A 68,294-nucleotide genomic window follows, 5' to 3' on the forward strand; every position below is an offset into this window, starting at 1 on the left:
GGTTTTTCACTTCAGTTGCTAATATCCATGGCCCCACAGGAGGCTTTGGCTGGGGTTTGTGATGCTTTTACTGTTCAGTCTCTAGTCTCAGGGCAGGAACTAGGCCACACAGCGAAGGTCCTTCACTCCTTGCAACGCAGACGTGCTAACCATCTCTAAGTCACTTCTGGGGGGAAGGGGAACTCTCTCCCAGACCTCTTTCTTAATTCAGACACAGGATAGCAGCAACCTATCCCCATTTGGGAGGAAGTTGATAAATTTCCTACTCAAAGGGCAGAGCCCTCATGAGTATTAACAGTGAGTAAGAGGCTGAAGAGAATGATTGACAACTTCTATACAGAGAAAGAGTGGGTATCCAACCCCGAGGAGGCTAACAGCAGAGAGTCTTCAGATAACACCATAAATGGGAATGATACCTGCCCCCCATCACATAACTCTCTCCTAGAAGAGACTATTAAAAAGTTAAGAGAATTTGAAGAAAAATGGAGAAAGGAAAGAGAAGCTATGATAGAGAAAAACAACATCCTGAAATTTGAGTTGGAAAAAATAAAGATTTCACAGGAGGTGCAGGGAAACAAAATTTGTGAATTAGAAAAGGTTAAAAAATCACAGGAAAGTAGGATTTCTGAATGGAAAAGATAAAAAATTCCCAAGAAAGTAGGATTTGTGATTTGGAAAAAGAAAATAACTAACTAAAAAAACAAACAAACAAACAAACAAACAAAAAAACAAAAAAAACAAATTAGTGAAATGGAAAAAAAACTCAACAGCAAAATAATTCATTTAAAAACTCAATTGGACATATACAAAAAGAACTAAAAAATGTGAATGAAGAAATTAACTCATTAAAAGTCAGGACTGAACAAATAAAAACGAATTGAGAAACCAAGAATCAGTCAAACAAAACAAAAAATATGAAAAGCTGGAGAATAACATCAAATACTTGCTGGGAAAATCTATAGACCTGGAAAATAGATGTAGGAGAGATAATCTGAGGATAATTGGAGTTCCCGAAAATTATGATGAAAAAAAGAATCTAGATTCTATTTTATAGGAAATAATCAAAGAGAACTGTCCAGAGATAATAGAAACAGAAGGGAAAATAGGCATTGAAAGAATTCATTGAACACCTTATGAAAAAGACCCTAAAAAAAGAACTCCACAGAAAATTGTGGCTAAGTTGCAGAACTATCAAACAAAGGAAAAAAATATTTCAAGCAGCTAGGAAAAAAAAAAATTCAAATATCAAGGTGCTACAATAAGGGTCACTCAAAATCTGGCTGCCTCCACATTAAAGGATCAAAGGGCCTGGAACCTGATATTCCAAAGGGCAAAAGAACTAGGACTGCAACCTAGAATAAACTACCCAGCCAATTTAGCATTTTCTTCCATGGAAGAAGATGGTCATTTAATGAAACGGAGCAATTTCATCTGTTTCTAAGAAAAGAAAAAAAAACAGACTTAAATAAAAGATTTGATCTACATCCACAAGACACAGGAAAAGCAGAAAGAGGTAAAAAGAACTCTTGAGAACTGTATCTCTATTGTGGATATACAGAAAGTCCACATGGGTAATTTGATTTTACTGATAAAACATAAAAAGGGAAGTAATAAAGGGAAGGGGATAATATCAGAAAAAGGGAAAGGAGAGATAAAAAGAGGGAAACTACATCCCAGGAAAAGGCATAGAAAATCTACCATATCTGAGGGAATTTAAAGAGGGGGAGAAACATTTTGTGAATCTTACTCTCATCAGAATAGGCTCAAAGAAAAAATAATTGACATATTTGTTTTTCAGAGAATTCTCTCTCATCTCATTATAAGGGGGGAGAGGAAAAGGGAAAATGAAAAGAGGAATAAGGGAAAGGTACAAGAAAGGGGAAGGGATTTAAAAGGAGGGGGGAGGGATACTAAAAAAGGGAGGGCTGCACGTTACAAGTGGGTTCCATAAATTAAATACTGGAGAAAGGTTTCAGGGAGTACAAGAGGGGAAAAAGCATAATCGGGGGCAATATGATGGCAGGAAATACAGAATTAGTAATTTTAACTGTAAATGTGAATGGGTTGAACTCTCCCATTAAACGGACGCAGATAGCAGACTGTATCAAAAGTCAGAACCCTATCATATTTTGTTTACAGGAAACACATTTAAAGCAGGGAGATACATACAGAATAAAGGTAAAAGGTTAGAGCAGAAATTATTATGCTTCAGGTAAAGCCGAAAAAAAAGGAGGGGTAACCATCCTTATCCCAGATCAAGCAAAAGCAGAAATTAATCTAATTAAAAGAGATAAGGAAGGAAACTATATCCTGCTAAAAGGTAGCATAGACAATGAAGCCATATCAATACTAAATATATGCACCAAGTGGTATAACATCTAACTTCCTAAAGGAAAAGTTAAGAGAGTTGCAAGAAGAAATAGACAGTAAAACTACAATAGAGGGAGATCTCACCCTTGCACTCTCAGAATTACATAAATCAAACCACAAAACAAATAAGGAAGAAATTAAAGAGGTAAATAGAACATTAGGAAAACTAGGTATGATAGACCTTTGGAGAAAACTGAATGGCGATAGAAAGGAGCATACTTTCTACTCAGCAATTCATAGAACCTATACAAAAATTTACCATATATTGGGACATAAAGATCTCAAAATTAAATTCAGGAAGGCAGAAATAGTAAATGCCTTCTTCTCAGATAACAATGCAATAAAAATTACATTCAATAAGAAGTTAGGGGTAAATAGACCAAAAAGTTATTGGAAAATGAACAATCTCATCTTAAAGAATGACTGGGTGAAAGAGCAAATTATAGAAACAATTAATAATTTCACCCAAGATAATGACAACGATGAGACATCATGCCAAAATTTGTGAGATGCAGCTAAAGCGGTAATAAGGGGAAATTGTATATCTTTAGAGGCTTATTTGAAGAAAATAGAGAAAGAGAAGATTAATGAATTGGGTTTGCAACTTAAAAATCTAAAAAAATACCAAATTAAAACCCCCCAATCAAAAACTAAACTTGAAATTCTAAAATTAAAAGGAGAAATTGATAATATTGAAAGTAAAAAAAAAAAAAAAAACTATTGAATTAACAAATAAAACCAAGAATTGGTTTTATGAAAAAGCCAATAAAATAGATAAACCTTTGGTAAATCTGATCAGAAAAAGGAAAGAGTAAAATCAGATTGTTAGTCTTAAAAGTGAAAAGGGGGATCTTTCCACCAATGAAGAGGAAATTAGAGAAATAATAAGTTACTTTGCCCAACTTTATGCCAATAAATTTGATAACTTAAGTGAAATGGATGATTACCTCCAAAAATATAGGCTACCTAGATTAACAGAGGAGGAGGTAAACTGCTTAAATAGTCCCATTTCAGAAAAAGAAATAGAAAAAGCTATTAATCAACTCCCCAGGAAAAAATCCCCAGGTCCAGATGCATTTACATGTGAATTCTACCAACCATTTAAAGAACAAATAGCCCCAATGTTATATAAACTATCTGAAAAAATAGGGGATGGAGGAGTCCTACCAAACTCCTTTTATGACACAGACATGGTACTGATACCTCAACCAGGTAGGTTGAAAACTGAGAAATAAAACTATAGACCAATCTTCTTAATGAATATTGATGCTAAAATCTTAAATAAGATATTAACAAAAAGACTTCAGAAAATCATCCCTAGGATAATACACTATGATCAAGTAGGATTTATACCAGGAATGCAGGGCTGGTTTAATATTAAAAAAAAAACTATTAGTATAATTGACCATATTAATAATCAAATTAATAAAAAACATATGGTTATCTCAATAGATGCAGAAAAAGCATTTGACAAAATCCAACATCCATTCCTACTAAAACCGCTTGAGAGTGTAGGAATAAATGGACTATTCCTTAAAATAGTTAGGAGCATATATTTAAGACCATCAGTAAGCATAATATGTAATGGAGATAAATTAGAACCTTTCCCAGTAAGATCAGGAGTGAAACAAGGTTGTCCACTTATCACCATTACTATTCAATATTGTATTAGAAATGCTAGCCTTGGCAATAAGAGTCGAGAAAGAGATGAAAGGAATAAGAGTAGGTAATGAGGAAATCAAACTGTCACTCTTTGCATATGATATGATGGTATACTTAGAGAACCCCAGAGATTCTAATAAAAAGTTATTAGAAATAATTGACAACTTTAGCAAAGTTGCTGGATAGAAAATAAATCTGCATAAATCCTCAGCATTTTTATACATCACCAACAAAATGCAACAGCAAGAAATACAAAGAGAAATTCCATTCAAAACAAAAGTCGAGAGTATAAAATATTTGGGAATCCATCAATCAAAGAAAAGTCAGGAATTATATGAGCAAAATTACAAAACACTTGCCACAAAAATAAAGTCAGATTTAAATAATTGGAATGACATTCAGTACTTGTGGATAGGCCTAGTGAATATAATCAAGATGACAATACTCCCCAAACTAATCTATTTATTTAGTGTTATACCAATCAGACTCCCAAGAAACTGTTTTAATAACCTAGAAAAAATAAAAACAAAATTCATATGGAAGAATAAAAGGTCGAGAATTTCAATGGAATTAATGAAAAGAAGTCACATGAAGGTGGTTTAGGTATTGGCTAAGAAATAGACTACTTGATCAGTGGAGCAGATTAGGTACACAGGACAAAATAGTGCACAACTATAGCAATCTAGGGTTTGACAAACCCAAAGATCCCAACTTTTGGAATAAGAATTCATTGTTTGACAAAAACTGCTGGGAAAACTGGAAATTAGTATGGTAGAAATTAGATATGGACCCACACTTAACCATATAGCAAGATAAGATCAAAATGGGTCCATTATTTAGGCATAAATAATGAGATCATAAGTAGATTAGAGGAACAGAGGATAGTCTACCTCTCAGACTTGTGGAGGAGGAAGGAATTTATGACCAAAGGAGAACTAGAGATCATTATTGGTCACAAAATAGAAAATTTTGGCTACATTAAATTAAAAAAGCTTTTGTACAAGCAAAACTAATGCAAACAACATTAGAAGGGAAGTAACACATTGGGAAAATATTTTAATAGTTAAAGGTTCTGATAAAGGCCTCATTTCCAAAATCTATAGAGAACTGATCCTAATTTATAAGAAATCAAACCATTCTCCAATTGATAAATGGTGAAAGGAAATGAACAGACAATTCTGAGATAATGAAATTGAAGTCATTTCCACTCATATGAAAGAGTGTTCCAAATAACTACTGATCAGAGAAATGCAAATTAAGACAACTCTGAGATACCACTACACACTTGTTAGATTGGCTAAGATGACAGGAACAAATAATGATAAATGTTGGAGGGGCTGTGGGAAAACTGGGACACTGATGCATTGTTGATGGAGTTCGGAAAGAATCCAGCCATTCTGGAGAGCAATTTGCAATTATGCCCAAAAAGTTATCAAACTGTGCATACCCTTTGATCCAGCATTGCTGCTATTGGGCTTATTTCCCAAAGAAATACTAAAGAAGGCAAAGGGACCTGTATGTTCCAAAATGTTTGTGGCAGTTCTTTTTGTAGTGGCTAGAAACTGGAAAATGAATGGATGTCCAACAATTGGAGAATGCTTGGGTAAATTATGGTATATGAAGGTTATGGAATATTATTTCTCTGTAAGAAATGACCAGCAGGATGAATACAGAGAGGTTTGGAGAAACTTATATGAACTGATGCTGAGTGAAATGAGCAGAACCAGTAGATCTCTATACACTTCAGCAACAATATTGTATAAAGATATATTCTGATGGAAGTGGATATCTTCAACATAAAAAAGATCCAACTCACTTCCAGTTGATCAATGATGGACAGAAATAACTACACCCTGAGAAGGAACACTGGGAATTGAATGTAAACTGTTAGCACTACTCTCTTTCTACCCAGGTTACTTATACCTTCGGAATCCAATTCTTAACGTGCAACAAGAAAAATGGTTTTACATACATATATTGTATCTAGGTTATAATGTAACACATTTAATATGTATGTGATTGCCTGTCATCTAGGGGAGGGAGTAGAGGGAGGGAGGGGAAAATTTGGAAAAAATGAATACAAGGGATAATGTTATAAAGAAAAAAAAATTACTCATGCATACATACTATCAAAAATTTTTTATAAATTAATAATAATAAAAATATAATTGATGTCAGATAGGTAGGGAAGTTCATAGCTCCAAAGGCTGTTGTAAAGAGAGGCAGAAAGGGCTTGCATTTTCCATTAACATAGTCATAGACACTAGTGTAGTGGAAAGAAAAAAAAAGGTATTAGATGATGCTATATGGAATATTGTTAAGTGAAAGTCACAAAAGGAGAAAGAAAGAAGCAAGGTAGATATGGAAATGTTGCAAGATATAATCAAAAAGGTATTCTAATGATTTTATGTACATATATATTTTTACAAATATATATAAATACATATACACAAATGCATATATATATATATATATATATATATATATATATATATATATATATATATATATATATATATATATGAATAAGTAATGCTCTTAAGAAATGCTGTTATATGAGTAGAAGAGGAACTAGTAATATAGCAAAAACAAAAGATATCTATTGGATGTTCAGCGTGTTCTAATCATGCCTTAGTGATTTCATGAGTAAGCTAAGAGGAAATCCAGCATGTTGAATTAAGTTCCAATAAAACTTTTGGGAGAATATGGAGAAGAATCACACAAAATTGTCAGGCTCAGATGGATGGCACTCCATATCATGGGCAGAAATGTCCAAATTGAATTACAAATTCATTTTGAGCATATGGTTAAGAATAGCAATCTTCCACTAAGCAAAGAACTGTATCTATATATGTAGGTGACTTTGCCATCTTGATTGCTATGGTAGTGTAACATAAGTCCTGAAAGAACTTATGTTCTATGATTCCAGGTCCTATTAAAATCAGGATGATTTGTACTAAGGTATTCACAATGGACAGGTTTATCAGTTGTAAAAAAAGGTAGAAAGTAATGATTAATTTTTGGAAGGGGCCACAGCAACTCAAAGTTCATTTCTTCAGTCATAGAGGTAGTTTGAAATAAATGTATACAGGAAATATCTATATCCAAAAGCCAGTGGACCAATAAGAATTTAAAAACTACCTTGCTGTAGGTCAGGAAATATAATGACAGAAAATTAAGTAGTTTTTATCCTCAAAGAGCTTATATTCCCTTGAGGAGACAACATGTACATAAACAAGTGTATACAAATAAAATGCAAGAGAATATTGGTGGGAGAAATTAATTTGTAAATTTAAAAAATATTTTAATATTGACATATTAGAAATATAATGACAAAGTGATATGAGGAAGGTGACAAAACATTGAGCAGTCAGTAAATAAAAATCTCTACTCCTCATTACATCTTTTAAATCAGTACAACAAATCTTTTCCTTTGTTAGACGAAAATAAAATCTTCCTTATCATGTCCATAAAAGCTTGTTTCACTTGCTGATTCCTTAAGCTATAAATGAAGGGATTCAACATGGGTGCTATAGATGTATTAAGCACAGCAACTCCTTTGCTTAAAGAGACTCTGTCCTTTGCTGAGGGTTTGATGTACATAAAGATGCAACTGCCATAAGAAATGGAGATGACAATCATGTGAGAAGAACAAGTGGAGAAGGCTTTTTTCCTCTGACTGACTGAAGGGATCTGTAGAATTGTTCTGATGATGTATATGTAGGAGAGGATGATTAATGCCAGTGTAAACATAAGAGTCACCACAGCCCAGGTAAAACCCATTGTCTCCAAGAATTGTGTATCTGTGCAGGATAGTTGTAAGAGGGGAGAATAGTCACAGGTAAAATGATCAATGATATTTTCAGCACAATAATCAAGCTGCTGCATCAGAATGATTGCTGGAAACATGATCATGAATGAAATAAACCATGAGCAGAAGACAAGCAATGTACAGACTCTATTGTTCATGATGGTTGTGTAATGTAAGGGTTTGCAAATAGCAACATAGCGATCATAGGACATGGCTGCTAAAAGGTAAAATTCAGTTACTCCCAAGAGAATGAAGAAAAACAGTTGAACCATGCAGCCACTGTAGGAAATAGTCTTGTCCTCAGTAATAATTGTGCCCAAGAATCTGGGAATGCAAGCAGTTGTAAATGAAATTTCTAAGAAGGAGAAATTCCGGAGGAAGAAATACATTGGGGTTTGGAGGTGAGAATCCAGCAGAGTGAGGATGATGATAGTCACATTGCCAGCAATGCTGAGAAAATATGCCAATAAAAGGAAGAAGAAAATGACCATTTGAAGCTCTGGGTCATCTGACAAGCCCAGGAGGATGAATCTGGTTACTTGTGTGTGATTTTTCATGCTTGTTTTCTTTTTCAGTAGATCTATAATAAAAATAAAATAAAAGTGAACTAAAATATAAAGCAACAGAAAACAGATGGATTATACTTGAAATGATGAAGAGACAAATAATTAGAATTAATTTTTTCAATCATTCAAATACTTGTTAAATCACTGTTATGTTACTATAGTAAACATGAAGGAGTTTTCAAAGATAAATAACATAAAAATGGTTTGACATAATTGGGAAGATATGTACCCAAATAGACTATAAGGTAGCATATAGTTAAGTACCATATGAAATCAGTTTTTCCTAAGTACTAAGAAATAAGAATTTCCCCTTTCATTTTAAATTTATTATTTAAATTGATATGTAAATGCCCGCCAATCTACATTTTTAGGCTTTTCTTATAATACTATCTTTTGATTAATTATATCTTATTGGTTAAATGAAGGCATTTACATATTTCCCCATTATGTTTTAATATTTTTTTTTCCTTTTGCCAGGCAATTAGGGTTAAATGATTTGCCCATGGTCACATAGCAAGGAATTGTTAAATTCAAAGAGAGCAAATTTGAATTCAGGTCCTCCTGACTCCAGAACTAGTACTCTATCCACTTCACAATCTAGTTGCCCCCATAATAATGTCTTATCAGCTGTAAAACAGGTACAAAGTAACTATCACTGACATGTACATCTGAGCACTGGATTACTATACACTTTCTACTTCAGAAGTAATTGATGTTTATTCCTTTCCTTACAATAGGTGTATTTACTTTCTTTCCTTTCACTCTCTAAGAAGCCACTGTTATGGATACATCATGGGATACAGCACTAGAGCTGGTATTAGTAAAACCTTTACTTCAAATGGCACTAAAAACAATTATTTGATGTATGACCCTAAGCAAAAATTTTATTCTTAGTTTCCTCAAGTGTAAAATGGTAACAATAATAATATCTAACTTGCAGGACTCTTGTGACTCTCAAATGAAAGAATACTTGTAAAAACTTCTTAGCACAATGCCTTTCCTTGTCTTTTGTGTATCTTTACTGTCTAGTAGATCTAGAATGCAATATCATGCATGTTCTATTTAAGCCTGAAAAATTAGGATTTCAAGTTTTGTAAAATAATATTTTCAGCGTTATCAGTTATTGCTACTTTGGTATTCATAAATCATTGCATAAATATATAAACAGTGTGCTGAGGCCTCTGGTAGCTGCCACCGCCTCTGCTTGGATCCTTGTTTACTAGTTTGCCAAGGTTCTTTAACCCTAGTGAGACAACATTTCTGCTAAACTTCCAAATTGTCTTTGGTGTCTCTAAGTTGAGAGGTCTGGCTGCCACTGATTCAAAGGCCCAAAGGCCCAATCCTGCTTTGCTGGCACCAGGTCTGAGCTTGGGCTATGGCTGTGCTGGCATGGCCTCTGCCAAGATTGAACTGGACTCCCACTCTATACAGCAGTTCTTTCCTGCTAACCCTCTGAGTTGTCATTGGCTGCAAAATTCTTGCACTCCATTTTTTTGTGGAGCCTGATTTCTAAAAATTGTTTATATTCATTATTTAATAGAATTTGGAGGGCTTTGGTGAATACTTCCAGTGAGTTTCTGCCTTTACTGAACACCTTGGCTCCAATAGTAGCTAATGAGTTGTAACTTATTTCCTTTCTTTTTAAATTAAAAACAATTGGAGTACAGGAATCTTTTCCTATAATGACACATTCCATTATAATTAATTATAATTTGAATTTCTAGAAAATTTATTTTTCTAATAAATTATATTAACAAATTACAACTTCATTTCTATGTAAGGGAGGGAAGACAAGAAAGGAGGACAAATTCCTAATGGTTTCAAGTAAAAGTATATGTAAATGTAATTAAATTTTTATTACAGTAGTATGTTAAGTAATAGAACTTTAGTTTGCAAAAGGTGTTACAGATCATCTGAGCAGCAAATCTGTGTGCAAATAGATTTTTTGAATCAAAATCTAGGGCTGTTTCTATCATGACTCACCCCTTCTGTACCCTGTAATTCTAGTATCAATCAGTTTGTCTTTCTGTTCATCTATCTATCTATCTACCTATCTATCATTAATCTCTCTGTCTTATCTGTATATCTTTCTGTCTCTCTCTTCCAATCAATTATCTATCAATTAGCATTTATTATTTATTTGGTGCCAAGAACTGTGCTAATTAATAAGGATATCAGTAAGATACCAAAAAAAAATGTTTTGCCCTTGAGGGACTCACATTCTTAATGGTGGTATATGAACTTTTTTAACATTCCTTCCCCACACCAATTAATCTCTGGCACATATACCTAAGCGTTCCCTTATTTTACACTTTCAGCTTTAGGAACTCATGCTTATTTTTTTCCATATTATAGGTGCCTCTACTTTTTTTCTCTCACTCTCCCACTATAAATACTTATGGTCCATGTTGCCCTAGGAAAGATACTTAACCTTAGTTTCCTCAACAGTAAAATACTGATAATATGTTCATTACAAGGCTGTTGTTAAGATGCCACTGAGAAAATAATTACATACACCATGCAAGCCTGTAAACTACTTATGTTTCAGGGTTTCAAGTTTTGTTAAATAAAATAATATTATTAAATAATATTTTCTATTTTATCAGTTATATTAGGACTTGGGTAATTAAAATACACTACATACATATATAAAAGCATTCCTCAAATAGCCTAGGCTTCTAGTTTCTCAATCATCTTAAATACTATAGTCTTCTCTTCCTGGACAAGGACAAGTATAGTGATAACCTAAATGTTATCAGTAGCTCAGTTTCTTGACTTTTACCAGCGCTGTTCATCAGGAGTCAAGTAATAATGCAGAGCAATGCCTCAAGAATTTTAGAGTAAATGACAGAATGGAGCTGTATCAATTTTCTGTAACATTGAGACTGTGATGATAGTTGACTTTTCAGGGGTTTTAATGACTCCTCACATACCCTGATGGAATCAACTCACTTCTCTGTTTCTTAGATTTTCATCAGTTCCTATTTTCTTATTCTCTCTGTCCTGATTTATTGGAATTGCTTATAAATTTCAAAATTATGTTTTTGATCTAATAATGTTTAATAAGCTTTTTCTAAAAGTTTTTAATTCTTCTTTGAAAGCATTATGTGACAATGTAAAGAATGCTGTACTGGGGGGTCAAGGGATTTTCACCCAAATCTTGCCTTTGTCACTTAATGGTAGTTTGATTTTAGGAAAGTCATTTAAGCTTTCTGGTTTTCCTTCTTTCTCAATCACTTAAGAGTTTGGAACCTGATGACTTCTGAAGGCTCTCCAATTCCAAGTTTATGATCCCACAGATTAAAATTCAAAGAATAACATTTTCAACACCATCCCCAAATATGATAAAATTAATAAGGAGTAGGAAATGAAATGAAATGACAAGTTAATGTTCATATTTGATTTTTGTTCTGTTGAATGTAAATTGTTCAGATATTTTCAGATATGTGACCATGTTTAAGAAGCATGCACAGTATTTTGTTATAATATCAACAGAAAGAAGAAAAAAAATGCTACTAAAACCAAAACTTACTTACATTTTGGCAATCCTTGATAACTTATTGCTGAAAATTTAATAAGAGTATGCTATATAGTCTGCTGAAAAACTGGAAAATAATGAGTTCAGTGATTTGTTTAGTATTGTCCAGTACTTCACACACTATTGATTGCTCTCATACATTCTTTGAGCGTCTTGTTCATTGCCAGCCATGGGGCATATCTGGTATTATTTTCTACTTTGCCATTCAAATAGGAATGTCTTTTCTTTGAGATTCTGAGACAGCTCTCAGGAATATCTCATCAAACATTAAAGAGAATAGAGAATTTAACTTTCCAAAATTACAAAAGATGTCTTATCTACTATTACTGAAATCTGTTCAAGAGGATTAATTCATTGAACAAGGAAAAGGTGTCATGAAGAGGTAAGTTTAAAAGACACCAATAAATATCAAACCTAATCCACTTTAAAACAAGTTGGGAATAGGAACTTAGAGGAGTGTCCAAAGAGACAAAAAAAAAAAAAAAAAAAAAAAATTTCCTTTCCAAGCTAAATAATTTAGAAAAGTAAGGCAGGTAAACAAATGGGAATATGTACCTTTCTGAATAATTATCTAATCTTAAGGGAAAAGGTGACTGTTTAGAATTCTCTGGAGCTACTTCTATAAAGGCAATTATTCTATATCTATTTAACATTCATCAGGAATGTTATAAACTCATAAGAATTCCTTTTCCTGCTTCCCATAATATTAATTCCCCACAAAACTGTTCTATGCTGTTAAACACAAAATAATTTGCCTTTCCTTAGGAAAACTCTATAATTTTCCCTCATAATGTATCCATTTGTTCTCTAGTCTTTCTGTCCTGGTTTATCTTGGTGACAATAGGAAAAAAATTATATATATATATATATATATATATATATATATATATATATACACAAAATATTACAATGAATAGGATATAAAGTTCAAAATTTGTCTCCTCTGCAATCTGGTATTATTCCAGAGAAGTATCTAATTATTAATTCATGGGCACTTGAACAAGAACTGGAACAATATGCTCATTCCACCAAGTCTTCATAAGGCAGATATCTCTAATACACAGATGGAGTTAAGAACTGTCAATTACACTCAACCTGGTTTAGCCCATTTGCTGAAATGGTTTTATTATGTTCTGGGCACAGTTTGTGCTACAACTTTTGAAGCTATATGTGAGACTTAGTGGACTATATGCTATAAGTGACTGGTGGACATAACAGCTGGTTAAAACCCCCTGAAAAAAGTTTCCTAGCCCTCACACCAGAGGCGATAGTCCTCCATGAACACTCTACACTCCTCCCCCCCCAAGATAGCAATAATAGAAACATCAAGGAATAATGGAAAGAGAAACTAGACTGAAATTAGGAAGGTATGGACTCAAACCCACTCTTTCACATAGATTACTCATATGCCTGGGCTTTGTGCTTTACGTGTCTACCTAGGACACAATAACAAAGTCAAAAATGAATTAAAATCTTTAGTGCCAGAAGCAGTTTCCAGTGTTGAGGATTGTATATATCTTCATAAAAATAAAAAATAAATGTTTTTCATTTGAATGAAGAAGAGCTTTTCAAACCCTATTCTTTCTTCTCTAAAGGTGCCCCTGAAATTCTTTCATTATTTTTTTCTCTCTGTGGTACTAATCTTATTGACTTTCTTTGGAGGTAATTATATGGATCACTGAGTACTAAGTTCTTTTTATTGGTATTCTTCAAATGTTCGCTTTGGCTCCCTGATTCCCATCATCTCTCCTCTATGTGAGTGTGTCTATGTATGTGTGTTTTGTGTGTGTATGTGTCTCGGTCTCTGTCTTTCTTTGTGTCTCTATTTCTTGACCTCTGTCTCTCTGTTTGTCTTTCTACATGTCTCTCTGTCTCTCCGATTCCATTTCTATTTCTTTCTGTCTTTTCTCTCCCTCTCTGCCTTTCTCTCTCTGTCTGTCTCTCTCTGTGTCTGTCTGTCTGTGTCTTTGTGTCTCTGCCTTTCTCTGAATCTCTCTCTGAATATATTTCTTCATCTGTTAAGAAATTCTTGGTCATCTCTGTCGATGTATTGCTCTGAGCCAGCAATGAAGGAAAACCAGGTTCTTGGCACACGTCACCTTTGTGGCTTTCTCCTCTCTAAGTGAGCTACAGCCAGTGCTGTTTCTTATCTTTTTGATCATATACATATTTAATGTGTTGGGAAACCTGCTGATCAACTGCCTATTCCACTTGCACTCTACCCTATTTCTTCTTTTTTTTCTTCTTGGCAAATCTATCCTTCCTGGAAATGTGCCATGTCACCAGGGGAGTGCCCCAGCTGCTGATACCCTGATTAATGGAGCCCAAGACCATGACTGTAGCACATTGTGCAGCTCAGATGTATGCCTTTACCATTCTGGAGCTGACAGAGTGCTGTCTGCTGTCAGCCATGGCTTATGATCATTTTGTTGATATCTGATCTCTATTATGTTACACCTTCTTGATGAGCCTTTGGGCCTGTTTGCAATTGGCTGCAGCATCCAATACAAGAGTCATTCCAGATCACCTGGACCCTCCCCATCTGAGTCATGGCCCAAATAGCAGCACTTCTTTTGTGACATCATGCCTATGGTGCATCCTGTGTGGAAACCTCTCAAAATGAAATTATGGTGTTTTCCATTCTTGTGCTCTTCATTATGAGCCACTGTCTGCTTATTCTCTGCTCCTATTCCTGCATTTTCATGGTCATCTTGAGAATGCTCTGTGCTGCTGGTAATTGAAAAACCATGTATAATTGTTTCTCCTAATTGTATCCTCTGCTATGGCACTGTTCATGTACCTTCAACATAAAACTCCCCATAACTGAGACACAGATAAAGCAACTGTCTTCATGTACACAGTAATCACCCCTGCACTCAATCCAGTCATTTATACCTTAAGAAATAAAGAAGTGAATTAACTTTATTGGAGGATAACCAGGAAGCACCTTCTTTAAAATGGTCAAGCACACTATCTGTATCTTCAATAAAGACATAAATAAACATGACAAACAGGAAGGGAGAAATAATACAGTCCTGTACCATATAATCAGAGAATTCCAGTGGTGTGTCAGGCAGGTTCTGATGTGATTGATTTGTCTGAAAAAGTAACAATTTTTTTTTCTTTTGATGTGTAGTTGGGATATTGAATGTATCCTATAGTATAGATAGGAAAAATGTCTGAGCTGAGTAACGAAAGCTATCAATTCTTTAGCTATTTCAATCTTTTATTTTTCTCTCTTGATACTGATTGCTCCCCCATAATTAGAATGCATTCTTCCCCCATCTCCATCTTAGAGGCTCCTCTTTCAAAACACAGTTTAAGCATCCACTTCTATATTAAACCTTTCCTGATTCTCCAAATCCTAGAGTTGTCCATCTCAAAGTCCTTTTTGTTTTCACTATTAGGTTTTTATTTGCTGTTACATTGCACGATAAATAGAGTGCTGGGCCTGGAATCAGGAAAATTTGGCTTCAGACCCTTAATAGATGTTTGTTTCTTTCAATCTTTTTGTTTCAATTTATTTGCGTGTAAAATGAACTGGAGAAGGTGGCAATACACTATAGTGCCAGGACAACCCTAGATGGTGTCATAAAGAGTTGAACACAACTGAAATGACTTAATGACAACACATTTATTTGCATTTATTCTCTAAATGTTTCCTTAAAAAAACAAACTTGATCTCCAAATACTTAATTAGTAAATTTTAAGTGCTAGATGCTGTACTGGGCCCTCCAGATACAAGAATCTAAAAAGCAATCTTTACTTCCAGGCTTCTAGCATTTTTTTTCTTTCTTTTTTGGGGGGAAAGAGGGAAGACTGTTTTTTTTCTGATTCTCCTAAGGCTGCAGATGCAATAGCCACTGTGCCTTGGCAAAATTCCCACTAATTATTATCACTGGACTTTACTATTAATCTATTTCTGACCTGGATTGGCTTGTTGTTACTTATAGGACAGCATAGTGGAACCCAACTCTCAGGGTCTCACCACAATTATACTAGGCTTGGTAGAGACACCTGATTGGCTTAGCTCAATGAAACTCAGAATTATTTGAAGTGAAATGATCTACAGTTCTGTTCTAAAAAGTAGTAGGAATCTATGTACATACGTTGTAGGAATCCTATGTACATTTGTAACATGCCCTCCTGGCAGTTACAATTACTAGTCTGTCCTACGCCCAAGAGAGTACCTTTGATCATTGACCCTTGCAGTGTGAACTCTACCCGGCTCCCCTCCTCTGAGGCCTTCAAAGGTCTCTGGCCATGATCTCTTGAATCTATAGCTTAATAACCGGTAGCGTACTCAAGAACAGCCACGTGTAATCTTAAAAGCCTTTATTATACCTACATCTAGTAGGTTCTTACTTTTTAATGGTACAAACAAGTACAAAAAGAAGTACAGAGTATTGTCCACAAAAATTTATACACATTTCAATTGTTTACCTTTGTTAATTTTCCTCTTGAAAATAATGTTACAGATTTATGGGCTGATGAAATGTAGATATAGATATAGATATATATGGGTATGTAAAATTAATATAAAATTCATAAAAACAGTATTTATGTATACAAATGTTTACATATTTAAGCATATATAGGCTTGTTGTGAGTACACACACATAAATGTGTGTGTATGTATTTATGCATATATATATGTAAGTACATATGCATATATATGTTTGTTAAATATCAGGTAGATTGGGAGGGAAGGCACTAGCAGAATTCTGGGGATCAATTAAGGCTTAACAAAAAAGATTGTACCTGACCTGACCAACATCATAAAGGAAAATAGAGACCCTATAAGGCAGAAATTCATCCTCCAAAGTACACTTTCAGAATGTGAGACTAACATATGCCTTATCATTTTCTCTCTTACCTTCTAGAAATTAGAAATTTTAATTTCTCTTGTTTTTATACCTAGCATAAAATGAAATGCCTGACATTTAGTAATACTAGTAAATGCTTTCTGATTATGTGATGTTCTATAATAATCTTTACCACTGATATATGGCAAAGATTCAGTAGGACTTGGGTTTATGAGATCTGAGTTTGAGTTTGAGCACTGTCACCTAATAGCATTGTAGCAGCAGAGGCAGTAGTTGTAGTAGTAGTAGAAGTGGTTGCTGTTGTGGTGGTGATAATATAACAATAATAATAAGAAGCAGAGCAAGAAGAAGTAGGAAGAGGAGGAGGAGGAGACAGAGGAGGAACATAAGAAGAAAAAGAACAAAAGAATTTTTTTTCATAAAAGTTATATTTTCAAAGAAAACAAAGATCTTCCCCCAAAAAAATCCTCAAGAAAAATGAAGTAAAAAAAAAATAAAAATAAGAGAGAGAAAAACAGAGAGAGAGAGAGAGAGAGAGAGAGAGAGAGAGAGAGAGAGAGAGAGAGAGAGAGAAAGAGAATGTTAGGGAATGTTCAATCTGTATTCAAACACAATCAGTTCCTTCTCTGGGTAAGAATAGAATTTTTCATTATAAGTCCTTCAGAGTCATCATGGATCACTGTACTTGTAAGAAAAACAATATCATTTACAGCTGATCATTTCAGTACATTGCTATTGCTAATATATATATATATATATATATATATATATATATATATATATATATAGTACATTTCATTTTTCTTGAGTTCATGAATGAATTTTTAGTTTTTTCTGAGAGTATCCTACTCATCCTTTCCCATAGAAAAATAATATTCCATCATAATCACATACATACCACAGTTTATTCAACCACTCCCTAATTGATGGGCATGTCCTCAATGTCCAAATTTTTGCTCTGAGAAGAGAGCTATTCTAATTCTTTTTGTACATAAAGATCATCTTCCTTTTCAGAAAATCTATATTAGTATTCATAGTTACTAGTGATATTGTTAGTTCAAACAATATTCATGAATTTATAATTCTTTGGGCATGGTTCACATCTTTTGATCATTTATCAATTGGAACATGCCTCTTTATTTTAAATAAATTTGACAATTCTCTCTATGTTTGAGAAATAAGCCTTTATAAGAAAAATTACTTCAAAATTATTTTTACAATTACTATTGTTAACTGTATTTCCCCTCTTTATTCTATTCTCTCTTCTTTCATCCTGTCTGTCCTCAAAAATGTTTTTTCAACTGACCACTCCCTCACCTAATATTACTCTCTCAAATTTTATCATTTTCTCCCCTTCCTGTTTCTCATTTCCTTCCTATTTACCTGACTCATTGCTCCTCTATTGCCCCTCTTCCCCTCCATTGGAAAACATTTTTCTTGCCATTTTTATGGCAAATAATTTATACCATTCCGGTTCTCCCTTTCTTTCCCTTTCTCTCAGTATATTCCTCTCTTTTCTCTTAATTTCATCTTTAAAAGATATATCTCTTTATATTCAACTCTCACTTATGTCGTCTGCCTATTTATATTGATGGAAAGAATAATCTTTATTCTGATTATGTTACAAGGATTTGGGGAAAAGTACTTTTTAAAAATTTCAATAGAATTGTATTTTTCAAATGCATATAAAGATAAGTTTAAACATTCATTTTATAAGACTTTGTGTTGCACTGAATAAATACATTAGTTTAAGGAGTATTGTCATCTTAATTATATTTGCTTGACCTATCCAAGAGCACTCAATGTCTTTCCAGGTATTTAAATCTGACTTTATTTTTGTGGCAAGTGTTTTGTAATTTTGCTTGTATAATTCCTGACTTTCCTTTGGTAGATATATTCCCAAGTATTTTGTACTATCGACAGTTATTTTGAATGGGATTTCTCTTTGTATCTCTTGCTGTTGGATTGTGTTGGTAATGTATAAAAATGTTGAGGATTTATGTGGATTTATTTTGTATCCTGCAATTTTGCTAAAATTCTGAACTATTTCTAATAGCTTTTTAGCAGAGTCTTTGGGGTTCTCTAAGTATACCATCATGTCATCTGCAAAGAGTGATAGTTTGATTTCCTCATTTTCTACTCTTATTCCTTTCATCTCTTTCTCGGCTCTTATTGCGAGGCTAGCATTTCTAGTACTATATTGAATAGTAATGGTGATAGTGGGCAACCTTGTTTCACTCCTGATCTTACAGGGAAAGGTTCCAGTTTATCACCATTACATATGATGTTTCCTGACCGTTTTAAATATATGCTCCTTATTATTTTAAGGAATAGTCCATTTACTCCTATACTCTCAAGCGTTTTTAGTAGGAATGGATGTTGGATTTTATCAAATGCTTTTTCTACATCTATTGAGATGATCATATGGTTTTTGTTAATTTGATTATTAATATGATCAATTATACTAATAGTATTATATTAATAGTTTTCCTAATATTAAACCAGCCCTGCATTCCTGGTACAAATCCTACATGATCATAGTGTATTATCCTGGGGATTATTTTCTGAATTCTATTTGCTAATATCTTATTTAAGATTTTAGCATCAATATTCATTAAGGAGATTGGTCTATAGTTTTCTTTCTCACTTTTCAATCTACCTGGTTTAGGTATCAGTACCATATCAGTGTCATAAAAGGAATTTGGTAGGACTTCTTCAATCCCTATTTTTTCAAATAGTTTATATAGCATTCGAGTTAGTTGTTCTTTAAATGTTTGATAGAAAACACATGTAAATTCATCTGGTCCTGGGGATTTTTTCTTAGGTAGTTGGTTAATGGCTTGTTCTATTTCTTTTTCTGAAATGGGACTGTTTAGACTACTTACTTCTTCCTCTGTTAATCTGGGCAAGCTATATTTTTGAAGGTATTCTTCCATTTCATTTAAGTTATTGAATTTATTGGCATAAAGTTGATCAAAGTAGCTCCTAACTATTGTTCTAATTTCCTCTTCATTAGTGGTGAGTTCTTCCTTTTCATTTTCAAGACTAACAATTTGCTTTTTCTTTTTCCTTATTTTAATCAGATTTACTAAGGGTTAGTCTATTTTGTTGGTTTTTTCATAGAACCAACTCTTTGTTTTATTAATTAATTCAATAGGTGTATTTTTCCTTTAATTTTATTAATCTCACCTTTTATTTTTAGAATTTCAAGTTTCGTGTTTGTCTGGGTTGTTTTTTTTTTTTTTTTTATTTGTTCCTTTTCTAGCAATTTTAATTGTAAGCCCAATTCAAACAAACTTTTCCAGATTATATAGATAGCATTTATTATTATTATTATTTTTTTCCCCTGAGGCTGGGGTTAAGTGACTTGCCCAGGGTCACACAGCCAGGAAGTGTTAAGTGTCTGAGATCAGATTTGAACTCCAGTCCTCCTGAATTCAAGGCCGGTACTCTATCCACTGCGCCACCTAACTGTCCCTGACAAATCCAAAGATCCCAACTTTTGGGATAATAATTCATTATTTGACAAAAACTGCTGGGAAAACTGGAAATTAGTATGGAAGAAACTAGACATGGACCCACATTTAACACCACATACTAATATAAGATCAAAATGGATCCAAGATTTAGGCATAAAGAATGAGATCATAAATAATTTAGAGGAACATAGGATAGTTTACCTCTCAGACTCATGGAGGAGAAAGGAATTTGTGTCCAAAGGAGAACTAGAGATGATTATTCATCACAAAATAGAAAATTTTGATTACATCAAATTAAAAAGTTTATGCACAAACAAAACTAATCCAAACAAGATTTGAAGGGAAGTAACAAATTGGGAAAATTTTTACAGTTAAACATTCTGATAACGGCCTCGTCTCCAAAATATACAGAGAATTGACTTTAATTTATAAGAAATCAAGCCATTCTCCAATTGAAAAATGGTCAAATGATATGAACAGACAATTTTCAGATGATGACATTAAAACTATTTCCACTCATATGAAAGAGTGTTCCAAATCACTATTGATCAGAGAAAAGCAATTTTTTTTATTTTTATTTTATTATTATTTTTTAATTTTATAATTATAATTTTTTGACAGTATATATGCATGAGTAATTTTTTAATAACATTATCCCTTATATTCATTTTTCCAAATTTTCCCCTCCCTGCCTCCCTCTACTCCCTTTTCTAGATTACAGGCAATCCCATACATTTTAGATGTGTTACAGTATAACCTACATACAATATATGCGTGTAAATCCAATTTTCTTGTTGCACATTAAGTATTAGATTCCAAAGGTATAAGTAATATAGACAGTAGTTCTAACAGTTTACATTCACTTCCCAGTGTTCCTTCTCTGGGTGTAGTTGTTTCTGTCCATCATTGATCAACTGGAAGTGAGTTGGATCTTCTTTATGTTGAAGATATCCACTTCCATCAGAATACATCTTTATACAAGATTGAAGTGTACAGAGATCTTCTGGTTCTATTCATTTCACACAGCATCAGTTGATGTAAGTCTCTCCAAACCTCTCTGTATTCCTCCTGCTGGTCATTTCTTACAGAACAATAGTATTCCATAACCTTCATATACCATAATTTACCCAACCATTCTCCAATTGATGGACATCCATTCATCTTCCAGCTTCTAGCCACTATGAAAAGGGCTGCCACAAACATTTTGGCACATACAGGTCCCTTTCCCTTCTTTAGTATTTCCTTGGGATATAATCCCAGTAGTAGCATGGCTGGGTCAAAGGGTATGCACATTTTGATAACTTTTGGGGCATAATTCCAGATTGCTCTCCAGAATGGTTGGATTCTTTCACAACTCCAACAACAGTGCATCAGTGTCCCAGTTTTCCCACAGCCCCTCCAACATTCATTGTTATTTGTTCCTGTCATCTTAGCCAATCTGACAGGTGTGTAGTGGTATCTCAGAGTTGTCTTAATTTGCATTTCTCTGATCAGTAGTGATTTGGAACACTCTTTCATATGAGTGGATATAATTTCAATTTCATCATCTGAGAATTGTCTGTTCATATCCTTTGACCATTTATCAATTGGAGAATGGTTTGATTTCTTATAAATTAGGGTCAGTTCTCTATATATTTTGAAAATGAGACCTTTATCAGAACCTTTAACTGTAAAAATATTTTTCCAATTTGTTACTTCCCTTCTAATCTTGTTTACATTAGTATTGTTTGTACAGAAACTTTTTAGTTTGATGTAATCAAAATCTTCTATTTTGTGATCGATAATGATCTCTAGTAAAGAAATGCAAATTAAGACAACTCTGAGATACCACTACACACTTGTCAGATTGGCTAAGATGACAGGAACAAATAATGATGAATGTTGGAGGGGCTGTGGGAAAACTGGGACACAGATGCATTGTTGGTGGAGTTGTGAAAGAATCCAACCATTCTGGAGAGCAATCTGGAACTAGGCCCAAAAAGTTATCAAAATATGCATACCCTTTGACCCAGCAGTGCTACTACTGGGCTTATATCCCAAAGAAATACTAAAGAATGGAAATGTGCCAAAATGTTTGTGGCAGCCCTTTTTGTAGTGGCTAGAAACTGGAAAATGAACAGATGTCCATCAATTGGAGAATGGTTCGGTAAATTATGGTATATGAATCTTACAGAATATTATTGTTCTGTAAGAAATGACCAACAGGAGGAATACAGAGAGGCTTGGAGAGACTTACATCAACTGATGCTGAGTGAAAGGAGCAGAACCAGAAGATCATTATACACTTCAACAATGATACCGTATGAGGATGTATTCTGATTGAAGTGGATATCTTCAACATAGAGAAGAGCTAATCCAATTCCATTTGATCAATGGTGGAGAGAATCAGCTACACCCAGAAAAGGAATACTGAGAAATGAGTGTAAACTCTGAGCATTTTTTTTGTTTTGTTTTTCTTCCCAGATTATTTTTACCTATTGAATACAATTCTTCCTTTGCAACAATAACAACAAAATTCTGTTCTGCACATATACATTGTACCAAGCATATACTGTAAGATATTTAATATGTATGGGAATGCCTGCCATCTAGGGGAGGAGGTGGAGTTAAGGAGGGGAAAAATTTGGAACAGAAGGGAGTACAAGGGATAATGTTGTAAAAAAAAAAAAATTATCTATGCATATGTACTGTCAAAAAATGTTATAATTATAAATTAATTTAAAAAAAAAAAAGGAAAAAAAAAGGACTGTGTTGCAAATTTTTTTTCCTCTTTCCTTTACTTTCCCCCTCCACAAGACAGCAGATAACCTTATATAAGTTAAATATGTACAATTCTTTGAATCATATTTCTATACTTGTTATATTGCATAAGAAAAATCAGACAAAATGGGGAAAACCATGTGAAACAAACAGACAAAGAAACAAAAAGTGAAAATTTTATGTTGTGTCTGTATTCAGTCTTCACAGTTCTCTCCCTCCATGGGAATGGCATTTTCCTTCTCAAATCTTTTGGAACTACTTTGAATCATAACATTGTTGAGAAGAACCAAGTTCATAACAATTCATTATCACATAATGTTGTTGTCATTGTGAACAATGTTCTCTTGGTTTTGCTTGCTACATTCAACATCAGTTCATGAGAGTCTTGCCAGGCTTTTCTGAAATCAGCATGTTTATTATTTCTAACAGAACAACAATATTCCTTTAAATTAATATAAAATAATTGTTTTGTCATTCTCCAACTGTTGGGCATTCACTCAATTTCCAGTTCCTTGCCACTACAAAAAGGGATGCTATAAACATTTTTGTACATGTGGATCATTTCTCCCTTTTCTGGTCTCTTTGGATAGAAAACCAGTTATGTCCCTGCCAGATCAAAGAGTATGCACAATTTTTAATAGCACTTTTTTGCTGAGGCAATTGGGATTAAGTGAGTTAACCAGAGTGATACAATCAGGAAGTGCCAAGTTTCTAAGGCCAAATTTGGGCTCCACTCATTGTCGAGTTTCTTGCAACTTCAAATAGAGTTGTCACAAACATTTTTGTACATGTGGGTCTTTTTCCCTCCTTTATGATCTGTTTGGGATATAGGCTTAGTAGAAAAACTGCTGGATCAATTAGTATGCCCTTTGGGCATAGGCGAACACCAACTTTAAAAATATCAATCAATTAAAAGAAATTTACAATCAACTTATTTCTTTTATAAAGGATTTATTATCTATCTATTTTATAAGGTACTATGCTATAGGAGAGGAATATAAAGATGGAAAACTATATATTTTTCTGTTTTCATATTCCCCTCCTGTAGCAGTTAAGTGAAATATTTAGAACCAGGAGATCATTATACACAGCAATAGCAAGATTATATGATAATCAATTCTGATGGAACAAAACAACTCACTGAAAAATTCAATTGGATAATTACAAAAAGAAATAAAAAAGTAAATGAAGAAAATTCATTAAAAATCAGAATTGAACCAATGGAAATGAATGATTTGAGGGATGCCAAGAATTAGTCAAGCAAAACCAAAAAAAAATGAAACAATGGGGAAAAAAACAACAAATAACTAATTGGGAAAACAACAGATCTGGAAAATAGATCTAGGAGAGATAATTTGAGAATTATAAGACTTCCTGAAAATTATAATTAAAAAAAGACGCTGGACACTATTTTCCAGGAAATTATCTAAGAAAACTACCCAAGTGATATAGAAACAGAGGGTAAAATAGATATTGGAAGAATTCATCGATCACCTACTGAAAGAGATCCCAAAATCTAAACTCCAAGAAATATTATGACTAAATTCCAGAACTATCAGACCAAGGAAAAAATTCTACAAGCAGCTAGGAAAAAACAAAAAAACAAAAAACCAAAAAAAAAACAAAAAAAACAATTCAATATAGAGGAGCCATGATAAGAATCACTCAGGATCTAGCAGCATCCACATTAAAAGATCAAAGTGATGATAGTTAGGAAAGGAGGAACCTCTTTTGGTTTGGTGCAAGGATATCCTTGTGACAGTGCAGAATCCCCTGTAAAGGAATTAACAGGCTGAAAACCTAGATTGACTAAAAAAAAAAAAAAAAAAAAAAAGTTTATTGTAGGGTTTGGAAGTAAGATTAAAAGGTAGGAAAACACCAGAACCAGGGTCCAGGGTGGCTCCAGTTTGCAGAAATCCTTGACATGACCAGTGAAAGGATGCTATGTTTGGGACCTCTGAAAAAGTGGACCATTCTGGCTCTTTTTATAATAGGGGAGCATTGCACAATCAGAAGGGGCCCATGGGTGGAGTCCCAGGCTGGCCTCTAGCCTGAGCTTCAGTCAGGGTTAGAATTTGAATAGAATTCAATGGGTCCTTAGATAAGGAAGAAGCAGTTTATAGGGATTATGGAAACTGAGCAGATAGTAGGGGCTGGGAAAGCCCTGATATAATTGGAATTCAAAAAGGGTGCTTTTTGACCAAGATTTGTAAACAAATCCAGCCAAAATGAGCATTTTTTTTTTTTTCAGGGAAGAAGATGGACATTCAGTGAAATAGGTGAATTTCATCTATTTTTGATGAAAAAATCAGAACTAAGCAAAAAGATTGATCTCCAAATATAGGACTGAAGAGAAACATAAAAAGGTAAAAAGAAATCTTGGGAACTATATTTCTGTTATAAATATACCTAAAGAACACATGTATAATTTGGTTTTACAGTTATAATATAAACAAAGAAAGTAGAAGTGGAAAGGAAATTGTACTAGAAAAAGGATAAAGTGGGAGTTGTGAAGAGGGTGCTATACTGGGCAAAGATGAGTGTATGGTTGTTTCTCTCTCCAAAGTTCTAAGGGTGGGTCCTCAGTGAAAGAATTCACCTACTCAAAGCTGTGATAAGGAAGGCTTTTTTGACTAGGAAACGACAACAAGAAATCTTGGTATGCAATACCAGCTTCAAGAGAGAAGTAATATTGCAAAGAAACATTATCTGAAAACTTTATACAGAAACAGAGTAATAGAACAAAATTTGTAAGAATACTTAAATTTGTATCTGAATAGTCTTTTTTGACTAGAAGGGGATATGGAGAAGTTTGTATAACAAAGGAGTTCTCCAGAGACTGTAAGTCCTTTTAAGTAAAAAAGGAGTTCTTCTCCAGAGACTGTAAATTCATTTAAGTTTGTATAAGGTTTTGTTAGTAATTTTACATACTAGACTATCAGGTTTCACCCTTATCAGTACTACATCTCACAAAGATGCAAAGGAAGCCTATTATTTCTGAGAGAAAGAAGGGAGGGGGATGAACTTAGGGTGTATCTTACTCTCATCAGAATTGGCTTAAAGAGAAAAATATTAGACATATTTGATTTACAGAGAAACTTTTCCCACCTCATTGAAAAGTGGGGGGAGAAAAGGGATAATGGGAAAAGTAAGCTAATCAGAAGGGAATACAGAGATTTTGAGGAAAAGGTGTAAGAAAAGGGGAGGAGCTCTAAGGTGGGGGGGAGGGATGATAAAAAGGGTGGTCTGTGAGAGGCCTCTCACTTTGACTTCTGAAAGAAGTCAAAAATGTAAATAGACTACTAGAAAAGTTAGATATGATCGATTTTTGGAGAAAATCAAATGAAAAAAAAGGAATACACTTTCTTCTCTGAAATTCATGGAACCTTTACAAAAATTAACCATATATTAGGACATAAAAACCTCAAATTCAAATACAGAAAGGCAGAAATAAAAAAGCATCCTTCTCAGACCACAATGCAATGAAAATTACATCCAATAAAAAGCCAGGGGGAAAATAGACCAAAAAATAATTGGAAATTAAACAATCTCATCCAAAAGAATAATTGGGTGAAACAGCAAATCATAGACATAATTAATAAATTCAACCAAGAGAATGACAACAATGAGACAACATACCAAAATTTATGGGATGCAGCCAAAATGGTAATAAGGGGAAATTTTATATCTCTAGAAGCTTACATGAATAAAATAGAGAAAGAGAAGATCAGTGAATTGGGCTTGCAACTTAAAAAGATAGAAAAAGAGCAAATTAAAAACTCTCATTCAAATACTGAATTTGAAATTTTAAAATTAAAAGGAGAAATTAATAATATTGAAAGTAAAAAAAAAAAACTATTGAATCAATAAATAAAGCAAAGTTGGTTTTATGAAAAAAACAATAAAATAGATAAATCTTTGGTAAATCTGATTAGAAAAAGGAAAGAGGAAAATCAAATTGTTAATCTTAAAAATGAAAAGGGAGAACATTCCACCAATGAAAAGGAAATTAGAGCAATAATAAGGAGTTACTTTGCCCAACTTTATGCCAATAAATTTGATAACCTAAATGGAATGGATGATTACCTCTAAAAACATAGGCTTCCCAGATTAACAGAGGAAGTAAATTGCTTAAATAGTTCCATTTCAGAAAAAAGAAATAGAACAAGCCATTAATCAACTCCCTAAGAAAAAATCCCCAGGACCAGATGGATTTACATGTGAATTCTATCAATCATTTAAAGAACAATTAGCCTCAATGTTACATAAACTATTTGAAAAAATGGGGAATGAAGAAGTCCTATCAAATTCCTTTTGTGACACAGACATGGTACTGATATTTTAACCAGGTAGGTTGAAAACAGAGAAAGAAAATTCAATCTCCCTAATGAATATTGATGCTAAAATCTTAAATAAGATATTAGCAAAAAGACTCCAGAAAATCATCCCCAGAATAATCCACCATGACCAAGTAGGATTTATACCAGAAATGCAGGGCTAGTTCAATATTAGGAAAATTATTAGTATAATTGACCATATCAATAAACAAATTAACAAAAACCATATAATCATCTCAATAGATGCAGAAAAAGCATGTGATAAAATCCAACATCCATTCCTAATAAAAACACTTCAGAGTATAGGAATAAATGAATTTTTCCTTAAAATAATCAGTAGCATCTATTTAAAACTATCCATAAGCATTGTATATAATGGAGCTAAACTGGAACCTATAAGATAGGAGTGAAACAAGATTGCCCACTATCACTATTATTTTTCAATATTGTATTAGAAATGCTAGCTTCAGCAATAAGAGTTGAAAAAGAGAGTAAAGGAATTAGAGTAGGTAATGAGGAAACCAAATTATCACTCTTTGCTGATGATATGATGGTATACTTAGAGAACCCCAGAGATTCTACTAAAAAGCTATTAGAAATAATCCACAACTTTAGCAAAGTTGCAGGATACAAAATAAATTCACATAAGTCATCAGCATTCTTATATATCACTAACAAAATCCAACAGAGTTACAAAGAGACATTTAGCAACTACTATCAGTATAAAATATTTAGGAATACATCTGCCAAGGGAAAATCAGGAGTTACATGAGCAAAACTACAAAACACTTTCCACACAAATAAAGTCAGATCTAATAAATTGGAAAAATACTCTTGGATAGTGCAAGCAAATATAATAAAGATGATAATACTATCTAAACTAATCTACTTATGTAGTGCTATACCGATCAGACTCCCAAAAAACTATTAAACTATTAAACAAAAAAACATTTTAAAATGACCTAGAAAAAATAACAACAAATTTCATGTGGAAAAACTAAAGGTCAAGAATTTCATGGGAACTAATGAAAAAAAAAAAATCAAATTAAGGTGGTCTAACTGTACTTCATCTAAAATTATATTGTAAAGCAGCGGTTGCCAAAACCGCTCTTTATTGGCTAAGAAATAGACTAGTTGGTCAGCGGAATAGGTTAGATTCAAAGAACAAAATAACCAATAGCTTTAATAATCTAGTGCTTGACAAACCCAGAACCCCCAGTTTTTGGGATAAGAATTCACTGTTTGACAAAAACTGCTGGGAAAATTGGAAATTATTATGGCAGAAAGTAGGCATTGACCCACACTTAACACCATACACCAAGATAAGGTCAAAATGGGTCCATAACCTAGGCATAAAGATTATAAATAAATTAGAAGATCATAGGATAGTATATTTCTCAGACCTATGTAAGACGAAGGAATTTATGACCAAAGAAGAACTATTGATCACAAAATAGAAAATTTTGATTATATCAAATTGAAAAGTTTTTGTACAATCAAAACTAATGTAGACAAGATTAGAAGGGAAGCAAAAACTGGGAAAACATTTTTACACTCAAAGGTTCTGATAAAGGCCTCATTTCCAAACTAGATAGAGAATTGACTCTAATTTATAAGTCATTCTCCAATTGATAAATGGTCAAAGGATATGAACAGATAATTCTCAGACGAAGAAATTGAAACTATTTCTAGCCATATGAAAAGATACTCCAAGTCGTTATTAATCAGAGAAATGTAAATTAAGACAACTTTGACATAGCAGAACACACCTGTCAGATTGGCTAGAATGACAGGGAAATATAATGCAGAATGTTGAGAGGATGTGGGAAAACTGGGACACTGATACATTTTTGGTGAAATTTTGAATACATCCAGCCATTCTGGAGAACGATTTGGAACTATGCTCAAAAAGTTATCAGACTGTGCATACCCTTTGACCCAGCAATGTTACTTCTGGGCTTATATCACAAAGAGATCTTAAAGAAGAGAAAGGGACCTGTATGTGCAAGAATGTTTGTGGCAGACCTCTTTGTAGTGGCCATCAATTGGAGATTGGCTGAATAAACTATGGTATATGAATATTATGGAATATTATTGTTCTGTAAGAAATGACCAACATGACGATTTCCGAAAGGCCTGGAGAGACTTACTTGAACTAATGCTGGGTGAAATTAGCAGGAACAGGACATCATTTTATACTTCAACAACAATACTGTGTGATGATCAATTCTGATGGACTTGGCCCTCTTCAACAATGAGATGAACCAAATCAGTTCCAATAGAGCAGTAATGAACTGAACCAGTTACACCCAGTGAAAGAACTCTTGGAGATGATTATGAACAACTATGTAGAATTCTCAATACCCCTATTTTGTCCACCTGTATTTTTTATTTCCTTCACAGGCTAATGTATCATTGTTGAAGTGTATAATGATCTTCTGGTTCTGCTTGTTTCACTTAGCATCAGTTGATGTAAGTCTCTCCAAGCCTCTCTGTATTTCTCCTGTTGGTCATTTCTTATAGAACAATAATATTCCATAACATTCATATACCATAATTTACCCAACCATTCTCCAATTGATGGACATCCATTCATCTTCCAGCTTCTAGCCACTATGAAAAGGGCTGCCACAAACATTTTGGCACATACAGGTCCCTTTCCCTTCTTTAGTATTTCCTTGGGATATAATCCCAGTAGTAGTATGGCTGGGTCAAAGGGTATGCACATTTTGATAACTTTTGGGGCATAATTCCAGATTGCTCTCCAGAATGGTTGGATTCTTTCACAACTCCAACAACAGTGCATCAGTGTCCCAGTTTTCCCACAGCCCCTCCAACATTCATTGTTATTTGTTCCTGTCATCTTAGCCAATCTGACAGGTGTGTAGTGGTATCTCAGAGTTGTCTTAATTTGCATTTCTCTGATCAGTAGTGATTTGGAACACTCTTTCATATGAGTGGATATAATTTCAATTTCATCATCTGAGAATTGTCTGTTCATATCCTTTGACCATTTATCAATTGGAGAATGGTTTGATTTCTTATAAATTAGGGTCAGTTCTCTATATATTTTGGAGATGAGGCCTTTATCAGAACCTTTAACTGTAAAAATGTTTTCCCACTTTGTTACTTCCCTTCTAATCTTGTTTGCATTAGTTTTGTTTGTGCAGAAACTTTTTAATTTGATGTTATCAAAATTTTCGATTTTGTGATCAATAATGTTCTCTAGTTCTCCCTTGGACACAAACTCCTTCCTCCTCCACAAGTCTGAGAGGTAAATCATCCCATGTTCCTCCAATTTATTTATGATTTTGTTCTTTATGCCTAAATCTTGGACCCATTTTGATCTAATCTTAGTATGTGGTGTTAAATGTGGGTCCATGCCTAGTTTCTGCCATCCTAATTTCCAGTTTTCCCAGCAGTTTTTGTCAAATAATGAATTCTTATCCCCAAAGTTGGGATCTTTGGGTTTGTCAAACACTAGATTGCTATATTTATTCACTGTCTTGCCCTGTGAACCTAACCTATGACACTGATCAACTAGTCTATTTCTTAGCCAATACCAAATGGTTTTGGTGACTGTTGCTTTATAATATAGTTCTAGATCAGGTACAGCTAAACCACCTTCACTTAATTTTTTTTTCATTACTTCCCTTGAAATTCTCGACCTTTTGTTGTTCCATATGAATTCTGTTGTTATTTTTTCTAGGTTATTAAAATAGTTTCTTGGAACTCTGATTGGTATAGCACTAAATAAATACATTAGTTTAAGGAGTATTGTCATCTTAATTATATTCGCTCGGCCTATTCAAGAGCACTGAATGTCTTTCGAATTATTTAAATCTGACTTTATTTTTGTGGCAAATGTTTCATAATTTTGCTCATATAATTCCTGACTCTCCTTTGGTAGATATATTCTCAAATATTTTATACTATCGACCATTATTTTGAATGGAATTTCTCTTTGTATCTCTTGCTGTTGGATTGTGTTGGTAATGTATAAAAATGCTGAGGATTTATGTGGATTTATTTTGTATCCTGCAACTTTGCTAAAATTCTGAATTATTTCTAATAGCTTTTTAGCATAGTCTTTGGTGTTCTCTAAGTATACCATCATGTCATCTGCAAAGAGTGATAGTTTGATTTCTTCATTTCCTACTCTAATTCCTTGAATCTCTTTCTTGGCTCTTATTGCCGAGGCTAGCGTTTCTAGTACTATATTGAATAGTAATGGTGATAGTGGGCAACCTTGTTTCACTCCTGATCTTACAGGGAAAGGTTCTAGTTTATCGGCATTACATGTGATGTTTACTGAAGGTTTTAAATATATGCTCCTTATTATTTTAAGGAATAGTCCATTTATTCCTATACTCTCAAGTGTTTTAAATAGGAATGGATGTTGGATTTTATCCAATGCTTTTTTGGCATCTATTGAGATGATCATATGGTTTTTGTTAATTTGATTATTAATATGGTCAATTTTACTAATAGTTTTCCCAATATTAAACCAGCCCTGCATTCCTGGTATAAATCCCACTTGGTCATATTGTATTATCCTGGGGATGATTTTCTGAAGTCTATTTGCTAATATCTTATTTAAGATTTTAGCATCAATATTCATTAAGGAAATTGGTCTATAGTTTTCTTTCTCAGTTTTCGATCTACCTGGTTTAGGTATCAGTACCATGTCTGTATCATAGAAGGAATTTGGTAGGCCTCCTTCAATCCCTATTTTTTCAAATAGTTTACTTAGCATTGGAGTTAGTTGTTCTTTAAATGTTTGGTAGAATCTGGTCCTGGGGATTTTTTCTTAGGAAGTTGGTTAATAGCTTGTTCTATTCCTTTTTCTGAGATGGGACTATTTAGACTACTTACTTCTTCCTCTGTTAATCTGGGCAAGCTATATTTTTGAAGGTATTCTTCCATTTCATTTAAGTTATTGAATTTATTGGCATAAAGTTGATCAAAGTAGCTCCTAACTATTGTTCTAATTTCCTCTTCATTAGTGGTGAGTTCACCCTTTTCATTTTCAAGACTAACAATTTGCTTTTTCTCTTTCCTTTTTTTAATCAGGTTTACTAAGGGTTTGTCTATTTTGTTGGTTTTTTCATAGAGCCAACTCTTAATTTTATTAATTAATTCAATAGTTATTTTACTTTCAATTTTATTAATCTCACCTTTTATTTTTTGAATTTCAAGTTTTGTGTTTGGGGGTTTTTAATTTGTTCTTTTTCTAGCAATTTTAGTTGTAAGCCCAATTCGTTGGCCCTCTCTTTCTCTATTTTATGCAAGTAGGCCTGTAGGGATATACAACTTCCCCTTATTACTGCTTTGGCTGTATCTCACATTTTGGTATGATGTCTCATTTTCTTGGGTGAAGTTATTAATTATGTCTATGATTTGCTCTTTTACCCAATCTTTCTTTAGTATAAGATTATTTAGTTTCCAATTATTTTTTGGTCTGTTTTCCCCTGGCTTTTTATTAAATGTAATTTTAATTGCATTGTGGTCTGAAAAGGATGCATTTACTATTTCTGCCTTACTGCATTTGATTTTGAGGTTTTTATGCCTTAGTGTATGATCAGTTTTTGTATTGCTTCCATGAACTGCTGAGAAGAAAGTATACTCCTTTCTGTCTCCATTTAGCTTTCGCCAAAGATCTATCATATCAAACTTTTCTAGTATTCTATTTACCTCTTTGACTTCTTTCTTATTCATTTTGTGGTTTGATTTATCTAATTCTGAGAATGCAAGGTTGAGAACTCCCACTATTATAGTTTTGCTACCTATTTCTTCTTGCAGCTCTTTTAATTTCTCTTTTAAGAATTTAGATGTTGCACCCCTTGTTGCATATATGTTTAATATTGATACTGCTTCATTATTGATGCTACCCTTTAGCAGGATATAATGCCTTTCCTTATCTCTTTTAATTAGATCAATTTTTGTTTTTGCTTGATCTGAGATGAGGATGGCTACTCCTGCTTTTTTGGTTTTGCCTGAAGCATAATAGATTCTGCTCCACCCTTTTACTTTTAGTTTGAATATATCACCCTGTTTCAGATGTGTTTCCTATAAACAACATATAGTAGGTAAATCCACATTATTTCACTTTCCAAGGAAAGGAGAGGAATTATTTAGTCATATATAAGAAGGTTTTTTTTTTTTTTTTTTTTTTAAGAATTTTCATTGTTCATTACCATAAGCAATATATTATAGTGGAAAGAATGGTGTATTAAGAGCCAAAGGACTTTTATCTAAATCTTGTTTGCCTATAGGAAACTCATTTAATCTCTCTTGTACTTCATTTTGTTCAAATAAATAATTAAGAGGTTTGAATGTGATGACCTCTTAGGGCTCTTCAACTCTAAATCTATTATCGTATAGATTAAAGGACATAAAATTATAATTTTCAGCATTTTTATCTCATATAGTAGCAAAAATAAATAAGCAGTTGAGAATAAAATGACAATGTGGAGATCTTATTTGATTTCTTTTCTATTGAATATAAATGCTTTGTGAGGACAAGGCTGTATATGTGATTGTGATTATGAACTAACTCTCTCCCTCTCTCTGAAGAAAAAAGAATATCAAACAAAAAACAATACTTCCTTTCTTTTTGGCAATCCTTGAGAGGTAATTGCTAAAAATTTGACCTTAATATCCTATATAGTTTGCCTAAAACTCAAAAGTACTGAGTTCATTCTGACCATATGGATAAACTTGACCATTACCTCTCACATAAGTACATGCTCCCTCACACATTATGAAACTCATGTTCATTGTAAGCCAATAGGGGCATGTCTGGAACTGTTTTCTAACTAGCCATTTAAGTATGATTTTTTTGTTTTTTTTTTAGTATTCTGAGATATTGTACTGATTTTATCTCTGTGAAATATATCACCCGACTCTATAGAGAATGTAAAGTTCTTTACAATTCTCAATGCTGATTTTACCTTTCTAGAAATATAAAAGATACCTTATCAGATACCTAGTCTATAGAATTAATTCACTGAGCAAGCCACAAATATCATGGATAGGAAGATTCAGAAGGCACTAAAGAATATAAAACAAGTTGGAAATAGAAGCTTAATGGACAGTGCCCAAAGGGACCAAAAAAAAAATTTTTTTTTGGCAAGCTAAATACCTAATTGGAATCCATAGTTATTTGTATATCTATCCAAATGATTAAATATACAATGTTAAATTATAATGTCTCTGTCCATAATTCTCTGGAACTATTTTTCTAAGAATGTTTTTTGTTCCTTATCTAATAGAATTTTATTTTTTTTTCCCTAAGGAAAACTCCATACACACTTCCCTTTAATCTTTAAATTTGTTCCCTCTATTCATTCTCTCTATTTTTTTTTTATTTTAGTGAAAACAGACCAATAAATAAATAAATAAATAAACCTCACTGCAATGAGAAGGACATTAAGCTTCAAAATATATATTTGTAATAATTCTAGTGGAATAATTAATTATAGTAAAAGAAGATGGAAAAGATAAATTAGTGTAATGATAATGATAGAAATGTTATTAATCCTTCATTTTCCAGCAGGATGAATGACAGCAAAGAGCAGTTTCTTAACTTTTGTATGAATTGTATTTATGTGATACAGAGTTGCACAAAGTTGTTAGCTTCACTCTTTCTGCCAGGCATCAAATTTCAATGGCAAGGCACAAATGAAGGGACTAATGATGGTACAGGTTTCAATGAATAACCTTGGTATCTTCTATGTCTGAACAAGCCCTAAGAGCTCTATAATTGTTGCTATGGTGGATACCTTTATAGTCATTGGAACAAGTTAATCTAATCTGTTCATTCTATCAGAGCTTTATATGCTAGGAGCAAACAAACCTTTAACTCATTGATGGGTTTCAGGCTTCTCAGTTATCCTCAAGTGAGTTTAGCCAATCTGCTGAAATGGTTTTATTATGGTCTGGCCACAATGCCTATATGGTTTTTGAAACCATACATGAGATGTGGTGACAGGTGGACACAAAAGGTGGTTGAACAGTCCTGAAAAAAGTTTGCATATCTTCACACCAGAGATACTAGTCTTTCCTGAACATTCCATATTCTCCATCATGTCAGAAACAGAAACAGGAAGGAGAATAGGACTGGCCTATAGTTAGGAAAGTATGTGACCTAATTTAGTGGTGTGCTTGGGGCCAAAAGTGAAGCCTTCTCTTTGTGCTCTAGGACTTAATTCAAAACCCACAAATGGGTTCTGATCTTTGTAGGCAGAGGCAGTTTTCAGTGCTGAGGATTATTTATGTTCACATAAAAATAATAATGTTTTGCATCTGAATTCAAGAATAGCTTTTCAAACTCTCATTCTTTCTCCTGAATTTTTTTTTTTTTTTTTTTTTGTGATTCTTTTTCTGTGTTTCACTAATTTTATTGAGCTCCTTTGTAATCATTCCTGTGGAACATCATCTAAGTACTAAATTCTTTGTATTGGTATTCTCCAAATCTGTGCCATTCTTCCTTTTATCAATCTTGTTGTTGTTGTTATTGTTGTTGTTGTTGTTGTTGTTGTTGTTGTTGTTGTTGTTGTTGTTGTTGTTGTTGTTGTTGTTGTTCTTCTTCTTCTTCTTCTTCTTCTTCTTCTTCTTCTTCTTCTTCTTCTTCTTCTTCTTGTTTCCCCCTTCTCTCTCCTTTGCTCCCTCTCCTTCTCTTCCTCTCCTTTCCCTCTCTCTCTCTCTCTCTCTCTCTCTCTCTCTCTCTCTCTCTCTCTCTCTCTCTCTCTCTCTCTTTCTTTTTCCTCTCTTTCTTACTCTGTGTCTCTGTCTCTCTCTGTGTCTTTCTCTCTCTGTCTCTCTCTGTATGTCTCTCTTTGTATGTCTTTCTTTTTCTTTCATACACAAACACAAATACAAATACATATATTCTCAATGTATTAAAATCTATATTATATCCCTTCTTCCCCCAGGCACTCCTTGAGAGGGTAGGAAATCAGATATAGGTATTCATGTGAAATCATGTATAATATTCATTTTTGGTTTTTATTACAAAATCAACATACACCAAAAAAAAATATATGCTTACCTAAAATGAATGTACAACAAAGCAAATTGCATGTGAAATTGCAAGATTTTTTTGCATTTTCATGCTTTTTATTTTCAATATATAATTCTTTTTTACTTCACATTGTTTTCTGAAATTTATAATAATCTATGATTTTTTAAAAAATCCATTTGCTTTATTTTCTCTTTTGGAAAGTATATCCATAGATATAGTTCTCTCCACGATTGGTAGATTATTCAACTCCATTGAGATCTTTCCTTTATAATGGGCTCAAAACTTTTCATATAACTCCATTTTCTATGACTTCTTCCACTTGGCTTTGATTTCATGAAATGCCATTTTGCTCCAATCCCTAAAATATGACCTCATGTTGGTACCTTAAGCTTTTAGCTTCTTTTTTCAAATGTTTTTTCTTCCATTAAATTGTAAGAATTTTCATGTCAAGAACTATCACTTTTTCTTATTTGCATTCCTATCAGCTATCACTGTCCTGCTCAAAAAAAAAAAAAAAACTTATTGAGTTGACTTACTAGTCTCTTCTCCAACCTGTTTCAAATAGAAAAGAGAAAAAAAAAAAAAAAGGAAAATTAAAACTTGTTTTTAACAAATAGGCATAGTCAAGGAAACCAACCTTAAATATTAGCCATGCCCCAAAAAGAATGTCTCATCCTTCCTTTGAGTTTCATTGGTCCTTAAAATGATCTTTGAAATGATGGTCATTGTTTGCACAGAAAATTCCTCTAGTTCTCACCTGTTTTCATTTTAGTATTACTCAAGACAAGGATTTAAGATTAATAGCATGTTTAAAAAAGAGAGGCTCTGCTTCTTTCTCTCTCTTCTTAGCATTCCAGATGATTGAGAGATAATTCACATGTATTCTAAAATCTTCTAGTCTCAGAATGGAAATTGGGAAGGAAAGAAAAATTATGAGTCAGGTACTTAACTAATGATGAAAAGAAGAGGAAAAGAAATATACATTAAGTAGCCTAAGTTTTACTCAAGGAGAGAAGTAAGATTTTTAGTTGAGATTTGGGAAAGGAGATGTGGAATACTTGAGGAAGAATGGAGAAGGAAAGAGCTCCTGGTACAGGGAATCATTGAGGGAGAAATAAGAGTATTTACTGCTTTGCTGGAGTGAAGGTCAAGTGAAGTTGGATAATATAATTTTATAATGTGTCCAGTTCATATATATTTTTAGATTTCCTTCCAGTTTCATTCAGCAGCTCATGAGGAGCAGAAGAGATTTATGAGAGAAGTTATTTGGTGATAAGATTGGCAAGAAACAAAGTTAGAGGGGTAAAGAGTAAAGGAGAATTGAAAAGGCTAAATCTTAGATTGAAACTTTAAAGGGAGTAAAACAAAATTAGAGCATGGATAAGGGCCTGGGAAGTACCAAAGTTAAAATGAAGAATTTGAATAATTTCCTTAGGGAAAACAAAGAAGTGAAAAAGGAGTACATGAATAGGGGGTTATAATTAGGTAAGGGGAATATCAGTTTTTTCATTAGGATAATAATGCATTAATGGCAAAATCTAATGTGTTATCACCCTTAACTATGTGTATGTGTGTGTTGGGGTAGGCAGCTTAAAGGAGTGAGTGATAAGGCTTAAAGAGATTCAGACAATGGCAGTTTAGGGAGATTAAGAAAGAACACATATGGATATTAAAATCTTAAAGTAAAGAGAGTTGGGCGAGAAGAAAATTTTGAGCTGCGCGTTAAACTTCCATAAAGGAGCTGATATGCTACAGTTATCATAATTTTAATTCCATAGAATCATATAATTAAATTTAATGTGAAACTTTAATTGAATGAATAAGAGAATATGGTGAGTAAAGATAAACCAGCATTAGAGAAGATAATCAAGAATTCAGTGTATTAATAGGGAAGCTGGGTTTGCCAAAGGCTAGTAGATAGCAAGTATATGAGAAAATAGTTAAATATAAATGAAAACGTGTTCATGACAGAATGGGAATTTCAGAGAACTCGGTGGAAATGGTGGCCAGAAATTTATTGGAACATAAATGAGAACAGACTGAGAGAAATGTGGATGAAAGAATAAGAAGAGGGATTATAGCCAGTTTTCCATAATTGTCCATATTTACTTTAAGTATTCACATATTATATTTACTACAACAGAACAGAATAGAAGTCCTAGGGTTAAAAATTTGTGGCAGAAAGATCCCAACTTTTGGGATGAGAATTCACTATTTGATAAAACCTGCTGGGAAAACTGGAAATCAGTATGGCAGAAATTAGGTATAGAACCACAGTTAATCCCGTACATCAAGACAAGATCAAAATGGGTCCATGATTTAGGCATAAAGAATGAGATTATGAATAAATTAGAGGAACATAGGATAGTATACCTCTCAGACATGTGGAAGAGGAAGGAATTTGTGATCAAAGAAAAACTAGAGATCATTATTGATCACAAAATAGAAAATTTTGATTATATCAAATTAAAAAGCCTTTATACAAACAAAACTAATGCAAACAAGATCAGAAGGGAAGAAGCAAACCGGCAAAAGATATTTACAATTAAAGGTTATGATAAAAGTCTCATTTCCAAAATATATAGAGAATTGACTCTAATTTATAAAAAATCAAGCCATTCTCCAACTGATAAATGATCAAAGGCTATGACCAAACAATTTTTAGATGATGAAATTGAAACTACTCATATGAAAGAGTGTTCCAAGTCAGTATTGACCAGAGAAATGCAAATTAAGACAACTCTGAGATACCACTATACAATTGTCAAATTGGCAGATGGGAAAAAATAATGATGAATGTTGGAGGGGATGCGGGAAAACTGGGACACTGATATATTGTTGGTGGAGTAGTGGAAAAATACAACCATTCTGGAGAGCAATCTGGAATTGTGCCCAAAAAGTTATCAAACTGTACATACCCTTTGATCCAGCAGTGTTACTACTGGGCTTATATCCCAAAGAGATACATAAGAAGGGAAAGGGACCTGTATGTGGCAAAATGTTTGTGGAAGCCCTTTTTGTAGTGGCTAGAAACTGGAAAATGAATGGACGTCCATCAATTGGAGAATGGTTGGGTAAATTGTGGTATATGAAGGTTATGTAATATTTTTGTTCTGTAAGAAATGACCAGCCGGATGAATATAGAGAAGCTTTGGAAAGGCTTACTTGAACTGATTTTAAGTGAAAGAGCAGAACCAGGAGATCATTATACACTTCAACAACAATACTGTATGAGGATGTATTCTGGTAGAAGTGGATATCTTTGACAAAGAGAAGATCTAATTCAGTTCCAATTGATCAGTGATGGACAGAATCAGCTACACCCAGAGAAGGAACACTGGGGAATGAATGTGGACTACTTGTATTTTTGTTTTTCTTCCAGGATATTTTTACCTTCTGAATTCAACTCCCTTTGTGCAACGAGAGAATTGTATGGTTCTGCTCACATATATTGTATTTAGGATATACTATAATATATTTAACATGTATAAGACTGCCTGCCATCTAGGGGAGGGGGTGGAGGGAGAGAAGGGAAAAGTCAGAACAGAAGTGGGTGAAAGAGACAATGTTGTAAAAATTACCCATGCATTTTTTTCTGTCAATAAAAAGTCATTAAACAAAAAATAATTTGTGGCAGTCAGGTTAGGAAATTCACAACCTCCAAGAGTTGCTTTAGAGAGAGCAAAGGCCTGAGTTTTTCATTACTTGAGAGACTAGTGGAGGGATTAAAAAGAAAGGTATTGGGTAATACAATATGGAGTATTGTTATATGGATTATATGGAGTATATTATGGATAACAATATGTGACATATGAATGTCACAAAAGAAGAAAAAAGTTGCAAGGTGCATATGAAGACGTTTTAAAATAATCAGCAAGGGACTAAACATACACATGCACACATACAATATACACACATATTATATATGTGTATATATATATATAATATATATATATATATTATATATATATATAAGAATAAATGTTGCCCTTATGAAATGCTGTGATTTGAGTAGAAAACAAACTAGTAATAATGGCAAAAACAAAGCATATCTATTGGATGGTCATTGTGCTTTAATCATGCCTTAGTAATTTCATGATCAAGCTACAAGTAAATCTAGAATGCAAGATGAGCTTTCTTTAAAGACTTTGGGGAGAATATAGACAAGGATCATACAAAATAAGCAGGCCTGGATGGATAGCACTCTGCATCATTGTCACAAATTCCCAAATTGGTGTTGAGATTACAAATTCATATGAGCACCTTAGTAAAAATAGCAATTTTCCACAAAGCATACAACTGTATCTACATATGGATGTGACTTTGGCTTCTTGAATGCTATGCTAGGTAGTATAACATACGTTCTGGCAGATCTTATATTCTATGATTCCAAGCCTTTTAAAATCAGAACAATTTCTATTAAGTTCTTCACAATATAGAGGTTGACCAACAGCAAGACAGGTAAAAAGTGATGATTAACTTTTGGAAGAGGCTACAACACCTCAAAGTTCACTTCCTCAGACATAGAAGTACTTTACTATGAATTTATACAAAGAATATCTACCTCCAAAAGCTAACCAACCAGTAAGAATTTATAATCTATCTAATTTGTGTGTTGTACTCTGCTGGTAAACACTTTGTGAAGTACTCTGGTACTGTGTACTCTTTGTGATGTACTCTGGTACTGTGTACTCTTTGTGATGTACTCGGGTGGGTAAATATGATTATAGAAATTTAAGTAGTCACTATCCTTGAGGAGCTTACATTCTGTTGAGGGAGACAACATGTACATAATACAAGTGTATACAAATTAAATAAAAGAGAATTTGATTGGTGAATTGAATCTTTAACTTAAAATATCTATTGAAATATTGAAGTATCAGAAATATAAGGTTAAAAAGATATGGGGAAGTTGAAAAAACTTTGGGTTTACATTCAGAAAGCTCTACTCATTGAAACATTTTAATTAGTTCAACAAATTTGTAGCTCTGTTTGAAGAAAATAAAATTGTCCTTATGTTCAAGAAGGCTTGTTTCCCTTGCTGATTCCTTAAACTATAGATGTAGGTATTCAACATGGGGACTGCATTTGTATTAAGCACATCAATTCCCTTGGTCAAAGAGACTCTGTCCTTCACTGAGGGTTTGATATACATAATGATACAGCTTCCATAAGAAATGGAGATTACCAGAGAAATGCAAATTAAGACAACTCTGAGATACACACTACAAACCTGTCATATTGACTAATAAGGGAAAGATAATGCTGAATGTTGGAGGGGATGTGGGAAAACTGGGACACTGAAACATTGTTGGTGGAATTGTGAATGCATCCAGCCATTATGGAGAATGATTTGGAACTATGATCAAAAAGTTATACAGCTGTGCATATACTTTGATCCAGCAATGTTATTACTGGGCTTATATCCCCAAGAGATTTTAAAGAAGGGAAAGGGACCTGCATGTGCAAGAATGTTTGTGGCAGCCCTCTTTATAGTGGCCAGAAACTGGAAACTGAGTGGATACCCATCAATTGGAGAATGGCTGAATAAATTGTGTTATATGAATATTATGGAATATTATTGTTCATTAAGAAATGACCAACAGAACGATTTCAGAAAGGCCTGGAGAGACTTATATGAACTGAAGCTGAGTGAAATGAGCAGGACCAGGAGATCATTATGTACTTCAACAATAGTATATGATGATCAATTCTGATGGACATGGCCCTCTTCAACAATGAGATGAACCAAATCAGTTCCAATAGAGCATTAATGGATTGAACCAGCTATACCCAGTGAAATAACTCTGGGAAATGAATATGAACCACTTCATAGAATTCCCAATCCCTCTATTTTTGTCTGCCTGCATTTTTGATTTCCTTCACAGGTTAATTGTACACTATTTCAAAATCCAATTCTTTATTTTTAGCAAAATAACTATATGGATATATATACATATGTTATATTTAACATATACTTTAACATATTTAACATATATTGGTCAACCTGCCATCTGAATGAGGGAGTAGGAGGAAGGAGGGGAAAAATTGGAACAAAAGGTTTTGCAACTATGAATGCTGAAAAATTACCAATCCATATATCTTGTAAATAAAAAGCTATAATTAAAAAAAAAAGAAATGGAGATTACAACAATCATGTGAGAAGAAGAAGTGGAGAAAGTCTATTTTCTGTGACTGACAGAGGAATCTGCATAATTGTCTGGATGATATATGTATAAAAGATTATTAATGTCATTATAAGCAGAAGAGTCACCACAGCCCAAAAATTCCCATAGTCTCAAAAGAGCTAAAACTATATTATAAAACAGTGGTCATCAGAACCATTAGAAATAAAGTAGTCAGTCAGTATAATAGATTAGGTTCACAGGATAAAATATTCAATAATTATAGCAATCTAGTATTTGACAAACCCAAAGATCGAGCTTTTGGGATAAGAACTCATTGTTTTTCAAAAACTGCTGGGAAAATTGGAAACTAGCATGGCAGAAACTAGGCATTGACTCACACCTAACACCACATACCAAGATAAGGTTGAAATGGGTTCATAATTTAGACATAAAGAGTGATACCATAAGCAAATTAAAAGAACAAAAGATAGTTACTTCTCAGATCTGTGGAGAAGGAAATAATTTGTGTCCAAAAAAGAAGTGGAGATCATTATTTAATACCAAATAAATAATTTTGATTACATTAAGTTAAAAAGTTTTTGTACAAACAAAATTAATGAAGACAAGATTAGAAGGGAAACAATAAATTGGGTAAACATTTTTATATTTAAAAGTTCTGATAAAGGCCTCATATTTAAAACATATAGACAATTGACTGAAATTTATAAGAATTTAAGCCATTCTCCACTTGATAAGTGATGGTCAAAGGATATGAACAGAAATTTTTAGATGAAGAAATTAAAACCACTTCTTTTTTATCATTTTCCCCTGGGGCAATTGGAATTAAGTGACTTATGTAGGGTCACACAGCTAGGAAGTGTTACCTGTCTGAGATCAGATTTGAACTCAGGTCCCCCTGACTTAAGGGCTGGTACTTTATCTACTGCACTAATCAGCTGTTCCCAAAATCATTTCCACTTATATGAAAAGGTGCTCTAAATCAGTATTGATAAGAGAAATGCAAATTAAGACAATTCTGCCACACTACTACACATCTCTCAGCTTGGCTAAGATGAAAGGAAAAGATGAGGAATGCTGGAGAGGATGTGGAAAACCTGGGACACTAATACATTGTTGGTGGAACTGTGAATGGATCCAGCCATTCTGGAGAGCAATTTGGAACTATATCAAAAAGTTATCAGACTTTGCATACCTTTTGATCCAGTAATGTTTCTACTGGGTCTATATCCCAAAGAGATCTTAAAGGAAGGAAAGAGACCCACATGTGCAAACATGTTTGTGTCAGCCCTTTTCGTAGTGGCAAGAAACTGGAAACTCAGTGGATGCCCAATCAGTTGGAGAATGGATGAATAAGTTATGGTATATCAATGCTATAGAATATTATTGTTCTATAAGAAATGATAAGCAGGATGATTTTAGAGAGGCCTGGAGAGACTTACATGAACTGATGCTAAGTGAAATGAGCAGAACCAGGAGATCATTGTACACAGCAACATCAACATTATAAGACTATAAATTCTGATGAACATGACTCTTTAACAATGAGATGATTAATGCCAGTTCCAATGATCTTGTGATTAACAGAGCCATCTATACCCAGAGAGAGGACTATGAGGCTTGAGTGTGGATCACAACATGACATTCTCACTCTTTTTGACATTGTTCACTGATATTTTGACAGTTTGTCCTTGTTTGAGTTGGTGTTTTAGTCTTCCCTGTCACTATATTTGTTTTCTGTGATTAATTTTCCTTTTTTGTCCCTTGCACATTTTTCCCATTATCTTTTTGTATTTCATTTTGACTTTAAAGGTTGAACTCTGCTCCTGGGCTAAAAGAATTGCTGTCCCCAGTTTCCTTTGAAGCTCAGAACTTTGTCTTTGAGCACAGAGGACCTTTATGTTTGCAAGGAGTTACTGTACCTGCTCTTTCTAGAAAACATCCATGTTTCCCAAAATTTGTCTTATGAACTACCCGACTAATCTACCCTGATATTGAACCAGAATGGAGGGATTTAGTAGCACATCTGATTGATAACAACCTCTAATTGGATTTCACAAGCATCATTTGAGCTTGATTGAACACCCCTTTCACTCCAATGAGACTGACCTTTCCTGAAATACTTCCAATTGATTTTGAGCTGGAAAGTGATTTCATGTGGTTTTCTTTTCTTTTCTTTTTTTTTTTTTCACACAAATGTAGCTTTTATTCAAATTGCTTTTTCCAATCTTAATATAATAATTTAGTATTTTTATAGCATCAATTGTGTGCAATGTGCTGTGCTAAGCACTTTATAATTATTTCATTTGATTCTTTTTTTTTAATTTTTTTTATTATAAATATATATATATATATTTTATAATATTATCCCTTGTATTCATTTTTCCAAATTACCCCCCCTCCCTCTATTCCCTCCCCCCGATGACAGGCAATCCCATACATTTTACATGTGTTACAATATAGTCTAGGTACAATACATGTGTGTGAATATCATTTTCTTGTTGCACAATAAACATTAGAATCCGAAGGTACATGCAACCTGGGCAGACAGATATTAGTGCTAACAATTTACATTCACTTCCCAGTGTTTCTTCTCTGGGTGTAGCTACCTCTGTCCATCATTGATCAACTGGAAGTGAGTTGGATCTTCTTTATGTTGAAGATTTCCACTTCCATCAGAATACATCCTCATACAGTATTGTTGTTGAAGTGTACAGGGAACTTCTGGTTCTGCTCATTTCACTCAGCATCAGTTGATTTAAGTCTCTCCAGGCCTCTCTGTATTCCTCCTGCTGGTCATTTCTTACAGAGCAATAATATTCCATAACCTTCATATACCAAAATTTACCCAACCATTCTCCAACTGATGGACATCCATTCATCTTCCAGTTTCTAGCTACAACAAAAAGAGCTGCCACAAACATTTTGGCACATATATGTCTCTTTCTGCTCTTTAGTATTTCTTTGGGATATAATCCCAGTAGTAGCGCTGCTGGGTCAAAGGGTATGCACAGTTTGATAACTTTTTGGGCATAATTCCAGATTGCTCTCCAGAATGGCTGGATTCTTTTGCAACTTCACCAGCAATGTATTAGTGTCCCAATTTCCCCACATCCCCTCCAACATTTATCATTATTTGTTCCTGTCATCTTAGCCAATCTGACAGGTGTGTAGTGGTATCTCAGAGTGGTCTTAATTTGCATTTCTCTGATCAGTAGTGATTTGGAACACTCTTTCATGTGAGTGGATATAGTTTCAATTTCTTCCTCTGAGAATTGTCTGTTCATATCCTTTGACCATTTATCAATTGGAGAATGGTTCGGTTTCTTATAAATTATGGTCAGTTCTCTATATATTTTGGAAATGAGACCTTTGTCAGAACCTTTGTTTTTAAAAATATTTTCCCAATTTGTTACTTCCCTTCTAATCTTGTTTGCATTAGTATTATTTGTACAGAAAATTTTTAGTTTGATGTAATCAAAATCTTCTATTTTGTGATCAATAATGATCTCTAGTTCTCCTCTGGTCATAAATTCCTTCCTCCTCCACAAGTCTGAGAGGTAGATTATCCTCTGTTCCTCTAATCTATTTATTATCTCCCTCTTTATGCCTAAATCATGGACCCATTTTGATCTTATCTTGGTATATGGTGTTAAGTGTGGATCCATATCTAATTTCTGCCATACTAATTTCCAGTTTTCCCAACAGTTTTTTCCGAATAATGAATTTTTATCCCTAATGTTGGAATCTTTGGGTTTGTCAAAGATTAGATTGCTATAGATGTACCCTTTTTTGTCCTTTGTATCTAATCTGTTCCACTGATCTACCAGTCTATTTCTTAGCCAATACCAAATGGTTTTGGTGACTGCTGCTATATAATATAGCTTTAGATCAGGTACATTTAGACCACCTTCCTCTGAGTTTTTTTTCATTAGTTCCCTTGCAATTCTCGACCTTTTATTCTTCCATATGAATTTTGTTGTTATTTTTTCTAGGTCATTGAAATAGTTTCTTGGGAGTCTGATTGGTATAGCACTAAATAAATAGATTAGTTTGGGGAGTATTGTCATCTTTATTATATTCTCTCGGCCTATCCAAGAGCACTGAATGTCTTTCCAATTATTTAAATCTGATTTTATTTTTGTGGCAAGTGTTTTGTAATTTTTCTCATATAATTCCTGACTTTTCTTTGGTAGATGGATTCCCAAATATTTTATACTCTCAACATTTGTTTGGAATGGAATTTCTCTTTGTATCTCTTGCTGTTGCATTTTGTTGTTGATATATAAAAATGCCGAGGATTTATGTGGATTTATTTTGTATCCTGCCACTTTGCTGAAATTTTGAATTATTTCTAGTAGCTTTTTAGCAGAGTCTTTGGGGTACTCTAAGTATACCATCATGTCATCTGCAAAAAGTGATAGTTTAATTTCCTCATTTCCTACTCTAATTCCTTGAATCTCTTTCTCGGCTCTTATTGCCGAGGCTAGCGTTTCTAGTACTATATTGAATAGTAATGGTGATAGTGGGCAACCTTGTTTCACTCCTGATCTTACTGGGAAAGGTTGCAGTTTATTTCTATTGCATATTATGCTTACTGAAGGTCTTAAATATATGCTCCTGATTATTCTAAGGAATAGTCCATTTATTCCTATACTCTCAAGAGTTTTTAGTAGGAATGGATGTTGGATTTTGTCAAATGCTTTTTCTGCATCTATTGAGATGATCATATGGTTCTTATTAATTTGATTATTAATATGGTCAATTATATTAATAGTTTTCCTAATATTAAACCAGCCCTGCATTCCTGGAATAAATCCTACTTGATCATAGTGTATTATCTTGGAGATGATTTTCTGAAGTCTTTTTGCTAATATCTTATTTAAGATTTTAGCATCAATAATCATTAAGGAGATTGGTCTATAATTTTCTTTCTCAGTTTTCGATCTACCTGGTTTAGGTATCAGTACCATGTCTGTGTCATAAAAGGAGTTTGGTAGGACTCCTTCATCCCCTATTTTTTCAAATAATTTATATAACATTGGGGTTAATTGTTCTTTAAATGTTTGGTAGAATTCACATGTGAATCCATCTGGCCCTGGGGATTTTTTCCTGGGGAGTTGATTAATAGCTTGTTCTATTTCTTTTTCTGAAATGGGACTATTTAAGCAATTTATCTCCTCCTCTGTTAATATAGGGAGCCTATATTTTTGGAGGAAGTCATCCATTTCACTTAAGTTATCAAATTTATTGGCATAAAGTTGGGCAAAGTAACTCCTTATTATTTCTCTAATTTCCTCTTCATTGGTGGAAAGATCCCCCTTTTCATTTGTAAGACTATCAATCTGATTTTACTCTTTCCTTTTTCTGATCAAATTTACCAAAGTTTTATCTATTTTATTGGCTTTTTCATAAAACCAACTCTTGGTTTTATTTATTAATTCAATAGTTTTTTTTTACTTTCAATTTTACTGATTTCTCCTTTTAATTTTTGTATTTCAAGTTTAATTTTTGGTTGGGGGTTTATAATTTGGTCTTTTTCTAGCCTTTTAAGTTGTAAGCCCAATTCGTTAATCTTCTCTTTCTCAATTTTCTTCAAATAAGCCTCTAAAGATATAAAATTTCCCCTTATTACTGCTTTAGCTGCATCCCAAAGATTTTGATATGATGTCTCATCATTGTCATTATCTTGGGTGAAATTGTTAATTGTTTCTATAATTTGCTCTTTCACCCAGTCATTCTTTAAGATGAGATTATTCAGTTTCCAATTACTTTTTGGTCTATTTACCCTTAACTTTTTACTGAATGTAGCTTTTATTGCATTGTGATCTGAGAAGAAGGCATTTATTATTTCTGCCTTCCTCCATTTAATTTTGAGATCTTTATGTCCTAATATATGGTCAATTTTTGTATAGGATCCATGAACTTCTGAGAAGAAAGTATATTCCTTTCTATTGCCATTCAGTTTTCTCCAAAGGTCTATCATACCTAGTTTTTCTAATATTCTATTTACTTTTTTAATTTCTTTCTTGTTTGTTTTGTGGTTTGATTTTCTAAATCTGAGAGTGCAAGGTTGAGATCTCCCACTATTATAGTTTTACTGTCTATTTCTTCTTGCAGTTCTCTTAACTTTTCCTTTAGAAAGTTAGATGCTATACCACTTGGTGCATATATGTTTAGTATTGATATGGCTTCATTATTTATGCTACCTTTCAGCAGGATGTAGTTTCCTTCCTTATCTTTTTTAACGAGATCTACTTCTGCTTTTGCTTGATCTGAGATAAGGATAGCTACCCCTGGTTTTTTGGCTTTACCTGAAGCATAATAGGCTCTGTTCCAACCTTTTACCTTTATTCTGTATGTATCTCCCTGCTTTAAGTGTGTTTCCTGTAGGCAACATATTGTAGGGTTCTGCTTTTTGATCCAATCTGCTATCCGTCTCCGTTTGATGGGATCGTTCATCCCATTTACATTTACAGTTAAAATTACTAATTCTGTATTTCCTGCCATCCTATTATCCCCAGATTATGCTTTTTTCCCTTGACCCCCCTGATCCCCCTCCCCGATATTTAATTTACAGACCCCCCCTTGTCACGCGCAACCCTCCCTCTTTTTTTCTTTTCTTTTTTTTTTTTTTTAGGATCCCTCCCCCCTCCCTCCAAGTCCCTTCACTTATTCTCCTTTTCCTTTTCCCTTTTCCTCTCCCCCCTTTTAATGAGGTGAGAGAAAATTCTCTGAAAAACAAATATGTTAATTATTTACTCTTTGAGCCTCTCCTGATGAGAGTAAGATTCACACAATGATTCTCCCCCTCACTAAGTTCCCTCAGATATGGTGTATTTTCTATGCCTCTTCCTGGGATGTAGTTTCCCTCTTTTTATCACTCCTTCCCCTTTTTCTGAACCGACCTCCTTCCCTTTACTACACCCCCCCTTTTTTCTTTTATATCAGTAAAATCAAATTATCCTTGAGTACTTTTTATATACCCACAACAGAGTTACAGTTCTCAAGGGTTCTGTGTACCTTTTTCTGTTTCTCTTCAGTCTTGTGGATGTAGATCAAATTTTTTGTTTAAGTCTGGTTTTTTTCTTAGAAACATATAGAATTCCTCTGTTTCATTGAATGACCATCTTCTTCCATGGAAAAAGATGCTAAACTTAGCTGGGTAGTTCATTCTTGGTTGCAGTCCTTGATCTTTTGCCTTACAGAATATCAGGTTCCAGGCCCTTCTATCTTTTAATGTGGAGGCAGCCAGATCTTGGGTGACCCTTATTGTGGCACCTTGGTATTTAAATTGTTTTTTTCCTAGCTGCTTGCAGGATTTTCTCCTTTGTGTGGTAATTCTGCAGCTTAGCCACTATATTCCGTGGTGTTCTTTTTTTAGGGTCTATTTCAGAAGGAGTTCGATGAATTCTTTCCACATCTACTTTTCCTTCTGTTTCTATTATCTCTGGACAGTTCTCTTTGATAATTTCCTGTAAAATAGAATCTAGGCTCTTTTTTTGGTCATAGTTTTCTGGAAGTCCAATAATCCACAGATTATCTCTCCTAGATCTATTTTCCAGGTCTATAGATTTTCCCAGTAAGTATTTGACGTTGTTCTCCAGCTTCTCATTTTTTTTGTTTTGTTTGACTGATTCTTGGGTTCTCTTTGAATCATTCATTTCTATTTGTTCCATCCTGACTTTTAAGGAGTTATTTTCTTCTTTCACAGTTTTTAGTTCTTTTTGTAAATGCCCAATTTTGTTTTTAAATGAATTATTTTGCTCTATTGAATTTTTTTCCATTTCCCTAATTTTTTTTTTTTGAGAATTATTTTCTTTTTCCAATTCAGAAATTCTATTTTCTTGAGACTTTTTTATCTTTTCCAATTCAGAAATCCTACTTTCCTGTGTTTTTTTAACCTTTTCTAATTCATAAATTTTGTTTCCCTGCATCTCCTGTGAATTCTTTATTTTTTCCAACTCCAATTTCAGGACATTGTTATTCTCTATCATAGCTTCCCTTTCCTTTCCCCATTTTTCTTCAATCTCCCTCAATTTTTTAAGAGTTTCTTCTAGGAGAGAGTTATGTGATGGGGGGCAGGGATCGTTCCCCTTTGGGTTGTTATCTGCTGACTCTCTGCTGTTAACTTCCTCGGGGTTGGATACCCGCTCTTTCTCTGTATAGAAGGAATCTATGGTTTTTCTAGCTTTTTTGCTCATATTTAAAAAAATCTTTTGGGGTCTGTCCCTGGGGTAGGAAATTATTTGCCTCTTTACCAGCTTCCTCCCAGACCAGATGGATGCAGAGGCTCCTGGGCCTGAGCTAAGATAGAGCTCTGGGAGAGAGTTCCCCACCCCCTCCCTGGAAGTGCCTCAGAGGTGATTAGCACTACTGTGCTTCGAGGGCGTTGAACAGTAAAGACAGCACAAAGCCCAGCCTATGTGTCCGGGTGGGGAGTGGATGTCTGCAGCAGGTGACGTGAAAAGCCCCTGTGCTCAAACTGGAAGTGTCTGCCAGAAACCGCGGTCCCTAGTTCAAAGGTTCCGCTTCTCTGGGACTTCCTGGAGCTGAGTTCCACTCCCTCCAGCTAAGCTAGGCAGTGTGTGTTGCCTTGGGCCGTATCCACCCACTTGTCAATCTCTTAACTATTCTCAGGAGGTAGCTGAGGCCACACCCCCTGGTGCCTAGATCTGCTGAGTCACCTCCAGGGTCCGGGGAAAATCTAATCTGAGTTTTAAAATATTTTGGCTTTCTCTTCTGAACTGCCAAATAATTAGCAGAGAAGAGCTAACAGCCTGTGCCAGATTCCTCCACCTCAGTGGCTTCTCTGATCCCAGAGCCCTTCCCAGCGCAATGGGCGCAGTGTGCCACTACCCCACCATCTGTGCTGGTCTCTCTTCTTCCTCCCCTGGGAACTGACCTTTCCTGTTGAAACTCCAGATTCTCTTCAGCTGGTAAGTCGTGCTTCCAGTCCTTATGGTATCTATCAGTCCTGAGCTAATTCTGAGACTTAATTTATCTAATTGGTTGTGAGGGAGTGAGGACGTTCACAGAGACGTGTGTTTCTTCTCCGCCATCTTGGCTCCGCCCTCCGATTTCATGTGGTTTTCAAGGGAAACTGAAAGAGTTAGAACAGCTTCCCTCTGCCACGTTGGCTGCACACCCCATTTTAAACATTTTTAAACCATTTGACCACTGTTTTACCCTTTCTGTTCTGAACTTGCTTCCCTTTCATCCAAAATGAGGCAGATCTTTCCTATTGATCTTTCATTTTTCTTGGCTTCAAAGACTCGTTTGCGCCATTTTTGTTGGCTCTTGTGTTCCAGAATTTGTTTTGGGAAACTACTGTGTGGTTCTTTTTTAGTGAATATGAAAACTTATAGAAATTTAGAGCTTACTTTACCATTTTGGCAACCAGAAATCCTACTATTATGATCTCCCTCATCAAAACTACCTTTGAGTTTTTCATCTCTAAGTAGGTCCCTGCAAAACTTCTCTTACAAATTTACAATTCTCTATGTCTTAGGAGCTGCATTTTATATTACAACAATTATTATTTTCTTTCTCTCTTACCATCATATCTTCCTCTGTAATTTTCCTTTGTGCCATATTGTTTTATATTTATGTCTATCCTTTTTTCCAGTGGAGTCGTGATCCCCACTCCCAAATCATTTCTTTTTTTCTCCTCTCTTTTCTAATTATGATATATATTTATTTCTAGAGCAAGATATAGCAAACAAGGAGAGCCCTAAATCAGGAATGACAACAGTCTTCTGCACTCACTCTCCAGACAAACTTTGCAGCAACTAAATCATAGCACTAGCAATCCCTGAACTCAAACAAGCACAAACAAGAATCGTATGTCAGTCATATAACCCTGCTATGAATACACTTGTTGTCACTAGGCAAGCTTTTTGCTTATAACCTCTATGGGTTTTTGGCATTTTATTTTTATTCTTTTTCTGAGTGGACAGCTGGCATATAATCCTTGTGAGTTTTTTAGCATTAAACCTGAAAATTTCAGGGTTAAAATTTCAGAGTTAGCACACATATAGAAGGACTGACTTTGTAAAGAAAAAGACAGCCTCATAATTTGAGACAAGAGTGAAAAGGGAGATAGTAGTAGAAGGCATCTGGATGATGTGACTTGAGTTGGGGGAGAGGAAGAGGGAACTCTAGACAAATGGTCTCACTGTTTCAATAATGGGAAGGAAGTTTCTAAGGTGACATAGTAGGTACAGGGAAAGAAATGGATATTTGAGAAAAGAAATAAAGATTTGGATAAAGCATTATAGGAATGGTGTTAAGAAGTTAATAAGGAAAATATAGGATTGCCCAGCAACAATGAAGGTCCAGTTGAGATTGTGTAACTTAAATCTGTAATGAGCAAAATGATGTTGGCTTCTTGATTTTCTTTTCAATGGTAGCTCTTATGTAGGAGTGAAGTGAGTGAAAGTAGAAAGCACTCCAAAGTTGAGGCTTGGCAGGACATAATTGATATGATAAGGGAGCAAAACAGAAAAGAAAAGTTCAATGTAAACCATAATTAGATGACCAAATGATTAAAATTTTATAGAAGGAATTGAGTTTAGCTAGTGTAAGTGAGATGGCCTGGGAAAGAATTGAACAGTTAAAGAATTAGATGTCAAAATGTAGATTAAGTACTGAGTTGCCATTAGAAAGCTGAGAAACAGGTGTAATTCCAACATTTTGTAATCAGATAAGTGAATTTTATAGTGAGTAAAGTACAGTTTTACAGGTGAGTTTATGAATGATGGCAAGATCCAAAATTTGACCTTGTTTTTGTTGGAGGAGTGAATCATAAAAAATGAGTAATTAGGAGAAGTGAGGAACTAGGGTGATGAAGGGATTATCTGAAATTCACTGGTCTCAGGGTGGGAATTAGACAAGAGAAACATATGAGCCAGGAACTGAAGACACTGATGAAAAGAAGATCAAAATGAGTGGCCACAATTTTATTCAGGAAGAGCAGCAAGATTTTTAGAGGAGATACTGGGGTAAGAGGAGACGTGGGGCACTTGAAGAAGAATGGAGGAAAAGCTATCAGTGAGATAGGAAATAATCCAGAGAGGAATAAAAGCATTTACTATCTTGCTTGAGAGAAAGACAAGTTGAAATTAAATAATGTTTTATTATAATAATAACTTTTAATTTTTCAAAATATATGCAAAGATAGCTTTTAATATTCACTCTTGCAAAACCTTGTGCTACAAATTTTTCTTTCTCACTTCCATCTTTCCTCTTTCCTAGATAGCAACAAATCCTATATAGGTTAATCATATGCATTTACTCATATACCATATTTCCCTATTTAACATGCTGCAAAAGAAATATCAGAATAAAAGTGGGGAAATAAGAAAGAAAAAAAAAACAAGCAAGGAAACAAGAACAGCAAAGGTGAAAATATTATGTTATGATCCACATGCCATGTCCAGGGTCCTCTTTCTGGAGGCAGATAGTTCTCTACATCATAAATCTATTGGAATTGATCTGAATTATCTCATTGGTGGAAAGAGCCAAGTTCATCACAGTTTACGATCACATAATCTTGGTGTTGCTGTGTACAATATTTCTGTGTTCTACTCACTTCTCTTAGCATCAATTCATGTAAATCTCTCCAGGCCTTTCTGAAATAAGCCTGCTAATCATTTCTTTAAAAAAATTAATATTCCATAACATTTATTCACAATTGTTCAGGCATTCCCAATTGATGGGAAAATCAGGATAACATGAGTCTATAATGTATCACTTCATATACTTTGAAGATTTCCTCCCAGCTTCATTGAGAAGCTTATGAGCTGCAGAACAAGCTTTTGATTGGAGTTATCTTGGGCTAAGCTGTGGGAACAAAAAAGTAAAAGGATAGAAAAATCAAGAGCCTAGGACAGTGTGAAGTCAAAAAGATTAACTCTGACTTACTTTAGAGGGAGTAAAGTGAAATCAGAATGTGGCCTGAGAAATACTGAGTGGTTGCAGGATTAGGATGATGATGAGGAAAGTCAATATGTTTACTAAGAAAGACACAGACATTGCAGTGAAACAATAATTTATTGCTAGATGTTATGGTCATGTAAGGGAATGTCAGTTTTCTAATTAGGGAAATAGTGTCATACTTAGTGTGTGATCATCCCTATGTATATCTGAGGAACAGTAAAGGAGTAGGTTATGGGGCTTAAGGAGATTCAGAGAAAAGTAGTGCAGGCAGTTTGAGAAAGAAACAAACATGTGAAAATCCTCACATAAAAGAATTTAGGCAGAATAAAAAATAGTAATCCAAGTGGTAAACTATTTCAGAAAGAAGGAAGAATGATCAGGGAACTAATATACTAAGCTACCATAATGTTAATTCAGGGGGAAATTTTAATTAAATTAAATTTAAAAATATAATTTAATGAATGAGAGAATAGGTATACCAGTGCTGGAGAAGGGAATCAAGAATTCAGGGTAGTCAGAGTGAAGCACGATGTTACTTAAAGCTAATATGGGAAAAGTATATGAGAAAATAGATTCAAAATGTGCACTAGTGTGTTCATTGTGGAATGGGAGGACTTAGTGGCAATGATGTTCAGAATTCGACTGGGATATGAAAGGGATCAGACTGATGGAAATGTAGATGAAAAATTATGAAAATGATTTCTCTAAATATACACATTTGCTTTAAATGTCAACATGACTACAATAGCAAGACTGAACTAAAGATAAAAGGGCTATAATTGATGGTAGATAAAAAAGGAAGCTCACAGCCTCCAAGGGTTGTTGCAAAGAATTCTAGGTGAGGCTAGAGTCTTCAATCACTTACAAGACTAATGGACAAAGATATTGGGAGATGCTATGTAGTATATTGTTATATAAGTCACCCAAAGGAAAAATAAAAGGTTCTTGGTTGATGAAAATTGAGATGTAAGATATGTGCAAGCAGGGACTTTAGAAATACATAATAGTGAACTATGACAGTAAGAAAAACTTTGATAGGAAGCAAAGATAAAATGTAAAAGCAAAGGTTGATATTGTAAAAACATTAAATGACATATGGACAGTCTAAATGTTCTAATAATACTTAGCTGATTTAATGAGAAATCTAGGAAAGACTCCCAACATCTTGGGTGAAATCCCAGTTAAAATCTTTTGGGAGAATACAGAAAAGAATACCCCCAAATGGGCTGAAATGGATAGATTTCAATCTTCATTGGTACAAACTTCCAAATTGATGAGATAACAAATTCATTTCAGTAAGGAAAGCAAGTTTCCACTAAGCAACCAGTAGTATAGCTTTCTATATATAGGAATGTAACCTTGACATCTTTAATTGGCATTTTTGCTACTGTAACATGAGATCTAAAACATATTTTGATCCACAATTCTAGGACTTATCAAATCAGAAATTCTTTAATTAAGGGCTTCACAGTGGAAATAATTTATCAACAGTAAGCTAGGTATAAAGTAATGATTTATTTTTGGGAGGGGCCACAACCATTCAAAGAATATTTTATCAGGCATGAGGGTATAGGGATTTGGATAAATAGAGGAAACACCCATTTTTAAAAGTTATTATTAAAGGTTTTTTTTCATTTTAAAAACATATTCATTGATCATTTTCAACATTCACCATTGCAAAATCTTGTGTTATAATTTTTTTATCTCAGTAACCCCACACACACTCCCCTAAATGGTAAGTAATCCAATATGTGTTAAACATGTGAAATACATATTTCCACAATTAAAAATCTGACCCAAAAATGAAAAAAAAAACTAGAAAGAAAACTAAATGCAAGATGATATGATGGTATACTTAGAAAACCCCAGAGATTCTAATAAAAAGTTTAAATCCACATAAATCCTCAGCATTTTTATATATCACCAACAAATTACAACAGCAAGAGATGTAAAAAGGAAGTCCATTACAAACAAATGTCGAGAGGATAAAATATTTGGGAATCCATCCCAAAAATCCAAAGAAAAGTCAGGAATTATATGAGCAAAATTACAAAAATAAAGTCAAATTTAAATAATTGGAAAGACATCCAGTGCTCATGGATAGGCCAAGCGAATATAACAAAGATGACAATACTCCCCAAACTAATCTATTTTTTTAGTGCTATACCAATCAGACTCCCAAGAAACTATTTTAATGACCTAGAAAAAAATAACAACAAAGTTCATATGGAAGAATAAAAGATCCAGAATTGCAAGGGAATTAATGAAGAAAAAGTCAAATGAAGGTGGTCTAGGTATACCTGATCTAAAGGTATATTATATAGCAGCAGTCACCAAAACCATTTGGTATTGGCTAAAAAATAGACCAGTTGATCAGTGGAACAGATTAGATACAAAGGACAAAAAAGGGTACATCTATAGCAATCTAATCTTTGACAAACCCAAAGATACCAACATTAAGGATAAAAATTCATTATTTGGAAAAAAAACTGTTGGGAAAACTGGAAATTAGTATGGCAGAAAATAGATATGGATCCACACTTAACACCATATGCCAAGATAAGATCAAAATGGGTCCATGATTTAGGCATAAAGAACGAGATCATAAATAGATTAGAGGAACAGAGGATAGCCTACCTCTCAGACCTGTGGAGGAGGAAGGAATTTATGACCAGAGGAAAACTAGAGAGCTTTATTGATCACAAAATAGAAGATTTTGATTACATTAAACTAAAAAGTTTCTGTACAAACAATACTAATGCAAACAAGATTAGAAGGGAAGCAACAAATTGGGAAAATATTTTTACAGTTAAAGGTTCTGATAAAGGTCTCATTTCTAAAATATATAGAGAATTGATCCTAATTTATAAGAAATCAAACCATTCTCTAATTGATAAATGGTAAAAGGATATGAACAGACAATTCTCAGATGAAGAAATTGAAATTATGTCCACTCATATGAAAGTGTTCCAAATCACTACTGATCAGAGAAATGCAAATTAAGACAACTCTGAGATATCACCACACACCTGTCAGATTGGCTAAGATGACAGGAACAAATAATGATGAATGTTGGAGGGGATGTGGGAAAACTGGGACACTGATACATTGTTGGTGGAGTTGTGAAAGAATCCAGCCATTCTGGAGAGCAATTTGGAACTATGCCCAAAAAGTTATCAAACTGTGCATACCCTTTGACCCAGCATTGCTGTTATTGGGCTTATACCCCAAAGAAATACTAAAGAGGGGGAAGGGACCTGTGTGTGTCAAAATGTTTGTAGCAGCTCTTTTCGTAGTGGCTGGAAACTGGAAGATGAATGGATGTCCAACAATTGGAGAATGCTTGGGTAAATTATGGTATATGAAGGTTATGGAATATTATTGCTCTGTAAGAAATGACTAGCACGATGAATTCAGAAAGTTTTGGAGAGACTTGCATGAAATAATGCTGAGTGAAATGAGCAGAACCCGAAGATACACTTCAACAACAATACCGTATGGGGACGTATTCTGATGGAAGTGGATATCTTCAACATAAAGAAGACCCAACTCACTTCCAGTTGATCAATGAATGACAGAAACAACTACACCCAGAGAAGGAACACTGGGAATTGAATGTAAAATATTAGCATTACTGTCTATCTACTTATACCTTCAGAATCCAATACTTAATGTGCAACAAGATAATTGGATTTACACACATATATTGTATCTAGTTATACTGTAATACATGTAAAATGTATGGGATTGCCTGTCATCTAGGGGAGGGAGTAGAGGGAGGGAGGGGAAAATTTTTAAAAAATGAATACAAGGGATAATGTTATTAAAAATTAATAATGCATAAATACTGTCCAAAAAATTTATCATTATAAAATTAATTAAAAAAAAAGAAAAAAAAAAGAAAACTAAAGGCAAGCACACAGCAACAAAAAGAGTGAAAATACAATGTTGTAATTCAGTCTTCTCTCTAAGTGCATATGGCTCTCTTCATCACATGACCAGTGGATCAGGCCTGAATCATCTCTTTGAAAAGAACCATGATTATCAAAATTGATTATTGTATGCTCCTGCTGTTGCCATATACAATGACCTTCTGGTTCTACTCACTTCACTTACCATCAGTTTATGTAAGTCTCTCCAGGCCTCTCTGAAATTGATTCTTATGGAAAAATAATATCCCATAGCATTCATGTACTATTCAGCCATTCTCCAACTAATGGGCATGCATTCAGGTACTAGTTTCTTGCCACTATAAGAAAGGTTGCCACAAACATTTTTTGCACATGTGAGTCCCTTTCCCTTCTTTATGATATGTTTGAGATAGAGGTTCAGTAGAAAAACTGCTGTATCAATTGGTATGCACAGTTTGATAGCCCTTTGCCCATAGGGGAACACCCATTTTTTAAAAATCCATCAACCAATAAGTATTTACTATCTACTTATTTCTCTTAAAAAGAATTAATGATCTACCTATTTTGTATATTGTGCTATAAAAGGGAAATATAAAGATATAAAATTATTTTTATATTTTTCTGTCTTCATATTCCCCTCCTATAGCACAGGACCAAGTTTCAAAGAGCTTACATTCTATTGAAAGAGACAAGATATTCATAATATAAATATATACAAATTTGATGGGCAAATTTGATTTTAAATTAACTTTTTAAAAAGTATTGATAACAAAAATAAAAATATGCACAAAGATGAAGAATTTGACAAATAGTTGGACAGATTGTCAGAAATATCTGCTTCTTATTACACCTATTTAGTGAAAAATTCCTTGTTGGAAAAAGATGCAATCCTTTGTATCATGTCCATGAAGGCTTGTTTCACTTGCTGATTCCTTAGACTATAAATGAAGGGATTCAACATGGGGGCTACTGATGTATTGAGCACAGCAACTCCCTTGCTCAGAGAGACTCTGTCCTTTGCTGAGGGTTTGATGTACATAAAGATGCAGCTTCCATAAGAAATGGAGATGACAATCATATGAGAAGAACAAGTGGAGAAGGCCTTTTTCCTCTGACTGACTGAGGGGATCCGTAGAATTGTTTGGATAATATATGTGTATGAGAGAACTATTAATGTTAATGTAAACATAAGGATCACGAGAGCCCAAGAAAAGCCCATTGTCTCTAAGAATTGTGTATCTGTGCAGGATAGTTGTAATAGGGGAGAATAGTCACAGAAGTAATGGTCAATGATATTATCAGCACAATAATCAAGCTGTTGCATCAGAATGGTTGGTGGTATGATGATCATAAATGAACTCAGCCATGAGCAGAAGACAAGCAATGTGCAGACTCTGTTGCTCATGATGGTTGTATAATGTAAGGGTTTGCAGATGGCAACATAGCGATCATAGGACATGGCTGCTAAAAGATAAAATTCAGTTGCTCCAAAGAGAATGACAAAAAAGAACTGAGCCATGCAACCATTGTAGGAAATGGTATTGTCTTGAGTAATAATGGTGTCCAAGAATCTGAGAACACAAGCAGTTGTAAATGAAATTTCTAAGATGGAGAAATTCCGGAGGAAGAAATACATTGGAGTTTGAAGATGAGAATCCAACAGTGTAAGGACTATGATAGTCACATTGCCAGCAATGCTGAGTATGTAGGTGAGTAAGAGGAAGAAGAAAATGATCATTTGAAACTCTGGGTTATCTGACAATCCCAGGAGGATGAACTCTGTTACCTGTGTATGATTTTTCATTTTTCTTTCTCTCTTCTCTAGTAAAGATACAATGAAAAAAAATATATATGTATATATATATATATATATATATATATATATATATATATATATATATATAATTTAAAAGTAGAAAGGAACAAAAAAAACCATAATTTGTTGTTATACTAAGATTTAAGAAATTTCTTATAGCCTATATAACTACTTTGAATTTTAGATCTCCTCCCCTTGCATAACACAATATAGTCAAGATATCTTTTCTTCTATGAAGCTTCTTTAGAAAATGTCAAAAAAAAAAAAAAAGGCCAAAGAAATCTGCTTTACTCTGGATACTCCTCTTTGTCATTTTCTTCCTTTTCTTTTATGGTATCCCTAATTTTCAATATATGTGGTCTATATTTGAAACAGTGTAAAGACAAAGAATTAGAATTCATTCATCCAATCTTTCAAAAGTTGCTGTCATATAAAGGGGTCTCAGTGTAAAACATGGTTGATGTATTTAAGGAGGTTAACATTTGCCAATTTATATTCACAAATAAAATTCAAGGTAGAATGCAATCAGTAACTTTTGGCTATAAGTGAATGAGAACTTTTTTTTTTTCTTTAGCATATCATGTAAAGTCATCTGTAATTGTCCACTATACTACTTTTTTAGACACATCTTACAGTATCATATTTTATACATACTATCCTGCAGGCAGTCTGGACTTACTTAGAAGGATAAGCTTCATATTTTGCACTTTGTGCAACCCTAACCCTCCTTCCATATAAATGAATTCCATTGCCATCTCCTTTCTCCATCCCATATCATTCCACAACATGCAATTTAAATCTGCTTCTGTTTGTCTGTTTCACATGGGATAATAATACCCCACTAGTTAGTAACAACCCTGTCTCTATTTTAGAAGCATTTTGTGCATCTTTGATGCTCTAATCATGTATTATAGTGAATTTTATAGTTATTTATGTGTGAAATGTTTCTACTACACTGCATCCATGATATTATGGATATCTTCCTGTTAACTACACTTTTAATTTCCTGCTATCATCTCCTATCCTTTATTTCTAGGGATAAAGAAAAAATTACCTAATAAAACCAAAAGGTAACCTTTGATTAAGTTCTAGGTAGCCCAGGGAAGCTCTGGATAAAGTTGAGACTATTTGTTGGAAACTTAGCACAATGTCCTGAAGCTTGTATTAGGAAAAATCTTCTTGATGCCCAAATGCTATCATCACGTTCTCCTAAATTACTTTTAAATTTTCTTTTGAAATACAAAACAGTTCGAGTACAGAAATATTTCCCTATAATAACATGCACTCCATTAAAGTTCACTATACTCTAAATTTATGTAGAATAATTGTATTTTTCCAATAATTTAAATTAAAATAATAATGAAATTTCTCTGTGAGGGAGTAGAGTCAAGAAGGAAGGACATACTTGCAATAGTTTCAGTTAAAATTCTATGAAAAAGGAATTAAATGTTTGCCAACATGGGATGTTAAATGATAGAACTTAAATTTTAAAAGGGCCTTTTAGATCATCTGATTCACTTTTCATTTTACTAATGAACAAACTGAGCTAAGAGGTGAAAGCATTTGCTGAAAGTCATCAGGGTAATAAAGAGCAGAACTGGGTTTTTATATCCAAATCTAGGGCTATGTTTATTATAATATGTCCTTTTGTTGACTGTACTTCTGTTATCAATATTCTATCTATTTTCTATTCACCTATTAACCTATCATCAGTATGTCTGGTCTTTCTCTTCATATACATACATACATATATATATATATATATATATATATATATATATATGTAATTCATCTATTAATAAATATTTATTAAGTACTTATTCTATCCCAAGGACTGTGCTAAGTACTAAGTACTTTGACAAAGAAGGTCAAAAATACAATTCTTGCCCTCAAGTAGTTTGCATTTCTGATAGTGGCAATAACATGGTATCAACACTGGAACGTTTCCAACACCTTCCATTCCTACATCAAGTAATCTATGGCACACATATTTAAGAGTTCCCTTAGGGAACTCTTCACATTTTCAATTTCAGCAACTGATGTTTTTTTCTTTTCCCATTGTAATCATCTTTATTCTCTTTTTTCTTAATCTCTCACCATAGACGCTAGCCATGTGACCCCAGGCAAGATACTTCACCTCAGTTTCCTCAAGTGTGACAATAATATATAAAAATGAAAGTACAACATTATTATTGTGACAATAAGAGTATGTAACTTACAGGGCTGTACTTGTAAGATTTGCTTGCATGGTGACTGTTATATATTAAAAAGTATGTCAAAGTTTCTTCCTTTCTGTTCTTTTGTTTTACATATATAGTTATTAAACATAGTACACCTGGATTGTAATATAATATACACTGTAAGCCTGAAAATTACTTATGTTTATGGGCTTCAAGTATTCTTAAATATTTTCTATTTGTTGGTATTTTGATAATTATAAATCACTATGTACAAATATATAAGTATTCCTCAAATACCTTTAGTTACTAGTCCCTCAGTTATCACTAATCTTCTCTTTAACTTTGAATACAAAGTGATAGTCATATCCTAGTCTTATCTGTAGATCAGTTTCATGCCTCTTACCAGCTTTTTCATCAGCAATTAAATAAGACTATAAGAAAAAGACTCAGAGGATTTCACAGGAAAAAAGACAATGTGGTTTAATCAGTTATTTATAGAATTAAGATTGTGAACATAATTAATTTTCAGGGTTTTTTTTGGTAACATGCACTTACCCTGATGAAAACAACTGATATCTTTATTTCTTGGACCTTCATTGATTCAATTTCATTTTTTTCTTATTATCTTAATAATACTTTCTGGTTATACTAAGATTTATGGAAATTTCTTATAATTTATATAGGAACTTTGAATGTTACATCTCCTCCTCTTGCATATATCAAATTGTATTAAATATTTTCTTCTATGAAGCTTCTTTAGAAAATACAAAAAAAAAAATCAAGGAAATCTGCAAGTCTCTCTGGCTACTCTTTCCTGTCATTTCATTCCTTTTCTTTCATGATAACTCCAATTTTCAAGGCCAATTTAAAAAATAATAAGTACCTATTATGTTCATTAAATGAGTGATAAAAATATAGACTATTTTGCCATTGTTAAGGGCAGTGATTTAGTTCTCTATTTTGGACTGCAGCTATTTCTGAATGATGATAAAAATTTTAAAATTTTTATCCATTATTATTGTTCTGATAGAATTATACATTCCCAGGACATACCAGTGAAATTTTATTTGCTAAGTTATTTTATAATATTTTTCAATATTACTACAGAGGGTTTTTTTCCTAAATTCTCTGACAAATGTTCTTTTTCTTTCTTCACATCAAAGTGGGAATTGTTAGCTTTCATTATCTGTGCAATTAATTTAATTTCAATTAAGGGATGCTAGAATTTAGAGCTGAAATAGAACTTCATGATTATTTTGTCCATTTTCTTCATTTCAAATTTTAAGAAACCTTTCTAGAGAAGGGAGTCACTTATCCTGCATTATATGCCTCCCAAGTGCCAGGATATCACTTAAGACCAGGCCTTCTTATACTAAATCTACATTATTTCATTTTCTAAGGGAAAAAATTATCTAATAATATTTAAGAAACTTTTTCTAAAGATTTTTCATTGTTTATTACTGAAAGCAATATATTATAATGTAAAGATTGTTGTATTCAGGGCCAAGGCACTCAGATATAAATCTAATCTTTTCTACTTGTTTGCCTTTAAAAAAAAAGTCATTTAATCTCTCTTGTTCTTCACTTTGCTTAACTAAACAATTCAGAGTGTTGAACCTGATGAGCTCTGAGGGGTCTCCAACTCTAAAATCTATGATCCTATGGATTAAAGGACAAAGAAATATAATTTTCAGCATTGTTCTCATATATGGCAACAATAATAAATAAATGGTTGAGAATAAAATGACAACGTGGAGATCATATTCAATATTTATTCTGTTGAATATAAATGATTTGTGAGGAAAAAGCAGTATGCATAATCACATTTGTAAATTATCTCTCTCCCTCCCTTTCTTCTTCCTTCCCTCCCTCTCTCTTTTTCTCCCTCCCTCTCTCTCTCCTTTTCTCTCCTAAGATAAAAATAATATTAAACCAAAAACATACTTACTTTGTGGCAATCCTTGAGAGATGACTGCTGAAAATTTGATCATAATATCTTATATAGTTTGCCTAAAAACTTAAAAATACTGAATTCATTCTGACCATAGGGCCATGCTTGTTCTTTACCTCTCACACATGTACATGCCCCCTCATGCCCCCTCATGCATTATATGAGACTCATGCTCATTATACCCCAATGGGGACATGTCCGCAACCGTTTTCTAACTAGTCATTTAATTATGATATGTATTTTTTTATATTCTGAGATATTTTACTAATTTAATCTTTGTGAAATGTCACACGATTGTATAGGGAATGCAAAGTTCTTTATAACTCTCAATGCTGATTTTCTAGAAATACAAAAGATATGTTATCAACTATTAGAAATACCTGCTCAGTAGAATCAATTAACTGAACAAGGCAAAGATGTCATGGATAGGAAGATTCACAAGCCACTAAAGAATATAAAACCTAATCCACCTTAACACAAGTTGGAAATAGAAGCTTATGGGACAGTGCCCAAAGGGACGAAAAAAATTCTTGGCAAGCTAAATACCTAATTGGAATCTATAATTATTTGCACAATTATTCAACTGATTAATTACACAATGTTATGTGATAAGGTCCATCATTCTCTGGAGCTTATTTTCTAAGAAGGCTTTTGTTCCATATCAACAGGAATGCTGTAAATTCACAAGAATCCCATTGCCAACTTCCCACCATACACATTCCCCACAGAACTTCTCTCTTGTGTCAAAGACTAAAGTATTTAATTCCTATTTCTAAGGGAAACTCCATACATGCTTCCCTATATTCTATACCTTTGTTCCCTCTAATCTTTCTCTTGTTTTACTTTAGTGAAAAGTCAAAAACTCTTACTGCAGTAGTAGGAAACCAATTTCAAAATTTATATATTCCAGTGGAATATTTAATGACATATGTATGTATTTAATTATAGTAAAAGAGGATGGAATGGATGAATTAGTGTAATAATGATGATAGCAATGTTATTAGTCCTTCATTTTTCCAGCAGGATGAATGACAGCAAAGAGTGCTGTCTTGACTTTTGTGTGAATTGTATTTGTGTGATACAGAATTGCACAAAGTATTCAGTTTCACTCTTTCTTCCAGGTATCAAAGTTCAATGGAAAGGCACAAATAAAGGGACTGGTGATGGCCCAGGTTTCAGTGAATAACCAAGCTCTAAGAGCTCCAAAGCTGGGCATTGGAACAGGTTTTTCTTAACTGTTCATTCCAACAAGGCTTCTCATATTTGGAGTAAATAAGCCTTTAACTCATTGATGGCAAGTTTTAGACTTGCCGTTATCCTTAAGCTCCTTTAGATCATCTTCTAAAATGGTTTTATTATGGTATGGCTACAAGGCATGCTACAGTTTTTGGAACCACATGTGAAATGTGGTGACAGATGGACACAAAAAGTGGTGAGCAGTCCTTGAAAAGTTTCCAAAACTTCATACCACAGGTACTAGTCTTCCCTGAACACTCCATATTCTCCATCATGACAAAAATAAAAAGAGGAGGGAGCATAGAACTGGCCTATAGTCAGGAAAGTATGTGACCTAATTTCGTGGTGTGCTTGGGGCTAACACTGAAATCTTCTCTTTGTGCTCTAGGACTCAACTGAAAACCAACAAATGGTTTCTGATCTTTGTATGCAGAGGCAGTTTCTAGTGTTGAGAATTATTTATGTTCACATAAAAATAATAATGTTTAGCATTTGGATTCAAGAATATCATTTCAAACCCTCATTCTTTCTTCTCTAGGGGCTTCCCTGAAATTGTTTGTGATTCTTTTTCTGTTTCACTAATTTTTTGTCATATTTTATAGTTATTCCTGTATATCATCATCTAAGTATTTTGCATTGGTATTCTTCAAACTCTGCCATTCTATCTCTCCCTCTCTGTTTCTCTCTTTCTCTTTCTCTCTCTCTCTCTCCATACACACACACACACACACACACACACACACACACACACACACACACACACACACACACATTCTCAATGTATTAAATTCTATTTTCTATCCCTTTTTCCCTATGCTCTCCTTGAGAGGGTACACAATCAATATAGGCTATTCATGGGAAATCATGCATAGTATTTATCTTTATATTTTTGTAAAATTAACAAACTCCAAGTATAACTAAAACAAATATACAAAAAGAAAATTGCACCTAAACTGCAAATATTTTTACATTCTCATATATTTTGTCTTCAATATGTAATTATTTTAACTTCACTTTTATTGTGTTCTGAAATTTTTAAAAAATCAATTTTTTGAACATTGAAGTCATCTCTTGAAATCATCTGTTTTCTTTTCTCCTTTGTAAATTATTTTCATAGATATACCTTTCTCTATAATTAGTAGATTATTAAACTCAGATCTTTCCTAGCCTCAAAATTTCTTTAGATAACTCCATTTTCTATCCCTAACATATTACATCATGATTAATATGTTCAGTTTTTAGCTTCTTTTTCAGTGTTTCTACTTCCATTAAATTGTAAAGGTTTTTCATGTAAACTATTTGCATTGCCAGCAGTTATCACTGTTCTGCACACAGTGCTTAAAAATATTTATTTATGCAGAAAAAGCATTTGATAAAATCCAACATCCATTCCTACTAAAAACGCTTGAGAGCATAGGAATAAATGGACTATTCCTTAAAATAATAACAAGCATATATTTAAAACCTTCAGTAAACATCATATGTAATGATGATAAAGTAGAACCTTTCCCTGTAAGATCAGGAGTGAAAAAAGGTTGCCCACTATCACCATTACTATTCAATATAGTACTAGAAACTCTAGCCTTGGCAATAAGAGCCAAGAAAAAGATTCAAGGAATTAGAGTAGGAAATGAAGAAATCAGATTATCACTTTTTGCAGATGACATGATGGTATACTTAGAGAACCCCAAAGACTCTGCTAAAAAGCTATTAGAAATAATTCAGAATTTTAGGAAAGTTGCAGGACACAAATTAAATCCACATAAATCCTCAGCATTTTTGTACATTACCAACATAATCCAACAGCAAGAGATACAAAGAGAAATTCCATTCAAAATAACAGTTGATAGTATAAAATATTTGGGAATATATCTACCAAAGGAGAATCAGGAATTATATGAGCAAAATTATAAAACTTGCCACAAAAATAAAGTCAGATTTAAATAATTGGAAAGACATTCAGTGCTCTTGGATAGGCCAAGCGAATATAATAAAGATGACAATACTCCCCAAACTAATCCATTTATTTAGTGCTATACCAATGACTCCCAAGAAACTATTTTAATGACCTAGAAAAAATAACAACAAAATTCATATGGAAGAATAGAAGGTCGAGAATTGCAAGGGAACTAATGAAAAAAAAGTCAGAGGAAGGTGGTCTAAGTGTACCTGATTTAAAGCTATATTATAAAGCAACAGTCATCAAAACCATTTGGTATTGGCTAAGAAATAGACTAGTTGATCAGTGGCATAGGTTAGGTTCACAGGGCAAGATAGTGAATAAATATAGCAATCTAGTGTTTGACAAACCCAAAGACACCATCATTAGGGATAAGAATTCATTATTTGACAAAAACTGCTGGGAAAACTGGAAATTAGTAAGGCAGAAACTAGGCATGGACCCACATTTAACACCACATACTAAGATTAGATCAAAATGGGTCCAAGATTTAGGCATAAAGAACGAAATCATAAATAAATTAGAGGAACATTGGATGGTTTACCTCTCAGACATGTGGAGGAGGAAGGAGTTTGTGTCCAAGGGAGAACTAGAGACCATTATTGATCACAAAATAGAAAATTTTGATTACACCAAATTAAAAAGTTTCTGCACAAACAAAACTAATGCAAACAAGATTCGAAGGGAAGTAACAAATTGGGAAAAGATTTTTACAGTTAAAGGTTCTGATAAAGGCCTCATCTCCAAAATATACAGAGAATTGACTTTAATTTATAAGAA

At 33.6% G+C, this 68,294-nt stretch overlaps 2 protein-coding genes and 1 pseudogene across 2 annotated transcripts; 1 reads left to right on the forward strand and 2 right to left on the reverse strand.

The window, feature by feature from the left end:
• Positions 1-7,443: 7,443 nt before the first annotated feature.
• On the reverse strand, positions 7,444-8,400 carry LOC141543957 (olfactory receptor 6C1-like). Its single transcript, XM_074269613.1, has one exon. It carries the CDS (start codon positions 8,398-8,400, stop codon positions 7,444-7,446), a length of 957 nt encoding a protein of 318 aa, XP_074125714.1.
• Positions 8,401-13,992: 5,592 nt separating this feature from the next.
• On the forward strand, positions 13,993-14,903 carry LOC141543958 (olfactory receptor 2B2-like; annotated as a pseudogene).
• Positions 14,904-41,340: 26,437 nt separating this feature from the next.
• Positions 41,341-60,175, reverse strand: LOC141542794 (olfactory receptor 6C3-like). Its single transcript, XM_074267380.1, has 2 exons — positions 59,257-60,175; positions 41,341-41,378 (listed from the first exon to the last, which is right to left on the reverse strand). The coding sequence occupies exons 1-2, from the start codon at positions 60,173-60,175 to the stop codon at positions 41,341-41,343; spliced, it is 957 nt and encodes a 318-aa protein (XP_074123481.1).
• Between the last annotated feature and the right edge of the window lie 8,119 nt (positions 60,176-68,294).

This window comes from Sminthopsis crassicaudata, chromosome 5, assembly GCF_048593235.1.
Source record: "Sminthopsis crassicaudata isolate SCR6 chromosome 5, ASM4859323v1, whole genome shotgun sequence".
NCBI classification, from domain to species: domain Eukaryota; kingdom Metazoa; phylum Chordata; class Mammalia; order Dasyuromorphia; family Dasyuridae; genus Sminthopsis; species Sminthopsis crassicaudata.

Bases quoted from the DNA above. Each gene is read 5' to 3' on its own strand.
- LOC141543957 (XM_074269613.1), bottom strand. From the start codon at position 8,400: ATGAAAAATCACACACAAGTAACCAGATTCATCCTCCTGGGCTTGTCA.
- LOC141542794 (XM_074267380.1), bottom strand. From the start codon at position 60,175: ATGAAAAATCATACACAGGTAACAGAGTTCATCCTCCTGGGATTGTCA. The intron at 41,379-59,256 runs CATCTTTTTCCA...TAAGGACAATTT, and splicing joins GGACATGATACAAAGGATTG to TATTTTCTTCAAACAGAGCT.